This window comes from Lissotriton helveticus, chromosome 7 (genome assembly GCF_964261635.1).
Source record: "Lissotriton helveticus chromosome 7, aLisHel1.1, whole genome shotgun sequence".
In the NCBI taxonomy this organism is placed as follows: Eukaryota; Metazoa; Chordata; class Amphibia; order Caudata; family Salamandridae; genus Lissotriton; species Lissotriton helveticus.
Window position 1 is genome coordinate 30929995 of NC_136068.1, and position 72089 is coordinate 31002083.

Here is a 72089-nt window from a genome sequence, read left to right on the forward strand (position 1 = left end):
GGAACGATTTCATGCGGTGCCACCTCGGTATTGTCTGGAAATGCGGCGGCAACCTGTGAACGACAAGAGTTGAGGGCAGACATCAAGGAAGCTAGGTAATCTGTCAGCATATTACTTGAAACATCGGTAATACTTCGGGGTCTAGGTGTACCCCACATGTTAGGGGGGCGGCCGAATACGACCTCGTACGGGGACAGACCTGATCTGGAATGTGCGACCATGCGCATATAGAACAAAGCGACTGGCAGAGCTACTAGCCAGTCCACACCTTTCTCTTGACAAACTTTTGCAATGCGAATTTTCAGGGTCTGGTTATGTCTCTCTACGAGACCAGCTGCTTCAGGATGGCGTACACAATGGAACTTCCACTGGTACCCTAACAAAAGGGAAACGTGCTTCATTAACTCTGAGGAGAATGGCTGGCCGTTATCAGAATATACAACCCTAGGGAGTCCATAACGGGGGAAGAACTCACGAACCAGCTGCTTGGCAGTGGTCGCGGCTGTGTAATCTGGGACTGGATATGCTTCTGTCCACCTGGACAAAGCGCATACAACTACAAGAACATACTTGAAACCTCGACATCGCTCCATCTGAATATAATCCATCTGGAGGACTTCAAAAGGGTGGTCAGGAGGCTGGAATCCCCCTTGTTCCACCGGGACACTTTTACCTGGATTAAACTGACAACATATCATACAGGTACGGACTTTCTGCTTGGCTGCAGCTCGTAAATGCTTGTTGAACCAAAGGTTCTGAATACTGTCTAACATAGCTTTTTCTCCTAAATGTGCTGGACTATGTGCGGTATTAATAATGACTTGAACCATAGAGTCGGGGAGAAACCATGTGGCTCTACCCTTCGTTAACCATCCCTGATCTGTCTGGACCCCTCCTTGTTCGGACCATTTCTTGATTTCATCGGGAGTAGCATGTACCTGGATATCTATGACATCTTGAGTAGGATCCTTAACTGTCATGCATGTAGTCGGGTCTGGAGTGTGTGTCATGTTAACTGGAATGTCTGGAGTCTGAGCTGTGAGCTTGGCTGTGCGATCTGCTAGATCGTTACCTTGAGAAATAATGTCAGTGACTTTCGTGTGTGCCTTGCACTTCATGATAGCAATGGAGGTCGGTAAATGTATTGCATCTAACAGAGCTTGAATGAGGAGACCATGCTGAATCTTGGTTCCATGAGAAGTCATGAAACCTCTCTCCTGCCAGAGCACTCCAAAGTCGTGTACGACTCCAAATGCATAACGTGAATCTGTGTAAATGTTAACTTTCAGGTTCTTGGCATGTATGCAGGCTTGTGTCAGAGCAACTAGCTCTGCTGCTTGAGCGGACAGAGTGTCAATACGGTGTGTCTCTATAACTTCAGTGTCAGTAGTCACTGCATATGCGGCGACTAGTACTCCTGTACTTGTTCTCATACATGAACCATCCACATAAAGTGTCAGGTCGGGATCTGGTAATGGAATATCTGTCAGATCTTGTCTTGGCTTTGTCGTAATGTTGACTACTTCCACACAGTCGTGTGTGGCAGGATTTGAAGTAACTGATGGTAACAGTGTAGCAGGGTTCAGGATGTTGCAGCGTCTGATTTCTATGTGTGGCTGGAATAGTGTCAATTCATAACCTGTTAAACGTGCAATTGTCAAGTGCTGAGTCTGTGTTCGGTTTAAAAGAACTTCCACGGAGTGTGGAACTTGTACTGTCAAGGAGTGTCCTAATACTATGGAATCACTTTGTCTGATAGCTAGTGCTGTGGCTGCAACTGACTTGAGGCACGCAGGCAGAGCCTGGGCTACAGGATCTAATGTGCTCGAAAAATAAGCACAAGGCTTGTATTGTCCTGCTTGATCTTGTGTGAGAACAGATAATGCTGTACCTTCACGTTCAGTGACGAAAAGTGTAAAAGGCTTACTGTAGTTCGGTGTAGCTAGAACTGGAGCTTGGCATAAAGCTTTCTTTAACTCATTGAAACTAAGTGTATGTTCAGATGTCCAAGGGAGAACAGTCGATACGGCTGCCTCCTGTGTCGTTAACTGTATCAGTGACTTGGCTAGGAATGCATACTGAGGAATCCATTGTCTGCAATAAGAAGTAAGGCCGATAAAAGCACGTACCTCCTTCTGGGTCTTGGGCTGAGGAAGACTCGCTATCAACTGGATACGGTCTGGTGTCAACTGCCTACCCCTCTTGGACAGTAAGTGTCCCAAGTAGACCACTTGCTGGACACAGAATTGAAGCTTTGAAGGGGACACCTTGTGCCCCATCTCGGCAAGGAAATACAGAACCGTCAGTGATGCTCGCTCGCAGTCACGTTCAGAACGGGCTGTAATCAGTAGATCATCGACATACTGGAGCAGGGCAGTGTCAGTTGGCATGTGAACATTATCAAGTTGTCTCTTAAGTGCTTGACTGTAAATACTAGGACTTTCTGTGAAACCTTGAGGAGCTCGTGTGAACATATAGCTCCTTCCATTTAAACAGAATCCGAAAAGAAACTGGCTGTCTGGATGAATGGGAACACTGAAAAATGCGTTCTTGAGGTCGATTACAGTAAAGAACGTGGCTTCGGAATCAATGGCTGTTAATAGAGAAGAGATATCTGGAACAACTGGGTACTGAGGAATAATACATTTATTAAGTTCTCGTAGGTCAATCACTAATCGATATACTGGGGGTGCATGCGGATCTGTACGTTTCATGACTGGAATGATCGGAGAATTACATACATTGGAGTCAGTTTCTACAACTACTCCTTGAGCGATGAGCTCGTCAATAATTTTGGATAAGGCTGCTACAGCCTCAGGTGGCAATCTGTACTGTCTGATTCGCGGTAACACTACACCTGGCTTGAGAGTCACACGATGGGGTGTGATTTGCATGTAACCTACATCAGTTGGACCTTGCGCCCATAAATGCTGCGGAACATTAGACAATCTTGGATCAAAATCTCGTAATACATAGTGACCCTTGAAGTCACGTAGGAACAGACGTATTCCCTCTGGGGAACAGCATATGACTGCACCTAATTCTTTCAGTGTCTTAATGCCTAATAAGTTTTCTGGACATGACTTCGTAAGTAACAGATCAGTAGTGCGGGACAATGGACCTACTTCTAGAGTAACTGGCTTTGATATTTCATTTACAATAGGTTTTCCTGAAAATCCAAGGGAAACATTTCTTGAGCCTGAGAGCGGAGCCCCTGGAACTTCGGCATGACTAATCGTGGTCCTACTTGCCCCTGTATCAATCAAAAACTTTCTGTCTTTCCCTAGTACTTGACTGTGAACATAGGGACCTTCTTGATCTACAGGTATCTCGATGAGAGGCAAGCCTACCTCCCTCTCTAGGCTGTTTCATGAGTATGGCTGATACTCTGGATACTCTGACTGTGCATACTGGTACATCTGCTGTGTAACATGCTGTGTTGCAGCAATAGGCTGCGGTACTGTAACTATCTGTGGTGCATTCTGTGGCTGAGGAGTCTGTGAAACTTGTTCTTGTCTAGGCGGACGTGGTCTTTCTTTAGTCTTACCGGTAGCTATGTTGTGTTTCAGAACTGCACACTCGTTTATAAAATGACCTGGCTGTTTACAATAGTTGCAATTTCCTTTAGCGGGAGCTGCAGGATGACTGGCTTGATTCGGACCCCTCTTCTGGCTGTCTTGAGGAACAGATTGTGCAACTAGTACTTTCATTTTCGTGTCTTTCATACGTTTCCTTTCGTGGTCTTGCTCTTCTCTGATTCTATTCTGGTGGTACTGGAGCATCTGTAACATCTGGGACGGGGTATTAGCTTGCCAGGTACTTTCGACTTTCAAAACTCGATTTTTAACTTGAGGACTTGAATTCTCGACTAATTTAGTAACAAAGAGATGAGGGTATGACTCACTACTGGTCTTGAGGCCACTGTTGATGCTAAAACATTTCTCAAATCTAGAATAAAAATCACTAATGTCTTCGTCTTGTTTCTGTTTACAGGCTGAGATTGCATCCCAGTCTTCCTTTTTCGTTGTTAACAATCTGGGTAAAACTTGAATCAATAATTCAGGTAATTCTTTACATTTCGCTCCAAGACCGGTACCTGGTACTCGTGCCTTATCTTCAGCTTCTAGAACTGCCCAATCGATCTTTTTCTCTCCCACCTCCCATTCTTTTTCCTTGAGCTTTTCATACACCCCTGCGGGCAACAGGACTTTTAACATTTTAATTATATCTGGATACGTGTATTCTCCCATACGGAGCATGTCTTTTAATTCTCTATGGAACCCTGCTGGATCTTTATCATGACAGGGAATTAATTTTTTCATCTCTAAGAGTTCCATCTTTGTAATCGGGGTGTAAACAAATACTCGTTCTAGATCACCACCCGTTCCTCTAACTGGGTGGACTTCTCGTAACGGATTCTGTCTCTCCATGTAAAATGGTTTACTTTCTGGGGGTGAGACATGAACAAAATGCGGGTTCAGAAACGTTCTATATTTGTGGCGCTGTTCTAGAATGACACTAATCAAATCGGTACCTAAACCTTTCCATCTATACTGGAGTAACTCGTTCAGGATATCATGTAACGGACCTGGATCAGAGTGCTGACCCTCATACAGAGTAATGAGGTGCTGGATCATATACATACCCACCAGTCGCTGCTCGGCTGGGGGCAGTTTCAGAAACATTTGTGCCACTATTTCGTCTGGAAAAGTGGTAGAATCAGTAATCCATCGGACTGCTGATCGGGCTAGTTCTTGTTCATGCATGGTACTTAACTCACTGTAACCAATTCGTGATTTCAGAATGTGATCGGTAGCTTGAAATACTTGTTCTAGAGAACCTTGTTCTAGTGCTGGATGATGGGAAGCTGACTTGTGTTCTAGGCGTAAATGGCGATCTGGAAATCTAGATTTTCCTACATACGCTATTCTGGCGGGATTCTCGTCGTCTACTTCTTCAGTATCAGAGTTACTTTCTTTCTCGCTTACTTGTGCTGCTTTACGTTGTTCGTGTAACTTTATTATTTCTTTACGGATTTTCTTGTACATACTCTCCATACCACTGATGGTCTTGTGCTTACCCTCGGCTATATTATCACTCCACCTTGTCAGGGTTCTCATTTCGACTGGATCTTTGGACGGGTAATCTTGTTCTCTTATTAAACAATTAATCAGAAACTTCAATATCATGAGCTGGATCTCAGCTTTCCTTTGAGACATGGCCTCGCCAATGCTTTCTGGATCATCCCCTGTACGGATGAAACGATATATTCTGTCTAGATCTTCTTTCATATTCGGTAGGGTGACTAGGTACTCGGTCACCTTTCTTACGCGTAATGAATATAAAACCATATTATCCTCGCCTGGGACTGGATCATAGCCACATTCGGTAAGGGCTCGCCTGATTTCTGCAACAGACTGATATTTGGGCGTACGCTGTGACGCTTGCGCATGTAATTCGACCAACGCTTTACGTTGGTGCGGTGGCGGGGTACCAGGAGGACCTCCTCCTGCGGCCCCTAAACTGGAATCATCGACTGATGCTCTTCGTACTGGCGCGGCGGGAAATTGAAATGCGGGCTGAACTTGTAGGACGGGCTGAACCTGGGGGACCGTAGCAGGTACTGCAAGGGGTGTCCCGGTGTCTGGAGGAGCAGGAATTGCCTGATTTACAGGGACTGGCGGAGCGGGAACAGGATTTGCATATTCTGGGACTGTGTCGTCCAAATAGGACGAAATGAAAATATCAGCTGCGGTCGGTTTGTGACGTAGCTTGGTCGGAACTAATGGTGGCGGGAAATTACTGGATGCCTCCGGGGTCGCTTTTGGCAAGCCCTCGGCAAGAAGAGGGTACATACCCTTAATGAGGGCGTTCCTCCGTCTGTCTGACTGTTCGGTTTTAACTTGTTCACCTATCTCGATTAATTCTTTTTCTTGGGCTCGCTCTAAGGATTCTCTACTTAGTTCTGACTTTCTGATTTCTTTTTCTGTTCTTTTATGAGATTCTTTGCGCCATAACTCGATGGCATCTTTCTGTGACTGTCTGGCTTTCTTTTTCCATAATGCCTCTTCTACTCTCATGATGCACTCGGCATCCCACGTACCTGATACGGGCCATCTATACTTTTCCTCTAACTCTTTGGTATACTCTACCCATAAATCTAGATATAATATGGCGCTTATGCCATGCTTCTGATACATAAAATGACCTGGACTGTCCCTAGGCGGGACTGGAACTGCTGCTTCCAGCAGACCCTTTCTAGTTTTTAACTGACGTAACTTAGAAAACAAGGGCATGGCTGAGCTGTAACTGGGACACAATACGTAATTACACAATAAACACGATAATTACTTCACACTCATACCACGACATTAAAATACATGAAGAACATTTAGAATAACAGTTCGAACAGAATGCTACCTGGAATACTGAGAACAGAACACATGAATTTTCTCGAGAACAGAACTGACTAGAACAGAAACTAGATGCACCGCTGAAACAGTACGAAACTTACCGGTCTCATAAAGAGACACGTCAGGACCCGCATCCACCAAAGTGGACACTTCGTTTGTGGGTCTGTGTACCACCAACCCACGGACCAGAGACAATTAGATTGACCCTGTCTAGATACTACCCCAGTAACGGTACTCACCGGGCAGCAAGAACGGAAGGCCTCTGACTGGACTGGACTGCTACGACGACGGACGACGAACTTCGGACTTCAGTTACGGGTGGGCCTCCGGATACCTCGGACCTTGGACTCTCGGCTTGGGCTCTGGTCGGGACTCGCCGCGTTCCTCCACCGTCTCGTCTGGATGCTGGACCGCCTCCTCCGTCTCCTCCGTGGGCCTGAGGGATACTTGAAGCAGAAATATCTGCCGGTGCGCAGAAGAGTTCCGTCACGACTGCAGAGGGTCAGGGGGTCGGCGTGGCTTCACCGACGCTTGGGGAAAGGGCAAGTCCCTATTCGGGCGCCATTATGTGGTATATAAATAAATAATACCTGATCTAGGTTTGTCTAGGCATAGCAATAACAGATAGCTCAATAAATAAGAGTCAAGATTCGAGGTAGTAGGAGTTTTGCAGGTTTATTACAGCATAAAGGACAGGAACAGGACAACCTGCACGGGAACAGAATGGCAGCGCTGCCGGGGGCAGAATCGGGACAAGGAGCATAAGGGGCAACTTTAATAACAGTACATGAGCATATATACATAACGCAAACACATAGCATTACATTGCAATAGGCGTAGCAGTGGGTGGAGCAATAGGTGTGACGCGTAGCAGTCGCGAAAGATAAGGGTGAAAATAGGTGTAACAGGGCGTATACATAGACATGTGATGCAAACGTAACAGAATATGTCATGAATGGGGCGGAAACCATGGAGGGGGCTACCTAAGGAGCCGGGACCTCTAACCTAATGGTGCGCGCAAACTGGCAATGACGTGTTACTAGGAGTAGAGACTGAAGTCTGGAGGGTCGGAGCGACATGTACCTAAACAGTATCTAGTATCTGATGTTTAGGGAACATGTTGATATAAACTAGAAGTCAAGAGGGGAAAGGCTAACAGACACTAAGACTGGTGCATGCATTATTCTACATGTAGTGCGTGATGAAGAATATTAAATGACCATTAAATGCAGTATTTCTCTTACATGGAGACGTAAAGGCTAGACAATGACGGTAACTATTGATGCGATTCAGTAGCTTTAGGAATGCAGAGAAGGAGGGCTGAACTGATAACTAGAACTCTTGGCAGACTCAGAGGCAGAGCCAGGCTGAACCGGGCACTGTGAGGCAGGAAGTAAGTGAAGGGTCAGGGATACAGGTGGGGGCTGTATCGCTCCTCAGCGAGGGCTCAGGAGACAGGAGCTGAATCTCATGTCCGGGCCCTTTTGAGGCCTAGAAACGGGGACTTTTCAATGCATTAACGTGCACACTGTGAAACGTGGCAACATAACTTTACATAGGCCTAACATTCGTAGTATTCACGAAGACTGGTAACTGACATACTAGAGATGGACACAACTGTAATTGCGTCTTTAATCGAACATGGGGAATAACATATGCATATTAATCATGCACACATAACATATGATGGAGGACGCGTAGGGACACAGAACATGGCAAAATTTACTTTTCCACACCTCAATTAATGAAGCGTATGGTGTGTTAAAGCTAAAGTTGTGCCCTCAGTCCCTCGACCTAAAGATAGATAAGAAGGAACTTAGGAATCTGGGAATAGAACTGTCTCAAACCCATGATCAAGAGTACCTATTACAGAAAAGCTCAGTTTCCCATATGGCCTCAGCATGGAAAAATGATTTACATTACCCCTATATCGACAGGTTACCTACCTTACAGCTAAGGCGTGAAGTGCTAAGATTGAGAATTGGGATACACCCTTGTTCCGTGAAGAAAGGGGTCAAAAGAATTATGATAAACAGCAATGGAAAATGCACCTGCACTTTAGGTACTATTTGTGATATTCTACATATATTATTAGATTGCTGGAGGATGTTAGATATACGAAGAGATATTTTAGGCCTGATTTAAAAAAATATATAATATTAAGAATAGGGTTCAAGCTGTAAACCTCTTAGTGGGAATAACAAATTTAGATATAGCCTGTGCCATTGGCAAATGTATAAATAAAGTTAAAGAGTTCCTTAAATGTAAAGAGTATTCATGAAATATAGTTTTTTTTAAGCGATAGGGAGAATGAGGTATCTATGCAAAGCAGTATGGTGTAAGACATACCTGAAGGTCTATGTGCCGCAAAAATGGAATAGTTGGTTTTAATACATTTTAAGATTGTATTTATCTCTATTTTAAGGATATGTGAATTATAGGCCTAAGAAATGTATTATATATTCTATGAATCTGACGTGCTTATTTTATTGAATGATATGCTGTTTAGTGAATACTTTTATGGTTGGAAAAAAACGAATAAAGTTTTATTGACTGACTGACTGACATTCCTTCGAACCCCATACTGATTTTATATCTATAGTATCCTTCCATAAGTCGAAACCCTGTTCAGACAGTTGGGAAATAAAGTATGCAGAATATTTCTGTTTGGTGTTAGTTTATTTTTCTGTGCAGTTGTTGGTGCAATCATATGGTAATATGAGGTCGGGTCAGAAGTGTTAAACCCTGAAAAATAAGAACATTTCTGCAAACGTTTTTGAACTATCTTATGGTGGTGTCGGGCAATGTTCCCATTTGTGGTATGTAAAAACATTTCATGGGATACTGGATTTGCAGGCTGGGTCCAGGTGCAGGTTCAATATGGTGGGAGCCTTTTGTGTCCTTGTAGCTCTGAACAGGAGGCCACCAAACTAGCCCTTTTAGTCACTTTGGTATTACTGAGCTCAGGTGAAGATACAGGTCTCAACGGCAGGGTTGGCCTCTGATGGCTCAAGGCAAGCTCCTGTCAGCACAGCCGTCCTCCCAGGTACGGCAAAGCAGTCTTGCAGAGTTCACAGCAGGTCACAGCAATGTCTTTCCACAGGTCTACGAGTCAACTGAAGATTTGGTGTCTAAGGTCCTATTTTTATACCCTAGTGCTCACCTTCTGGTAGGTAGGAGAAGCTTCTACGTAATGGCATTGAAGTGCATGCAATTTCCTGCCCTTCCTCTAAGCTGGCAGCAGTGATTATGTGGAGGCAGAGTACTCCCTGTTCTGTTGCAAGTGGAGCTGTGCTCTACGCCACCCCTCCCCTCATAATTCCAGTAGATGGCCCATTCAGACACACCTAATCCCTCTATTGTGTGACTTGCTGGGAGGAATTCACAATGTCTGTCAGTTACGCCCAGTCGTCTGACCCAAGGCAGGCTGCATGCACCAAAGGGCTAAGGGCAAAAACATGCCAATTTTCTAAAACTGGCATTATCAAAACTGTAATAAAAAAAAACTTTACCATTAAATAGGGTTTTTCATTGCAGTTCCATAAACACCAAACATGGTACAGCTACCTGCTCCCAATTGGACATTTCAGCTTATTACATGTAATGAGGAATCTCCAATATTATCCTATAGGAGGGGTAGGCCTCACAGTAGGGAAAACAAATGTAGGGGGGTTTTACCACCAGGAAATGCAAAACTAAAAATGGCATGCCCAACCTTTCAATTACAAGGCACCATGCCCTATGGACTTTCTAGGGCCTGCCTTAAGGGTGAATTATATGTAATGAAATGTTAGTTTAAGGCTTGGTACGTGGTTTATATTGTCAAGTTGAATTGGTAGTTTAAAACTGCATTCAGGCTGCAATGGCAGGCCATGGACATGTATTAAGGTGCAACTTAAGGGGAGGGTACAATACGTGCTGCTGACCCACTGGTAGCATTTAAATTACAGGCCCTGGGTATATAGTATGAATGTATGATGGTATTCCACATGTGTTTAGTATGCATGACTTCTGAACACCGTCATTAGAACAAATGCATATTTAGCACACATTCTTTCAGCACACACGTCATTATAACAACTTGCCTTAAGGAGCGCTGGATTTTGGAATAGTTTTATTTACTATTCCAACTACAATCTGCGCAACAGGTGTTGGACTTTAATCCTAACACCATTTTACCAATGCGTCCACCTAAAGCAAGTCAGGACGACTTGCTTGCTGAACGAATGCATGCTAAAGACGTCAGATTAGAGAAGGGGGTGTTTAAAGAGATAGGGGGCTCTCATGTAAAATTTATACACCGTTATCAAAGATTCAAGACTATCCAACCTGTGTCCTCCTTATGTAGCTGTGCTCACAGAAAAGGAGAGTAAACAACCAATCCCTCCTATGGCTCAATCCACGATTGAATACAATTTTAACAATTATCTGTCGCACAAGCCAAAAAATAACAACCAATAGTATATAACAATTTAACACTTGGATTCGCAAAACTTTTTTTGTGCTTGTCTTTGTCTTTATTTCTTGACTCTTGGTCACATTCTTCCACTCCCTTGTGCCAACGCGTTTCGTCGTGTTTGGGTGTGTACCCACGACTTTCTCAGGGCTGGAAGTAATATATAAATTCACTATATCATATATTGTCCATATTAATGACAATGATTATCCATAAACCAGACAAAGCACCAATTTGAGTATGTGTGGGGAGTACTTGACCACGTGCACCATCAACATTTTACAATAATACATTATCACATTAATCAATTATGTTGACAGAGCTACTAGAATTCATCAAGCACCTTGTGAGTAAGTTGTTTGTGCATATTGTAAAGATGTGTTCTGTTAATCAAGATTTAAAAAGAGTTATTTGAAAAAGAAATTTAAGTCATAAAGGAAAACATCATTGATACCTTCCGTATTCCTAGAATGCCTATTTCCTGTAAAATATGAGTCAATGACAATAGTATATTAGGGCTCGAAATCACGAAGGCATGAGACTACACTAATCACTACATATTATAGTGGTACAGTGGGAGAGGCAGAATCATACCTATCCTCGCCGTTTCCACAAGCAGGAAGTTATTATCCCCAAATTCTCTTTATATTTGTTGCATCCAATGAAGAGATGAGAAGGTAATATTGGTAAGAATAAGAATTATTCTTAAACAAGTACAGCACTCAGATCCAAGCAGAGTGTTTCTTCGATCAGCTACAGCTCATACTGGCTAGTACTAGCCCAACATTCTAAACTGCTAAGCTCTATCAATTGAAAGATGCACTGATAATGGTAAAACAAAATGATGAATAAACAGAAATAATAAATAACCATAAGATATAACACACCTCCTCACCTTACAATATCTAAAATTTTAAGTGACATAATCCTCCAAATATTTAGGTGTAACTTTTAACCTAGTGCCTGACCTAACAGAAGAACTGCATCCATCTGGAGGAGAAATAGCAACATTCGTCAATTGTGTATCCAAGACTGACACAGCATCGTTTCCAGAGTGCACATCAGAAACTGATGCAAGATTATGTGAAGCTTTATGCCCAACATCATGAGTATGCTCATCATCAAGAGAATATTGGAAAAAATCATTATAGACAGATACATTACTTACATTAGAAGATGAACCTGGCATAAGAGTAGATGAACAATAAAAGGACTGAGTAGAATGCTTCTTGGAGTTACCTTCTACAGACTTATCCACTCTAGCAACATTTCTGTTGCTCCACCATTTACCACCTTCAACCATAACAGAATATTTACCAACTTTAACAACCGTTGTATCAGGATAGAATCTAGACCCTTTAACTTTAAAAGGTCTTTTAATTCTAACTTTGTCACCTACCATGAAGTCTTGATTTTTGACATGTTTATTAACATCATATCTAGCCTTGGACTTATCTTGAGCATTCTTCACATTCATTTTAACTAACTCCAAATCAGGTACACTTTTGTCAAAATGAGTTTTACTCACAACCTATTCTGGGGAAAGTTCATTAAACGATTCTCTCCCTCTCAACATGGCAAAAGGGGTAACTCCAGTTGTATAGTGTGGAGTGTTATTGTATGACCATATTCTGTCACCCACCACTTCTTATACTGACAAACCAGAAGAAATAGCCAACTGGACAGAATCTTTTACCACACGGTTTACTCTTTCTACTAAACCATTTCCTTGTGGGCTATAAAGGGCTGTAGTTAAATGCTTTATACCCAGAGTACCCAAAAAATCTCTCATGACGTATGAAACAAATTGTACGCCATTATCTGAAACCAGATATACAGGAACCGCTTCTGATCTGAACAGTTTCTTCAAAAATTTGACTACATTTTCAGTATTAGGATCCCTCATGAATTTGAAAGACACCCATTTGGAATGGTAATCAACAATGGTCAAAATAAATCTGAAACCTTGATTCAAGCCATCTACAGGACCCACAAAGTCAATTCCTAACTTCTCCCAAGGATTCTTTGGAAAGTCAATTGGAGATAGAGGAGAATTATAAGTGCGAAGAGATTTTTCAGCGTGGGAACATTCGACACAATTGTTTAATAAAGTCTCAACACTAATGTCCCTACCAGGCCACCAGTAGTGTAGCCTGGTGTCCTGGTATTCACCTCATTTAAGTTATCCATTTCGAGAAACATGGTTTTAGACTTGAATTTGCATGCAGAGGCAAGATGTCCAATTTTCTTACAATTAGTACATTGTTTCTTTAAAGCTGGACAAGAAGGAGAGTTAGCAAGATGAACTTTTGAACCACACCTGAAACACTGAAAAGATTTTTCAGGCTTCTTTGCCTCATTTTTGTTGAAAGTTTTTTCTTTATGAGAAACTTGAGTAAATTGTTGAGATACTTTGTTTATAGATTCAGGAATAGTAGGCTTGACTGGATTATTACTAAGTTCTTTTGAGGCAGAGACAGATCTCTCGATGCCTCTTGCTAACTCTAATGTATCCTCAAGTGAGGGATTCCTACAGCACAATATTTTCTTTTGAATCTCATTATTAAAACAATTTACCACAAGTTGGTCTCTGAGATATTGTTCAATAGGGCCTTCAAACTCGCAAGATACAGCAAGAACTCTCAATTCTGCTAAGAAAGTATCAATGCTTTCATATTCTTTTTGTTTTCTAGTATAGAATTTGTGTCTTTCAACAATTATGCTAGGTTGGTCTTTAAAGTGTTTTTCTAATCTTGCTATCGCCTCAGTATATTCATTCCAATCATCAGAAGGTGGGCGCAATATTGTAGGCTGATAATCAAAAATTCTTTGTCCTTCTGCCCCCAAAGCGCTATATAGCATAGCATTTTTCCTAATGGAAGGGAATTTCACTCCATCAATGGCTATAATATAACTATTAAATGCTTTAAACCATTGGGCCCATTTAATTTTAGGAGTGCCAGGTTCAGGGAGAAAAGGCGAAGGAAGAACAGCAGTTTGTAGGGTCATAATAAAATAAATAAGTGAGTGAAGTATTAAAATATGGCACTAAAACATAACAATAACCATTATGCTCTGATATGCAATTGAATGTTAGCTTGAAATTATTCTAAAAATACAGGTTAATTAATAATACAGAAAACAATTGTCACTAAAGCTGTGCATATCAGCGTGAAAATGCACTAAACCTGAAAATGAATAAAAATGTATGCTATTGTAACAGAAAAATACCGGTTAACTATTGAGTCATCAAATCCATTTAGACGAAAAAGCTTCTGAAAATGCTTCGTGAAGTGTTTTCAATAAAACGGCTGATTCCTTGAGGAGAAAATTAATGTAGCGTAGACACGCAACAACGTGCAATCAGCGAGATGAAGAGTGAAGATGGTCTACGGCGTTCGCACTCATAGAGAAATGAGGTAGGACATGAAGACGTGCAACGTCACAGAACTACGGAGGAGTTATTAGATCAAACAAAGTCAGCGTTTTAAGCTTGAGGAAGTTCTGTGTGGATTCCTGCTGAGTTAAAGAATGCCGTTCAAAATCTCCGTTACATCTGATGTCACCAAAAACCGAAATGCTGTATCGAGGTAATTTTAAAAGATGCAGAGCAAATAATATGTTCTGTGTTGACTTCTGCTGTGTCAAAAACTGTCGATTAATGTTTCCATCACAGTTAATGTCATAAAAATAAAAAGGCTGACTCGAGATAGTTTTAAAAATGAAATGAAAATAATGAAAGTTAAAAGGCGAAATGTAAAAGAGATGACATGCGAAGTGGTGAATCACTTAATTTATGCTGTGAGGTCAGAGCCAAGTGTCAACAGTTGGCAGTGTTGAAAGAGCATAAAAATGATTAAATGAAGCCAAGTTAGAAATCTTCACGGTAAAGTGTCAATAGAAGGCAGTTTCAAAAAGCAAAAACGGTTTAATAAATGCAGCGAAGCTCCCAATAGTGAAATATTAATCCATTAAATATAGAGCTTGAGATGACATAAATAAATGGAAGGAAGCTCAAGTTGAGGATTAAACACTACGAGCCTGCATCGAATTAAATAATAAAAGTGCAGTGAAGTATAATTCAAAACTGCAGAAAATATTTAAAGTTGTTTGCTAAGGTTGTTTGCTTTAGTTAGTTCATATATATTTATCAAAGTCACTTATCTCAAAATGAAGAATATGAGCTTCTTAAAGATGAGTAGAATTTTCATAAAATATGAAACACTGTAGGTCTGCAGGTAGGATCTTCTTTAGGCCAAAAGCGATGGGTCCAGAGAGTGCTGACTTGACCACCTCGTCGCCAAATTTATGTTGCATCCAATGAAGAGATGAGAAGGTAATATTGGTAAGAATAAGATTTATTCTTAAACAAGTACAGCACTCAGATCCAAGCAGAGTGTTTCTTCAATCAGCTACAGCTCATACTGGCTAGTACTAGCCCAACATTCTAAACTGCTAAGCTCTATCAATTGAAAGATGCACTGATAATACAGTGTAGTTAAAGACACATGAATGGTAAAACAAAATGATGAATAAACAGAAATAATAAATAACCATAAGATATAACAATATTCTTTACTCCTTGAAGCCCATTGGATCATGTGTTTGCAAGAAGTAGAAGAGGGACTTAATTTCGATCAGGAATTGCAATATTTTTTAGGAGACTGAAGGGATTTAGGCATGTGGTGCTATTGGTGCTATTGAGACTTAGACATGAACTGTGGTGAATAGACGTAGAATACTTTAAGTATGGAGCATGGAACCTATCGGAGGTGAGTCATATTAAGACTTGGTTGAGGAAGAAGTCGCCATAAGTCATCCAGCCACTCAACAAGAGTAGGTCCTGGTCCACTGGAAGGCCTCCACCTACAGGTAGCATAAATCAACATGGTAACATAGATTTTTAGGTCCAGAATAATTCTACCTCTTTTTTGAAGCACATGCACTAAAAAAATAGCGGTATTATCATTCTGGTTCACCATCTTACTACTTCATACCTCATATGTTTATGGGATGTTGGAGGCACTTTGGGTTGGAGTAGCACTACTACTGAGTACCTATCCCCTAATCTTTTATTAATAATTACCTACTAAATAATTAAGGCTATACCTATCCCCCAGGATTTTAAGGCCAGATTTACAAAGCCCTTGCTTGAGTGACATTGATTCAGCAATGCAAAGCAGCCTTCCATGGCTCAGTAACTCCAGAGTAATGCAAGGCAACTCAAATCACTGCCTTGCTTGACTCTGCATTAGGAAGGTGTTCCATGGATGGAGCATGGGTGCACCCGCGCATCCACCCATGGATATTGGTGCATCCAAGATTTACAAAGAGTTATAGACCTGGGAATGCGTCATAATGGTACACCTTCCCTAAATGTAAATGTAAATGTATGTGTCTGAGGCGTCGTGGCGCTGTAGACCGCTGGGGAACCCGTCCTGGTTTTCCCTGTGAGATGGTCACTCCTGGGTATCTCCAAGGTGAAGCCAGGCATCCCCGGTGTATGTGGGGGGCCGTTGTAGAGATGAGGCAAGCTAATGCCCAGAGTTGCCAAGTGTGATCCCTGTTTAGAGCAGGCACCGAGGCCAGAATTATCGAGTCCGCTGACCCTGGTCCACTACCTTGCCGCGTCAGGAATTGAACCCTGGTCCAGGGCCGTTCTCTGCTTCCGGGTATGCCGCCTCTAACCAGTGAGACACACCACTCCACAGCGGGGTAACAAAGAAATACCTCAAAAGATTGTTTTTGGCAGGATGGTATCCAGTTGTGCACAAACGCAATCCTTCCAGTAATGCAGGCACCCTTGCCCCATGGTGCGAGGGTGCCTGAGTTGGTGCTGGTCTTCACTCAGTGTGCCAGCACAGGGAGGGAGCAGAAATGCATCATACATTAGTAGATACAGAGCATTCCTGCTCTCTGTCTGCAGCGCAGTGCAGCAAGATGTCTTACTGTGTTGTGTGACTTGTTCATAAATGTGCCCCTCAGTATCTCCTATTCCCATGGCCTCTCCCTTCCTACTATTTTTGCGTCTCATCTGCACAAATCACATCACTGAGAAAAATGGGATTATTTCCTGTTGGTAAAAAAAGGCAAGACTAATTTATTTTATTTATTTATTTTATTTATTTTGAAGGTTTTATATAGCACTAGCTCCACCCGAGGGTATCAGAGCGCTTTACATCAGCAGTGGTAGTATACAATAAAGAACAATCATGGCATTTAAACAAAACAAGTTGTACAGGTGCTCAAAACAGAAAATGGAAAACAAACAGAAAAACAAAAACAATAATGGGAGAGGTTAGGGGAACATGGGGGCATATTGTCAAGAAAAGGCGATACATTATCGCTGCTTTTATCGGCAGGAAAGTGACGCTAAAGCGGAGATAATGGTCTTAATAATATGCCCTTGTGAATGCCCATAGAAGCCCAGGTTCTGTTGTGAACCTGGGCTTCTATGGGAATTCACAATGCCATATTATCAAGCCCATTATAGCTGCTTTAGTGGCAGTGTCCTGCTGATAAAAAGCAGCGATAATGTATCGCCCTTTCTTGATAATGTGGCCCATAGTGATTAGAGGTACATATGGATGGAGAATGGCGATAGAGAAGCCAGTTGCCGGAACCTGTGTATTAATGAAGATAGTAAATGTAATAGTATATCAAGGATGATTCAAAGGACATGACAGGAAGTGGCTGGTAAAGATAGGTTGAGGGGGGGTGAGGTGACAAGAGAAAAAGAGAGGATAGTGAATGTGGGACAGGGGCAGTCTAAAGAGGAAGAGGGAGAGGTAGTCAGAAAGACTAGGCATCCGATAATTAATTTCCCCAAAATTTGGCGAGCAAATGAATTTTAAGTTCTTTTTTTAATCTGGAGTAGGACGGGTTGCAATGAAGGTCTTTGGGTAGGGAATTCCAAATGGATGGGGCCTTACCAGAGAAGGAGAGGGATTTCGAAAAAGCTTTTTGAGTAGGGGGTATGAGAAGAAAAGTGTTGGTGCTTCTCAGTGTTCGGGCACAGCCAGCTTTTTAGAGTTTAGTTGAGAGGTAGGATGGGGTCTTCTGGTAAAGGGCTTTGTGAGTAATACGGGCAATTTTATAGGAGGATCTGCCTTCTATGGGGAGCCACTTGAGGGATTTGAGGGCAGAGGAGATGTGGTCAAAGCATCTACAGTTTGTTGTTAGCCTGGCTGCTAGCTTAAGAACGTATTTGATGGGGGCCTGTGGTTGAGTATTTTTACAAGATTATGGGGCATATTTACAAGAGTTTATCGCCACAGGAATGTCACTTTTTAGGAGGTTACTGTGACGATAAACCCCTAGCCTTATTAACAAGGAGGCGTTAAGCCACTTAAGACATCCTTTCATGCAGCACTTAGTGTGAAAAGGGCAGGCAATAAGTGTTGTGGTGAGCGTTCCGCCACAACACCCATTGCTTTTTGATGCTGCCCCTATTTACAAGGATAAAACACACAAGATGATGGACGGATGTTGCACAATAGTAGAACATTCACCCCCAGTCACAGATCTGGGTTTAATTCATCGTTGTTTTGCTCACCAAGCTACCCCAGTTCAGACATGGCCATATGCAAATCAGTCTGACCTACAAACATAGCAGTCTTGTACATCCTTAGTTTACACATATTCTTTCAATAATCTAGAAAAAACGTTTTAGAAAAATCATTAATAAATCTATCTTTATGTAATTCTGTTTTATCTATCAGTTCTACACCATGTATTTTCTCACTTTTATTTTCAATCCTATTTCTATATGAATGTTCAAAACTTGAATGAAATGGAATCAATATTCCTAGAATAATCCATATGAGCATTAATAAAGCAGTGCATATCAAACACCTTCTACACCATTTAGTGTATTATCCCACAGTTGGATGAATTATTAGTAGACATTTTTTTTCAGTCACTTGCAATGTCTCTTTGCCACTTTCCCATACCAAAAAATATATGTCCTTTTAAAATACTTTTCTTCTTTTATTCCAGTTGGTCTTTTCCTTCCATTTGACACTTAAATTTTCTTTAAATTCATAATCAATATTTTTTCTTTCAATGTCTTTTATTTCTCTCATTCACCAGAGTCGCTTTGATCTCCTTTATAGCTTTCGATTGCTGGTATATCAGGTAGTGATATATATATCCATTCAGGTGACCTATATTTCTGATTTGGTCTCCTTATCCTTTTAGGTCTCTTCGTTTTTCTCTGCCTCCTTAGCTAGAAATTTCATTTACTTGTTCTTGTGGTACTCCAATCACATTCATCAATTTGAACTTTAGTCTTTTTATTTCTTTAGGCCAAACATCTCCTTTCTTGAAACTTTTCTTTGCTGGCTCAATTTCTTTCCTTTCAACTTTCCTAGCTCTTTTTCTTGAACCTTTTCACATAGTGCTTTCTCCATCACTTTCATCAGATTCAGTTTCAGATTTGTCTTTACTTCCTCGTATTTTAAATTTTATTGTTTCAAATTCAGTCTCTGACGCTTGTTCCTTTTCAGTCAATTCAGCTCTTTTGCAAGGAATCTCTTTATAACTGGTACTTGGAATCTCATCTTCATTGTGAGTTTTTTCTTATTCTCCAGTTTCAAGATCAATATTCCTCTTTCAGAACTTTCTTCTTGACCTTTAGAACCTTTTCTTTTATCAGTTTTAAGTTCTTTTTCAATGTTCAAAATGGTTTCTCCTTTTCTCAGATTTTGACTTTCATGTCGATCTTCAAGATCTGAGATTTCGATTATTCCAGTCTCTGCTTCTGATGCTGAACTTGTATCTGATATCTCCAGATGTCGCCACTCAGGTTGATCTTTCTCAACTGGAACTTCATCAACAATGTCTTTCACATCAGAATCAGAATCTGACTCTGCTCTTTATAATTCTGGATTTTCAGGTGCAGGTACACGTATCGTATGGCTGGCATGCACCCACCTCTTCACTCCAGCACATCTCACTGAAGTTGTGCTAACCAGAACCACCTGCTTTGGCTTGTGCCACCTTGGAACCAAACAGTTTCTCCTTCTGTGCACTTTTATTCAGACACAATCTCCAGAACTTAAATCATGAGTTGGATTATTTTCTTTTGTACACGCATCTGTCCAACCTGGTGAAACACATAATCAACTGTGTTAGAAAGTCCTCAACAATAATCCAGTATGATATCATCATTTATTGCTAGCAATTTGTTGACAGGTACCAATGCTTGTCTCATTACTCTTCCCATCAGAATTTCATGTGGACTTAAACCAAGCTGTCTGGAATGCTTCTCAATGTCATTAGAACAAGTGACAAAGCATCAGCCCATTTCAATCCAGTTGCTAAACACATTTTTCCCAGTCTGTTTTTGATTGTTCCATTTACTTGTTCACCTACCCCATAAGCCTCTGGTATGTAAGCACAATGCAATTTTTGTTGTATATCCAGTGTTTCACATATCAACTGTATCAGTTCATTCTGGAAGTGTCTCCCTCGAATCCGTAATCTCTTAATAACAGTTTTGCAACAGTCATTGCATCACTTCGCTTTGTGGGGAAAGCTTCTACCCATCTTGAAAATAGACAAATGATCACCAAAACATACCTTAACCTATTGCAGGGAGGCATTTATATGAAATCCAACTTCATTTGTGTGAAAGGACCACCCTCCCATCCTATGGTTCCCAAACTCACAACAGTTTTCCATCCGGGATTCAATTGTTGACATACCAAGCAACGTTGCACAAGCTCTCAGCTATTATTCTGAACTTTGGATTGTACCAAGTTTGTTTGAACATACGTATCATAGCATCCCTTCCTACATGCACTTTACCATGGTACTTTCGGGCCATATTTGAAATCATGCTATCAGGCATTACTGGTCTTTCATCTTTGTAAATCCAAATTTCATCTTCTTCTCTTTGTCTACAACCTATTTTTATCCATCTATCTTTTTCCTCCTCGTGTACTTCATCCTGAATTTGTTTTACTTCCTGCCAAGTTTCAACAATTTTAGTAAACATTAAAGGGCTTGAAACATGTTCTTTTTACCTGTCCGGATTGATTGAAGCACAGTTTTTGGCACAATATTGGGCAATAGCATCCGCAAAACGATTGCTCTCTGTCACATAATCATCTCAATTCTTATGGGCAGCACATTTCACAACCGCAATACTTTTAGGCAGCTGTATCGCCTCAAGCAACATTTTCAGAAATTCACCATCCCTTATAGGTGATCCAGCAGAGATCATATATCCTCTCTGAGACCACAATTGCCCATAGTCAAGGACTACTCCGAATCCATACTGACTATTGGTCACAATGGTAATTCGAATATGTACTCCCATTTTACATGCCTGAATCAAGGTAATCAATTTAGCTACTTGAGCAGAAGGTACTCCCTTCAGACAAGGTGCTTCCATGACATCTGCCACTGTATATACAGCATATGCAGCATTCAAAGTTCCCTCATCTGTTCTCAAGCAGGAACCATCAACAAACAGAACATAATCTGGTTCTTCCAAGGGTTCATATTTAATGTCAGGTCTTGGTTTGGTACAATACTCAAGTACATCCAAACACTTATGATCAACCTCATCCTTCACTTCCACATCCAAAGCATCTGGTAGTAATGTTGAGGGATTCACATTTACACACCTTGCAATTGTCACATTGTGTGCACCCAATATCACCCTTTCATACTTTGTCAATTGATTATTGGTTATGTACTGTGTTTTTGTATGAGTCAATCGTATTTCCACAGAATGTGGTACATATACCTTGACCGGATATCCCATCACAATCCCTTCACTTTGTTCAAGGCTCAAACTTGTGGCTGCAACAGCTTTCAGACACCCTGGCAATGCCTTTGCTACTGGATCTAGTACTGCTGAAAAGTATGCAATTGGTCTCTTCAATTTTCCATGTCTCTGAATCAAAAGTGATAATGCACACCCTTCTCTTTCACTGCAATACAGTTCAAATTATTTTTCATAGTCAGGCATGCCTAGTGCTGGTGCTTCACATAAACTGTTTTTCAATTTTTCAAATGCTTCCAATTCTTCCTCATTCAGCACAATCGGATCTTTCACATCACTTCTTGTCAATCTCTATAATGGTTTTGCAATTAGCGAAAATCCACTAATCCATTGTCGACAGTAACCAACCACACCCAAAAATATTCTTACTTGTTTCTGCGTTTTGGGTGGACTAATTTCTTTTATGATTTTTATTCTCTCTGAGGTCACTTTTCTCACTCCTTTTCCAATCTTATGACCTAAATATTGCACTTCTTGCTTACAAAAATGAAGATTTTGGACTTTATGTCCTCCTTCTGCTAAATGATTCAGCAATTCAATAGTACGTGTAATGCAATTTTCTCTTGTTTTCGTTGCCACCAATAGGTCATTGATGTACTGAACTAGAACTGATTTCCCTGGCATATTTAGATCCTCCAATGACTTTTTTAATAAGTGATTGAAAATTGAGGGACTTTCAGGATTCCCTTGAGGAATTCGACAGCAAGTCAAAATACGCTCCCCAAACCGGAATGCAAAAATAGGCTGGCTATCTGGATGTAATGGAACTGTAAAGAATGCATTGCATAAATCAATAACAGTATACCATTCTGCATCATGTGGAATCTGATACAGTATCACTGCTGGATTTGGCACAATTGGACAACATGGAACAACCATTTTATTTACCTTTCTCAAATCCTGCACAATTCTAAATGTACCATTGGCTTTTTCAGTCCCATAATAGGTGATTTACATGGACTGCTCATTATTTCTTTCAATATTCCCTGGTCAATCATTTTATCAATCACTGGAGTTACCCCTTCAATTACTTCTGGTGTCAATGTATACTGTGGAATATTGGGATGTACAGCATCTTCCTTTACAGTGATTTTTACAGAACTTACATCTTTCATTAGCCCTATTTCTTCTCCAGTGAAATCCTACACCTTTTCCTTAACTGTTTCTTTTAATTAACTTGGGATATCTTCTTAATTATTATTAAATAATGGAAATGTTGCACTCATTTCTGAATCAATTATGGACATTGTCATTTTATACATACTATCATCATCTGCTGTCTGTAAAGCTATGACATCTGGGCAACAGTAAATGGCACAGTTCATCTTACATAGTATGTCTCTTCCAAGTAGATTTACAGGACTGCTGTCACATACTACAAAACAATGCATATCTTTAAAATTACCAATTTCTGTTTCCATGGGTCGTGTCAATGGAGCTCTAATTTGTCTGTTGGCTACACCTACAACTTGGATTACTTCACCAGAGAGAGGAAGGTTTTGAATTTCTACTGATCTTACTGTAGAACAGGTAGCACCTGTATCCACCAGAAAGGTAACATTTACACCATTTACTTTACCATTCACAAAAGGACCAGATCGATCTACCTCCAGAGTTGAGCAAAGCACGCACTCCACTTCCTCTCCTAGGCCCTGTCATAAACTCTCATTTGATTCATTTCCATCCAACCTTCACCAATACTGCAGAATCCCAGTCACACGTGGTGATCTTTTTACCTGCTCTCCTTCATAGAATCTTGTGTCTGCACTGTATCTTTGACGATTAGCACTCTGGGGAAGAGGTGGCAATGGCACCTGATTCGGTTGAGTGACTGCCTGCTGCTGTGGTGGAATTTGCATCTTCAAAATTCATTTGCCCCTTTCCTTTATTCAGGTTTTTTTTTTAATTTAGTCTGACTCCCATTATTAACAATTTGCGCTTCTTGTTGTTCTGCAACCTTTACCTGTGCCCACATTGCCTTTTCTTTTCACTTTTGCTGCCTAGCTTCAATGTCATCACTACAATATTTTGCATATCTCAACACCTCATCTACCGAACTAGAATGCCAACACATCATGTGATGCCTAATCATGTCCCGAATTTCAGGCCTTAAACCAAACATGAATCTATATACGAAATGACTCATATCTTTTTCACTTAGATTCTCATATCCGCTATACTGAAAACTAGCAACAGTCTCTCGTAATATGCATGCACCGATTCTTTTGCCTCTTGAATAGTTCTATCAATCTTTAGCCAATCCGGTTCTTTTGGAGGAATTTTATTTTTCAAAAAGGTAATAACCTAATCATACTTTCTCATAACTTCTGGAGCTGGAGCACCAGTTTTTGCATCTCTTGGATATTCTTCTTTCGGCCAATCAACTGTGATTTTACATTCTATCCACAAATCTGCTGGTACAACTATATCAAACAACCCATCTAAATCTTCCCATAATACTTTAGATACTTTCACAAATTCTCTCAATCTGGGGAACTCATTCATTAATGACAATATATCCTGTCTACTCCATGGAACGTGAACATCCGCCTTCTGGTATTTCTCTCTTAGGGTACTCTTTTCTACAGTTGCTTCCTTTTCTTTAACAGGAAAAGCTAACAGGTTTTTATTATTAGAATCTTCCTTCTTTTGCATCCATTTATTTTTCCATCAATCCAAATCTCCCCATCTTCTCAAAATCAGAATTAATTCTTTTATTTGGGCAAATCTCCCTGCAGTATTCATATTGTCAATATCTTTTCTGTAAAATCTACTCTGTATGGCTTTTGCAGCATTTTTATTTTAGCAAATTCTATTCCTAAATCATTTGCAAGGTCTTCTAATCTATTATGAAGATGTTTAGCTCTCCATGTTATACTTTTGCTCATAATATGTAATTCCTTATCTTGATATGTTTTTAGTTCATCCCTTCCAATAGTCCCTATTATTAATTCTTCCATATCTATCTTTAATTTCACCACATCTAAAACTTTCGGTTTGGCATCTTTTGCTGTAGAAATTTAAACCAATCATTTAATTCTGCATCTGACGGGCCTACAGGGGTTTTTCATTCATCTAAATCAATTAAACTTTTCTCTGGAGTTACGGTTGCTGTATCCGCATCCATAGGAGTATTATATATACGACTTTGGATTATGGTCAAATTAGGTAGGGAAGTTCTAACAGTATTTCTTGTTTCATTTAAATCTCGACAAATCCCTACTCTGTTTTGATATACACTTGAATTTAAAAGAACAACTAATACATTCTCATCTTTTTTCTGATTTTAAAAAATCGGCATTACAGGACCTATTGTTACAGGTACTGTCACAGCTTCAACATGCTTGGTTAACTCCTTAATTGTTTCTGCCAATTCTTTTGTTGTTTTTTCTAATTCTGATGTGCTTGCTTTTTCAGCCGGTACACGTTCTGATCCTACAAAATGTTGCCTTTCTTCTGAATATCTTTTTGGAGTTTCTACAAATCTTTCCTCCATAGGTGGTGCATTTGGTATTATTACTCTAGAAGTTGATTGATTTGGGGGAGGTTTTTATTTAATATGCTTTCCAGCACCTAATCCTCTGTATCACTCATTCCATGCATACCCTTCTCGGAAATCCTGATTATTTCTCGTTTCTGTACATTTTCTTCCTACATTCTCCTCTACAGTACGTCCCGGATACATTCCATCCCACATATCTGCCATTCTCCATCTTTTCATTCTACTGTCATGCGTATTTCCCCAATATCTTTTAAAATGTTCACATTTACCATTCAACTTCTAAACCTTTCTTCCTCTCTGATATACATTTCATCTTTCCATTCCATCAAAGCTTCAAACTGAGTCGGTCTAGGTCTCGGTTTAAGTTTCATCATATTCTCTCTCAAATTTCTTAATACAGCCAAACTAAATGAACCAGTTTCTGGAAATGCCAACACTCCATATTTTTTAGTATATTTTGCCTGATTTTCCAACCAGATACAAGTATGATAGTCATATTTTGTCATCATATATGATGCAGGCGTTTTCGGTGGAGGAAGCAATTTTCCTTCTCTTGTTACTATATTCTTATCACTTTTAAAGAAGTTCATTATTTTCTTATACCATGAAGGTTTCTCTCTATCTTCCTCAATATAATAATCCATTTTTAGAAAATTTGGCTGGAGTAGGATCGTTTATTTTCTTACGATCCGTACCGCTATTCTTTCTCCAATCCCAGCACGACTTTCACCAACGCACCAATCAGAAAGATTCTCGTCACACAATTTCTGACCAATCCTTGCACGACTTTATACTAGTACACCAGTCAGAGCCTTAAATGTCACAGTCACGTGGACCAATCCCAGCGCGACTCCTATTACGTCAGCTTCTACTCCTGCTTCTGCTGACCCCTCCTTTACAAAATGTATCGCCACAATTTTATTTACACTTTATTCAACTAAAATAAGTTAGTAACGACACAAAACATTTCCATTTGTCTGTTCGCTAAACCAAAGTGATAGTTTTTCCAAACTCACAAGTATTCTGTATTTCCAGTAGACAGCCCTTACCTCTTCTCTAACACAGAATTTACTTTCGCCGATAAAGTAGCTCTTCCCTCTACCTTACCCTTCTCTCAAGCTTAGGGGAAAACTTATTACTCCCCTAGGGATAAGTTTTAGTCAAAATACACATTGATTCCTGTGCTTAAGGGCAAGATTTCATAGGTTGCCTTCGCTATATATTCACCACTTTCGCATGGAAAATATGCCTACCTTGTAACACACAATGATGTTACTACTTTGAAACAGACTATGTAATGTGCGACTTACTTGCCACACTTCCTCTGCCTGCAGCCAGAGTGACCAACTTCCAACATCCCGGAGGTTTTCAATTCCGACTACATATAACGTAATACAAACTCAACATATAGTGTTAGAACCTATAACTCAAATAATCAATAAATCTCCAAACTAACCTATAGAAACCATCAATCTGCTACCAAGAAATCTGATCCAGTGTAGCTCTCTAACGACCTTTAATACCTATTTCACTCAACTCAGATGCAACTACTATCTATTCATCGGTGGGGCCCATAACACCGCGAGTTACACACACACACACACATACACATTGCATTTGAATCAGTGACATTGAGGTAGCGAGGTACCTAGGTTTAAATTTTATACATTATATACATTATCCTCTATTTATTATATGCCAGCATGTTACCTGGAAAACTCTATAACAAGGCACTCCACTATTTTGTCAATAGATCATCTAGTAGAAGTTAGTTGATGGAGACTAAGACCTGCTTAATCATGACTTTATTTAAATGAAACACAACTCGAGTTAAAGTTTTAAAAGTAATTTTACCTATTCATTAAAGAAACCGAAGTTTTATTTTTTCAGATAAACGAAGATTTAGCCATTTACTTTGTACATGTTAAAAAGGAAAAAATGAAATTGGAAATTATATTACCTAACTCTGTCATAAGAGAATAACAGAGTTGCACAAGTCTCAATCTGCCTCTCCATTCTTTTTAATGCCTCAAAATAAAATATCTGCATACGGTCATCTTCATTGCTCCAAAGTTAAAGTCCAAACATTTTAAAGTCTCTAGCATCATAAAATAGTTCAAATCGACAGCATGTCGTGGTGCAAAATAAAAATCAGGAGCAAGCCTTTTTTCCCTTTTTCGAACACGATCTTTTATACTCTTTTTCATTAACTATCTAACTAAAATTGAAACTTTTAGGGTCCACAGTTCATTCTGATTGGTCCAGCAATGGGGTGACAACGATCACCTCACCCATCCTTGGCAGAACCGGTTTTCCAAAATGCACAGTCATTTCACTTTTTCCCATAAATGTCATCTCCGTGCTTTATTTTGTCATTCAATTCAGTTGATACATTGGTCTTCCGTTCCCAGGTTTTCAGATGCACACAATTCTTGGCACCCTCTTGCACTCCTGGGTCAGACTGGCCTTGACAATGTTTGCTCAGTGTACCAGGTACATCATTGATCCACAAAAAGGTGATTGTGGGTCTAAGAAACAAATGTTTAAATAAGCCTGCCTGTCAACAGAACATAGACAATGGAGGAAAAAAGAAGATACAGTTAAGTACCGCCGGATATCCATACGATTGTGAAGGTACCCATCAGTTTTCGATCGTTTCCGCCCTGTTCATCATTTGGGACTCCTCACACCGAGGAGAGTGGACTTACAACCACCTGATGTCAAAAATAGTGGTTGCCCTAAAGTGGAGGGGTGTGTTGTTTTAAAACATGCAATATTTGTAAATATTTTTACGTTACTGCAATCGGGACGAAAGTCCTTTGACTGGTTCAGAAATCCTCCTTGCTTTAGGGTAGGAAGTACACTCTGTGCCTCACCTGGCTACGGCTCAGGTAAGTGGAGCCCCGCGCTATCCGTCGGTACTCCAGGCGTCCTCTGTGCCATATGGTGAGGACATAGGTGAGGCGCAGAGTGTACCTCCTACCCCAAAGCAAGGACGATTTCTGAACCAGTCAAATGACTTTCGTTCCAATTGCAGTAACATAAACATATTTACAAATCTTGCATGTTTTAAAACAACACACCCCTCCTTTTTCTTCACACTGGGGGGCACAAGCAGTAGCTTGAATTGGTCCTGAAGAATGCAGCAGGACACCTAGGCGGGTCCATAGTCTACAGAAACATGTTGACCTCACAAGATTATTCATAGTATATATTTGTTTTTCCTATTATATCTGAGCACACTTTTTAATGATGGAAACATGGGAGATATTCAATAAAGTTTTTTTCTCTCCCTGCTCCCCAATTTTATATTCCTTCACCTTTATCACACCATTACAATTATTATTTTTATGCACTGCTTCTTCTCAGTTCTCACGGTTATCAGCCTTACACCAAATGACACTTTAGGGCAACCACTATTTTTGACATCAGGTGGTTGTAAGTCCACTCTCCTCGGTGTGAGGAGTTCCAAATGATGAACAGGGCGGAACCGATCGAAAACTGATAGGTACCTTCACAATCGTGGGGATATCCGGTGGTACTTAACTGTATCTTCTTCTTCATTCCTCCATTGTCTATGTTCTGTTGACAGGCAGGCTCATAAACATTTGTTTCTTAGACCCACAATCACCTTTTTGTGTATTAACTGTTGTTTGGGGTATGTGATTGCATGTGGTCTCTAAACCTACCCTTGGACCCTCTTTCTAAAATGGTTATGTTACATCATTGATCACACACCCGCCCAAGAATTAACCAACCTAAACATGATGACACTGTTTTGAATGCCTGGGGTTTGCCCCCCATTACTGGTCATTTCCCCTGCGGGGGATGTAGTGTGTGCCATCTTACATCCCCTAGAAAAACACTACAACTAGAAGAGGGCAAGATATGGCACTTACGAGGCCATACCAATTGTAATTCAAGTAATGTCATCTACTTGATTACATGCCCCTGCGGACTAAGATACGTAGGGATGACCACCAGAAAAATTAAAACACGGATAGGAGAACACCGTAGTAATATCCGGTGTGGCAGAAATACTACGAAGCTGACTACCCATTTTCTTGAGAAAGCCCATTGCCCTAATGATGTTAGATGGGTAATAATTGAACAGTTGAGTTCTGTTGATGAGGGTACATTGTATGAAAAGGAGCAGCGATGGGTATACCGTCTATCTACTTATAATAATGGCTTAAATGATGACATCCCATGGGGATCAGTCATGCATAGATAGACGGTCTACCCTCTTTGGTAAATTTATGAATCCTGTCTGCCTCCATGTTCCATGATTTTTCCCTTCCCACTATTATGGGAATAATAACTATGTATTCCCTGAGATGTGGGTAAAAGGCTTGATTAATCATGATCTGCCCCAACAAAGACCCCAAACACTTTATTATCTATGGCCCCAGTACAATCTGCTTCAGTTTGGTTTTTTCTGCACCATGGGAGTAACCGAACATGTTTGGCCACCATACGATTAGTTTTTCTTTCGTGTCCTGTCTACTTGCAATTGTTGCTCGGGATCGCGCCGACAATTGCATGGACGCTTTTAGGGTGGTGACACGATCAAAAGAGGTATTCCTTTCATCATGTTGTAGATGTGCAAGTTTTGCTTTGGAATGCGTCTGTAAATAAACGGACGTCTTTAATGAATGTGACACGATCACGTCAGACACGTGATCTTTAGAACTGCCCCTTACGCATTATGCGTCTCTCACGTTTATTTTACTCGCGGCTCCACTTCCGCGTTTACCGATACGGGCGGCGGATGTGGTCGCTTGTAGGTGTTCCAGCGGGGGGCCGTTTGGAGACAAGTAAGTCTCTTAACATTAATTCTAACGCGAGTTTAGGAATTACCATCTAGCGGGACTGAGAGGGTTTATTTATTTATTTATTTATCCAGTCCCTTTTCTTTCCTTTGGTTTGCTCGTTTAGAGACCAAACGTGAAGATTTCCTTCTGCCGCTATGCCCATGGGGCACACTACTTCGTAAAACAATGTAAGTGTCTGACTGATTGCTCCTTCTTCGGAGTGTTTTGTGCTGCGTATACTCCTTGCAAAGGTGCCTTCTTGGTTGATTATCCCAAGTTTTTAATAACACATCCGGTTTAATGAGCACTGTTTTTTATGCAATCACTTACTCTGTGTAGGTAGCTGATACAAAATGACTAATGATAGAACATGTTTTGAAATGCAAACAGCGTTATCATCAGTTTGTTCTTCCTTTGTTCTAACTACAAAAGGAATAATTTCCCTCAGCTTACAAATGAGTTGAATTGAGTATAGTTGTGCACGTGTTAAGAGTCTACCAGAGTGGATGTATATTTCTAAGAGTTCGTAATTTGGACACTTTATTGTTTTTATTCATCCCTGTAGATTCTGATCGTTTCCCCTACAATAAGGAGGTTAATGAAATTGAGGAAGAATTTCCTAAAAGGAGCTTCGACAACTGCAGGTCGTATGGTTCCGTATATTCACTGCTCGGGTCTGAGCGCTTTAGCGTGCTCTGATCATTGAGTGGTAGAGTATTGTATTTTTGGTCCTGAAGAATGCTGAGCTTAATTATCGCTCCGAAAGCAGAAACATGTTGACCGTATTTCTATCTTACTAATTCTTCTCTTTCACTTGTTTAATTGGACTAAATGGTTCACTGAATAAACCTTTTTATAGTCCAGAAAAATAATCCTGTTTTTCAATCACTGTTTTTAAGAGAGTTAGAGCCACTGTGGAAAAGTAAATTTTGCCATGTTCTGTGTCCCTACGTGTCCCCCATCTTATGTTATGTGTGCATGATTAATATGCATATGTATTCCCCATGTTTGATTAAAGACGCAATTACAGTTGTGTCCATCTCTAGTATGCCAGTTTCCAGTTCTCGTGAAAGCTACGAGTATTAGGCCTATGTAAAGTCACGTTGCCACGTTTCTCAGTGTGCACGTTATTTCATTGAAAAGTCCCCGTTTCTAGGCCTCAAAAGGGCCCGGACCCAGATTCAGCTCCTGTCTCCTGAACCCTCGCTGAGGAGCGATACAGCCCCCACCTGTATTCCTGACCCTTCACTTACTTCCTGCCTCACAGTGCCCGGCCCGGCCTGGCTCTGCCCACGAGTCTGCCAAGAGTATGTTATGATTCTAGTTATCAGTCCAGCCCTCCTTCTCTGCATTCCTAAGCTACTGAATCGCATCAATAGTTTCAGTCATCGTCTAGCCTTTACGTCTCCATGTAAGAGAAATATTGTATTAATGGTCATTTAATATTCCTTTACACACACTACATGTAGAATAATGCATGCACCAGTCTTAGTGTCTGTTAGCCCTTGCCCTGATAACTTTTGGATTCTATCAACATGTTCTCTAAACATCAGATACTAGATAATGTTTAAGTACATGTCGCCCTGACTCTCCAGACTTTCGTCTCCTCCTCTAGCACAGAAGTCATAGCCCCCAGCTTCTCCTAGTAATACGTCATTGCCAGCTTGCGCGCACCACTAGGTCAGAGGTCCCAGCTCCTTAGGTAGCCCCCTCCATGTTTCCGCCCCATTTATGACATATTCTGTTACGTTTGCATCACATGTCTATGTATACGCCCTGTTACACCTACATTCACCCTTATCTTTCGCGACTGCTACACGACACACCTCCTGCTCCACCCACTGCTCCGCCTACTGTATTCACTGTAATGCAATTGTTTTAGTATATATATGTTGTACATTGTTATTAAAGTTACGCCTGCTCATTCCAGATCCTGCCCCCGGCAGCGCTGCCATCCTGTTCCTGTGCAGGTTGTCCTGTTCCTGTCCTTTATGCTGTATTAAAACCTGCAAACTCCTACTACCTCGAATCTTGACTCTTATTTTATTGAGCTATCTGTTATTACTATGTCCAGTCAAAAATAGATCCGGTATTATTTATTTATATACCACATAATGGCGCCCGAATAGGGACTTGCCCTTTCCCCACGCGCCGGTGAAGCCACGTATGCCCCCTGACCCTCTGCAGCCGTGACGGAACTCTTCTGCGCACCGGCAGATATTTCTGCTTCAAGTATCCCTCAGGCCCACGGAGGAGACGGAGGTTGCGGTCCAGCATCCAGACGAGGCGGTGGAGGAACGCGGCGAGTCCCGACCAGAGCCCAAGCCGAGAGTCCAAGGTCCGAGGTATCCGGAGGCCCACCCGTAACTGAAGTCCGAAGTTCGTCCGTCCGGCGTCGAAGCAGTCCAGTCCAGTCCGAGGCCTTCCGTCCTTGCTGCCCGGTGAGTACCGTTGCTGGGGTAGTATCTAGACAGGGTCAATTTAATTGACTCTGCTCCGTGGGTTTTGGTGGTACACAGACCCAACACGAAGTGTCCACTCCGGTGGATGCGGGTCCTGACGTGTCTCTTTATGAGACCGGTAAGTTTCGTACTGTTTCAGCAGTGCATCTAGTTTCTGTTCTAGTCTGTTGTGTTCTCGAGAAATTCATGTATTCTGTTTTCAGTATTCCAGGTAGTATTCTGTTCGAACTGTTCTTCTAAATGTTTTTCATGTATTTTAATGTCGTGGTATGAAAGTGGTGTAATTATCGTGTTCATTGTGTATTGTATTTTGTCTAGACTCCAGTCCAGTCATGCCTTTGTTTTCCAAATTACGTCAGTTAAAAACTAGGAAAGGTCTGTTAGAAGAAGCAGTTCCTGTCCCGCCAAGGGACAGTCCAGGTCACTTTATGTATCAAAAACATGGCATAAGTGCCATATTGTATCTAGATTTATGGGTAGAGTACACCAAAGAGTTAGAAGAAAAGTATAGATGGCCCGTATCAGGTACGTGGGATGCCGAGTGCGTCATGAGAGTAGAAGAAGTATTATGGAAAAAGAAAGCCAGACAGTCACAGAAAGATGCCATCGAGTTATGGCGCAAAGAATCTCATAAAAGAACCGAAAAAGAAATCAGAAAGTCAGAATTAAGTAGAGAATCCGCAGAAAAAGCCCAAGAAAGGGAACTAATCGAGATAGGTGAACGAGTTAAAACCGAACAGTCAGACAGACAGAGGAATGCCCTTATTAAGGGTATGTATCCTCTTCTTGCCGAGGGCTTGTCAAAAGCAACCCCGGAGGCATCCAGTAATTTTCCGCCACCATTAGTTCCGATCAAGCTACGTCACAAACCGACCGCAGCTGATATTTTTATTTCGTCCTATTTGGACGACACAGTCCCAGAATATGCAAATCCTGTTCCGCCAGCTCCTGTAAATAATGTAAATCCTGCTCCTCCAGTCACCGGAGTACCTGTTACGGTACCCCCGGTCCAGCCCACATTACAATTTCCCGCCGCGCCAGCACGAAGAGTATCAGTCGACGATTCTAGTTTAGGGGCCGCAGGAGGAGGTCCTCCTGGTACCCCGCCGCCACACCAACGTGTAACGTTAGTCGAGTTACATGAACGTGCGTTACAGCGTACGCCCAAATATAAGTCCGTTGCAGACATCCGACGAGCCCTTACCGAATGCCGCTATGATCCAGTCACAGGTGATGATAGTACGGTTATATATTCCATACGTGTAAGACGGGTGACCGGGTATTTGGACACCCTACCGGATATGAAAGAAGATCTAGACAGAATATATCGTTTCATCCGTACAGGGGATGATCCAGAAAGTATTGGCGAAGCCATGTCTCAAAGGAAAGCTGAGATCCAGCTCATGATATTAAAGTTTCTGATTAATTGTTTGATAAGGGAACAAGATTATCCGTCCAAAGATCCGGCCGAAATGAGAATCCTGACAAGGTGGAGTGATAATATAGCCGAGGGTAAGCACAGAACCATCAGTAGTATAGAGAGTATGTACAAGAAAATTCGTAAAGAAATAATAAGGTTACACGAACAACGTAAAACGGCACAAGTAAGTGAGAAAGAGAACGACTCCCCTGCAGAAGAGGTAGAGGACGAGAATCCTGCCAGAATAGCGTATGTAGGTAGATCTAGATTTCCAGACCGACATTCACGTCTGGAACACAAGAAAATCTTTCATCATCCAGCACCGGAACAAGGTTCTCTAGAACAAGTGTTTCAAGCTACCGATCATATCCTGAAATCACGAATAGGTTACAGCGAGTTAAGTACTATGCATGAACAGGAATTAGCCCGATCAGCAGTCCGGTGGACTACTGATTCTACCACTTTTCCAGATGAAATAGTGGCACAGATGTTTCTGAAACTGCCCCCAGCCGAGCAACGACTGGTGGGTATGTATATGATCCAGCACCTCATTACTCTGTATGAGGGTCAGCATTCCGATCCAGGTCCGTTACATGATATCCTGAACGAGTTACTCCAGTACAGATGGAAAGGTCTAGGTACCGATTTAATTGGTGTCATTCTAGAACAGCGCCACAAATATAGAACGTTTCTGAACCCGCATTTTGTTCATGTCCCACCTCCAGAAAGTAAACCGTTTTACATAGATAGACAGAATCCGTTACGAGAAGTACACCCAGTCAGGACAACAGATGGTGAAATGCAACGAGTATTTGTTTACACCCCGATTACAAAGATGGAACTCTTAGAGATGAAGAAATTAATTCCCTGTTATGATAAAGATCCAGCAGGGTTCCATAGAGAATTAAAAGACATGCTCCGTATGGGAGAATACACGTATCCAGATATAATTAAAATGTTAAAGGTCCTGTTGCCCGCAGGGGTATATGAAAAACTCAAGGAAAAAGAATGGGAGGTGGGAGAGAAAAAGATCGATTGGGCAGCTCTAGAAGCTGAAGAAAATTCACGTGTACCAGGTACCGGTCTAGGAGAGAAATGTAAAGAATTACCCGAATTATTAATTCAAGTATTACCAAGATTATTAGCCACTAAAAAGGAAGACTGGGATGCAATCTCAGCCTGTAAACAGAAACCAGACGAAGACACTAGTGATTTTTATTCTAGATTTGAGAAATGCTTTAGTATTAACAGTGGCCTCAAGACAAGTAGCGAGTCATACCCTCATCTTTTTGTTACTAAACTAGTCGAGAATTCAAGTCCACAAGTTAAAAATCGAGTTTTGAAAGTTGAAAGTACTTGGCAAGCTAATACTCCGTCCCAGATGTTACAGATGCTCCAGTATCACCAGAATAGAATCAGAGAAGAGCAAGAACACGAGAGAAAACGTATGAAAGACACAAAAATGAAAGTATTAGTTGCACAATCTGTTCCTCAAGACAGTCAGAAGAGGGGTACGAATCAAGCTAGTCATCCTGCAGTTCCTGTTAAAGGGACCTGCAATTATTGTAAACAGCCAGGTCATTTTATAAACGAGTGTGCAGTTCTGAAACACAACATAGCTACCGGTAAGACTAAAGAAAGACCACGTCCGCCAAGACAAGAACAAGTTTCACAGACTTCTCAGTCACCACAGAATGCACCACAGACAGTTCCAGTACCGCAGCCTATAGCTGCAACACAGCATGTTACACAGCAAATGTATCAGTATGCACAGTCCGAGTATCCAGAGTACCAGCAGTATTCATGAAACAGCCTAGAGAGGGAGGTAGGTTTGCCTCTCATCGAGATACCTGTAGATCAAGAGGGTCCCTATGTTCACAGTCAAGTATTAGGGAAAGACAGAAAGTTTCTGATCGATACAGGGGCAAGTAGGACCACCATTAGTCACGACGAGGTTCCAGGGGCTCCGCTCTCAGGCTCAAGAAATGTATCCCTTGGATTTTCAGGAAAGCCTATTGTAAACGAGATATCAAAACCAGTTATTCTAGAAGTAGGTCCATTGTCCCGTACTACTGACCTGTTACTTACGAAGTCATGTCCAGAAAATGTATTAGGCATTAAGACACTGAAAGAATTAGGTGCAGTTATTTGCTGCTCCCCAGAAGGAATACGTCTGTTCCTACGTGACTTCAAGGGTCACTATGTATTACGTGATTTTGATCCAAGATTGTTAAATGTTCCCCAGCATCTATGGGCACAAGGTCCAACTGATGTTGGTTATATGCAAATCACACCCCATCGTGTGACTCTCAAACCAGGTGTAGTGTTACCACGAATCAGACAGTACAGATTGCCACCTGAGGCTGTAGCAGCCTTATCCAAAATTATTGACGAGCTTATGGCTCAAGGAGTAGTTGTAGAAACTGACTCCAATGTATGTAATTCTCCGATCATTCCAGTCATGAAACGTACTGATCCAAATGCACCGCCAGTATATCGATTAGTGATTGACCTTCGAGAACTCAACAAATGTATTATTCCCCAGTACCCAGTTGTCCCAGACATCTCTTCCCTACTGACAGCCATTGATTCCGAAGCCACATTTTTCACAGTCATAGACCTCAAGAACGCGTTTTTCAGTGTCCCCATTCATCCAGACAGCCAGTTTCTTTTCGGATTTTGTTTAAATGGAAGGAGCTATATGTTCACACGAGCTCCTCAAGGTTTCACAGAAAGTCCTAGTATTTACAGTCAAGCACTTAAGAGACAACTAGACAATATTCACATGCCAACTGACACTGCCCTATTCCAGTATGTCGATGATCTACTGATCACAGCCCGTTCTGAATGTGCTTGCGAGCGAGCGTCACTTACAGTTCTGTATTTCCTAGCCGAGATGGGGCACAAGGTGTCCCCTTCGAAGCTTCAATTCTGTGTCCAGCAAGTGATCTATTTAGGCCACTTACTGTCCAAGAGGGGTAGGCAGTTGACACCTGACCGTATCCAGTTAATAGCGAGTCTTCCTCAGCCCAGGACCCAGAAGGAGGTACGTGCCTTTATCGGCCTCACTTCTTATTGCAGACAATGGATTCCTCAGTATGCATTTCTAGCTAAGCCACTGATACAGTTAACGACACAGGAGGCAGCCGTATCGACTGTTCTCCCTTGGACATCTGAACATACACTTAGTTTTAATGAGTTAAAGAAAGCCTTATGTCAAGCTCCAGTTCTAGCAACACCAAACTACAGTAAGCCTTTTACACTTTTCGTCACTGAACGCGAAGGTACAGCATTATCTGTTCTCACACAAGATCAAGCAGGACAATACAAGCCTTGTGCTTATTTTTCGAGCACATTAGATCCAGTGGCCCAGGCTCTGCCTGCGTGCCTCAAGTCAGTTGCAGCCACAGCACTAGCTATCAGACAAAGTGATTCCATAGTGTTAGGACATTCCCTGACAGTACAAGTTCCACACTCCGTGGAAGTTCTTTTAAACCGAACACAGACTCAGCACTTGACAATTGCACGTTTAACAGGTTATGAATTGACACTGTTCCAGCCACACATAGAAATCAGACGCTGCAACGTTCTAAATCCTGCTACACTGTTACCGTCAGTTACTTCAAATCCCGCCACACACGACTGTGTGGAAGTAGTTAACACTATGACTAAGCCAAGACAAGATCTGACAGACATTCCATTACCAGATCCCGACCTGACACTTTATGTGGATGGTTCATGTACGAGAACAAGTACAGGAGATCTAGTAGCCGCGTATGCAGTGACTACTGACACTGAAGTTATAGAGACACACCGTATTGACACTCTGTCCGCTCAAGCAGCAGAGCTAGTTGCTCTGACCCAAGCCTGCATACGTGCCAAGAACCTGAGAGTTAACATTTACACAGATTCACGCTACGCATTTGGAGTCGTACACGACTTTGGAGTGCTCTGGCAGGAGAGAGGTTTCATGACTTCTCATGGAACCAAGATTCAGCATGGTCTCCTCATTCAAGCTCTGTTAGAAGCAATACATTTACCGACAGCTATCGCTATCATGAAGTGCAAAGCACATACGAAAGTTACTGACATTATTTCCCAAGGTAATGATCTAGCAGATCGAACAGCCAAGCTTACAGCTCAGACTCCAGACATTCCAGTTAACAAGTCACTGACACATACATCCACTCCAGCTCAGACTACATGTATGACAGTTAAGGACCCTACTCAAGATGTCATAGATATCCAGTCACATGCTACTCCCGATGAAATCAAGAAATGGTCCGAACAAGGAGGGGTCCAGACAGATCAAGGATGGTTGACGAAGGGAAAAGCCACATGGTTTCTCCCCGACTCAATGGTTCAAGTCATTATTAATACCGCACATAGTCCTGCACATTTAGGAGAAAAAGCCATGTTAGATAGTATCCAGAACATTTGGTTCAACAAGCATTTACGAGCTGCAGCCAAGCAGAAAGTCCGTACCTGTATGATATGTTGTCAGTTCAATCCAGGTAAAAGTGTCCCGGTGGAACAAGGGGGATTCCAGCCTCCTGACCACCCTTTTGAAGTCCTCCAGATGGATTATATTCAGATGGAGCGATGTCGAGGGTTCAAGTATGTCCTTGTAGTGGTATGCGCTTTGTCCAGGTGGACAGAGGCATATCCAGTTCCAGATTACACAGCCGCGACCACTGCCAAGCAGCTGGTTCGTGAATTCTTCCCCCGTTACGGACTCCCTAGGGTCGTATATTCTGATAACGGCCAACCATTCTCATCTGAACTCATGAAGAACGTTTCCCTTCTGTTAGGGTACCAGTGGAAGTTTCATTGTGTACGCCATCCTGAAGCAGCTGGTCTAGTAGAGAGACATAATCAGACCCTGAAAATCCGAATTGCAAAAGTCTGTAAAGAGAAAGGTGTGGACTGGCTAGTAGCTCTGCCAGTCGCTTTATTTTATATGCGCATGGTCGCACATTCCAGATCAGGTCTGTCCCCGTATGAGGTCGTATTCGGCCGCCCCCCTAATATGTGGGGTACACCTAGACCCCGAAGTATTATAGATGTTTCAAGTAATATGCTGACAGATTACCTAGCTTCCTTGATGTCTGCCCTACACTCTTGTCGTTCACAGGTTGCCGCCGCATTTCCAGACAATACCGAGGTGGCACCGCATGAAATCGTTCCCGGATGCATGGTTCTTGTCCGGAACTTTGATCGTTCAAGTCCGCTGGAACCTAGATGGAAGGAGCCGAAGTTAGTCCTTCTCACCACCCGTACTGCCGTCAAGCTGGAAGGGAGAAAAGGCTGGGTGCATCTGTCGCACGTAAAGAGATTTCACGGACTCCGACCTAAAGTTCTTCCTAAAAACATTTCCGAGGATTCCCAGGATTTTAAGGACTGCCAAAACACTGTTCTCAAGGACTGTCCCGCAAATGACTCTGATCTGAACCCCTTCCTGTTAGAGAAAACTCCGCAGCAGGAGTATAAGAAGAAATTAAGGTCTAGTAAAATAAGTCAGCCAGTTTGATTGTCTAAGTCCTCTCCTAGGTGAAACGGTTAGACAGGTTTCTGACATGTATAAAATAGACCCCCACAGAGAGAGAGTTAGTGAGAACTCTAAAAGTTGCATTATTATTTTATGTTTTCTGCTATATCTCAGCCTTATGATTACCTGCACAAGTTATGCATGTTATTTGTGTTTTCCAGTTTCTCATGTAAATAAGTCTTCTAATGCTACAGTGGAGCACACGTTTAGTGATCTGCCTCCTCATGAACTCTCTTATCGTCTTGCTATGCGAAATAATTCCTTTATCCGCATGTTACATTATTCACACCAGACCAGCAATGCCACTAATTGTTGGGTGTGTGGTCGACTCCCCCCTTTCCAGACACCGAAGGGAGTTCTGCCACTCTTTCCTTATCCATTTTCACATAATGGTTCGTGTGGAGCATGGTCCACGTTAACGTCATCCTCAACAGATATGTCCTTTCTAAACAGTACATGTTTTCCAGACAAGCAAGGTCTTCCCCACAGAACAGGGTTAGATCTAGAAAATGAAGTTTATAAGTTAGGTAATTATTCTTCGAATTTTATGGTCCTGAATGTTCAGTCTGATTCTACTCCAGACTTACCCTCTATGTCAGTATTACCAGTCAAAGGCGAATTATGTGTCCGAAAGAATGGTTCCGTACATGTAGGTCATAGTGATTGTACTACTATTATCAAGTATAGTGACAGTAGGAAATCTATTTTCAAAGCTTCACGTCATTCTTATTTTGTTTGTGGTCAGACCGCATATGTTCGTCTGCCCCTTGATTGGGATGGTACCTGTTACATTGCATTCCTACTGCCACCAGTTTTTCTAGCCCCACCTGACTATCATAGAAACTCCCATCTAGTACATACTAGACACAAGAGAGACCTCCCGATTGTCGATTATACTGAAACTGCTCTAGAGCAATACATAGATATCAATAAAGGTGTCTTTCCCTACTTAGGTACTGTCGTGAATAGTAAACTGATACGTAGATTAACCAGAACCCTTGAAGCAGTAGTGATTGAGACTACCACTGCTCTAGGTAACTTAACCGAAGAGCAATCCTTTATGAGAATTGTCGTGCTCCAGAATCGTCTCGTCCTTGACGTCATACTGGCCGATAGGGGCGGGGCATGTAGAGTCATCGGATCTAGTTGCTGCATTTTCATTCCTAATAACGCGCCGTCTGTTTATTCCGCTATAACCAGACTCCATAAAATTGCCCATCTGTTACACCAAAATCCAGGCACCTGGACATGGTCTGGTTGGTTCTGGAATATAATTTCTGCCTGGGGATGGAAAGTATTGTCATTTCTAGGTATTGCAGTAGCTATCATATTAAGTTGCTGCCTCTGTATACAATGTGGCCCTGCGATTTGCGGCATTTGTGCTACCTCTTGTATTCCTAGTCCCAAGTCCCGTTCTAAACCCAGTTCCAAGACAATTCGAGACAAACAAATGATACTGTATGAAATGATAGATGGTATCATGAATATTGATGTTTCCTGATGGAAACGTAGTGACAAGGAGGGAATGTGGAAAAGTAAATTTTGCCATGTTCTGTGTCCCTACGTGTCCCCCATCTTATGTTATGTGTGCATGATTAATATGCATATGTATTCCCCATGTTTGATTAAAGACGCAATTACAGTTGTGTCCATCTCTAGTATGCCAGTTTCCAGTTCTCGTGAAAGCTACGAGTATTAGGCCTATGTAAAGTCACGTTGCCACGTTTCTCAGTGTGCACGTTATTTCATTGAAAAGTCCCCGTTTCTAGGCCTCAAAAGGGCCCGGACCCAGATTCAGCTCCTGTCTCCTGAACCCTCGCTGAGGAGCGATACAGCCCCCACCTGTATTCCTGACCCTTCACTTACTTCCTGCCTCACAGTGCCCGGCCCGGCCTGGCTCTGCCCACGAGTCTGCCAAGAGTATGTTATGATTCTAGTTATCAGTCCAGCCCTCCTTCTCTGCATTCCTAAGCTACTGAATCGCATCAATAGTTTCAGTCATCGTCTAGCCTTTACGTCTCCATGTAAGAGAAATATTGTATTAATGGTCATTTAATATTCCTTTACACACACTACATGTAGAATAATGCATGCACCAGTCTTAGTGTCTGTTAGCCCTTGCCCTGATAACTTTTGGATTCTATCAACATGTTCTCTAAACATCAGATACTAGATAATGTTTAAGTACATGTCGCCCTGACTCTCCAGACTTTCGTCTCCTCCTCTAGCACAGAAGTCATAGCCCCCAGCTTCTCCTAGTAATACGTCATTGCCAGCTTGCGCGCACCACTAGGTCAGAGGTCCCAGCTCCTTAGGTAGCCCCCTCCATGTTTCCGCCCCATTTATGACATATTCTGTTACGTTTGCATCACATGTCTATGTATACGCCCTGTTACACCTACATTCACCCTTATCTTTCGCGACTGCTACACGACACACCTCCTGCTCCACCCACTGCTCCGCCTACTGTATTCACTGTAATGCAATTGTTTTAGTATATATATGTTGTACATTGTTATTAAAGTTACGCCTGCTCATTCCAGATCCTGCCCCCGGCAGCGCTGCCATCCTGTTCCTGTGCAGGTTGTCCTGTTCCTGTCCTTTATGCTGTATTAAAACCTGCAAACTCCTACTACCTCGAATCTTGACTCTTATTTTATTGAGCTATCTGTTATTACTATGTCCAGTCAAAAATAGATCCGGTATTATTTATTTATATACCACACCACCCTCTTATTAAAGTAATTTTGAGAAGTGGTCCACACTCTTTTTAACTCACTTTCATTTCTCTAGCTATTAAGGAGGACCCAATGAAGACAACTGGCTACCAATGTTCCATTGGAGCCTGAGGGTTCTTTTAGCTAGATCTCTGAGCACGTGCACTCTATTTTTCCTACTGCAAACAACTGTTTTTCCTGAAGGTTTAGTAGCGTCCTGAACAGAATTTTGTTTACCTACTGTGTTTGTTACTCGTTTTAACACTCTCTTGTTGTTTGATACATCATTGATCCAACCATTTCTTTCATGTGCATGCGTAAAGCCTCTTTCTTTCAAGCCAAGAGCCCCAGTCACCAACACAGTCTTGACAGAGCTGCGCTGTCTGCTCCACAACTGCAGATCTGCAGTAAAACACAAACTTGAAATCTCCGATACCATCACCCTTCACAATATTGACATGCTCCTCTTCACAGAGACCTGGTTCAACGATATCTCTCACTCTATGTTTGATCTCCTACTACGCACAGGCTATTCTATATTTAGGAATGGCAGAATTGACAAAGTTGGGGGAGGTGTTGCAGTCATCTTTAGAAACTCCCTTCAACTTAAGACTTTTCCTATCAGCTCCTTCCACACTTTTGAATGCCTATCTCATGAGCTTCAATTACACCACCGCTCACCCCTCAGATTCCATGCCATCTACCGCCTGCCTTGTAGCGGACCTTCGTCTATGGAGGAACTCACTGACTTCATCAGCGACCAATACTCGCAAAGTGACAATCAGTCCTTCGTGGGTGACTTCAATCTCCACTGGGGCTTACTGCAAGACTCTTTTGCGAACTCGCTGGCCACCTTCCTCTCTGCAAATGATCTTATCCAACACTGCACCGAATCAACACACTCTAAGGGCTCAATCCTGGACCTTGTTATTTCTAAAGCAAGCCTGCTTTCTATCACTACCCCTATTCATGAAGACTGGTCTGTCCACCTCCTCATCCCATTATCTCTTCACCTATCACACTCTATAACTCTTGGCCAACCTAAGGGGGCTACATCCTGGTTCCGTGACGCTAAAAATATTGACGTTGGTTCCCTCTGTGAATCAGCTTTGTTATCACTTCCAAGGCTAGACCCAAACCTAGATGTTGACAAACTCACAGTCCTTGCAGTCGAAATCAATAACATCACTTCTCTCCAAAGCAATAAGATAAGGCCCACTCCCTCAGCACCTTTGTTCAACAAATCCCTCTATGAAGAAAGAAAGCACCTAAGATTCCTGGAGAAACAATGGAGGCAAGCGCCCTGCACTGATAATTTGGCCACGCTTCGTTAAGCAAGATCCAAGTACCACAAGCACATCTTCCTTGGAAAGTGTCGCACTTCAGAACCCTCCTTGACTCAGCCAAAAATAGACCCAAAAAAATATTTGATCTCATCAAGAATCCTAACTGCTCTCCCCCAACCTCCAAGTTGGAGGATTCTACAAAGAAAGCAGTGGATTTTGCTATATTCTTTGACAAAAAAGTGAAATCCCTTGTGGATCAGTTCGCACATCCTACCCCTCCAGAGGAGCGCAAATCCTTAGCCATTTGGCAGAACTTTGACCCCATCTCTGAAGATGCCCTCCTCAATTGCATCCTAGAAACAAAGCCCTCCAACCATTCTCTTGACCCCATCCCTAGTGCCATTGCCATTGACTTCTATACCCATTCTCTTTCCTATTGGACCACTCTGGTCAACCTCTCCCTCTGTCAAGGCTCCCTTCCTGTCTCCTTCAAAACTGGGCAGGTCACCCCTCTGCTTAAAAAACCCACTGCTGATGCGAATGACCTCAACAACTTCCGCCCCATCACTAACCTACCCTTTCCTGCAAAGATCACAGAAAGATGTGTAGCGAAACAACTCTCTCGTCATATCAAGGACAATGATCTTCTTGACAATTGTCAGTCCGGCTTCATCCAAAACTGCAGCACTGAAACACCCCTACTGCAAGTGATTGATGACGCGCTGCGGATACTCGATTCGGGGCGGGGGTCCTGTCTTCTAATTCTCCTTGACCTTTCTGCAGCCTTTGACACTGTCAATCACAACACTCTCCTCAACACTCTTCCACAGAGAATGGGCATGGAGGGCACTGTGTTTAAATGGTTTGCTTCCTTCCTCTCTGATAGATCCCAAATGATCAAAATAGCGAACAGTCTTTCATCTCCTTTAGCGGTAGGTCAAGGTGTTCCTCAAGGCTCTATACTTGCACCCACATTGTTCAATCTCTATTTAGAACCACTGGGAAATCTCCTAAGTAAATCGGGGTTCCACTATCATCTCTAAGCAGATGACACTCAAATCTACCTCAAGGTTGCCTCCACTCACGGTCTTACCATCCTAAGCTCTACTCTCAACTCCATTCAAAACTGGATGTCAACTCATCAACTGATTCTGAATCCCTCCAAAACGGAATTCCTCCTCCTCACTTTCTCCTCCCCTGGTTCAACCATGGAGGGATCAGATGAATCTACTTAACAATAAACCCATCATTGTCGACAGCGCAAAATCCCTTGGTGTCATACTCGACATAAAACTCAATCTAATCTCCCACATCAATTCCATTGCAAAGTATACTCGATACCAACTGCTCCTTCTTTGGGGAATTTGTTGCTTCTTCCTGGAGCAAGACCTTAAAACCCTGGTCCAATCGCTGGTCTTCTCCAGACTGGACTACTGCAAATCTCTTCTTACTGACCTCCTCAAATCCCACCTGTCCCCCCTTAAATCTGTTCTCCATTCAGCAGCTCGTTTCATTTATGGGGCCAAAAGAAGCGACCACATCACACCCATTTTATCCCCCCTCTGCTGGCTTCCCATCGAGGCTAGAGCTATGTACAAGACTGCCTGCATCACCCACAAATCCTTGCACTCCTCCTCTCCTAGCTACCTGGCGAATAAACTGAAACTTTCTGGAGGCTCTAGCCCATCACAAAATGCGGAAAATGTACTGCTTGAACCTCCCACTTTCAAGAAGGACAGATCGATGGCCCAATCCTTTTCGGGCAATGCAGTGAGAATCTGGAACTCACTTCCGCCTCAGGTCCAGACCACCACCTCCTCCCAGGCCTTCAAAACTGACCTCCTCCAAAGACACCTCCAAATTGAATTCAAGCCCTCTCTTTTATCTGATGGAAGACCTTCCATTATAGAAAATTCTATTCTCCATGACTATGGAAGTGCATTCCCAGTGTGTTCTTGTGGTTGGAGTGTTTGCCATTTATTGCAGTATTATCCTTCTACCTGTGTTTGGTACTCTTTTGTAACATGCACACGTCACTTTTCTCTTGTAATACACTGTTTGTACCTCTTACATTTTGTTTGCTTTTGATACTTGCACAAGTGCCACCATTGCCTACGTAACGTTTGTTCTTGTGCTTGAGTGTCTGCCTTTTATTGCAGTATTATACCTCTACTGGTACTTTGTACGCTTTTGTAACTTACACACGTCACTTTTTCCTCCTGTAATGCACCGTTTGCTACCTCTGGTATTTTGTTTGCTCACAATTGTCACTTTTGCCTCATGTAACTTAGCGTTTGCTTTTGTAATTTGTTCACTTGTAATTTTCTCCTCATGTATCATTACTGTTCCTATTGTGAGGCGCCCTGACACCTTCGGGTAAAGTACGCGCTATATAAAATTGCGTAAATAAATAAAATAAATAGTGCCCAGGCCACGTAGGCCTCAATGAGAACTAGTGCTAAAACAAACACAATAGAATGTTAAAATATAGAATTATTATTTTCACTGTTAACTACCCACTTTTCTAATATTCCCATTAGTAAATTACCTAGCTGAAGCTCACACACACATAGCTTTATATACTTACCAATTGCGTATATTTTCTTTTAGCCACAATAAGACACACTTTTACAAAAGCAAAACACACATGCGGTTTTCGTATTATAGCACTATATTAGTATGACTCGTTCACAATTGTTAATAAATTAGTTATTTTGCAAATGGCAGTTAGTACCACGTTTAATGTTGCTGTCTAAATGCTCAATTGTTGATTAATTATTCATGCTTCAAATGATTAGATTGATTATAGTTATGCGAGTATGACTTCACAAGGGGTACACAAAACTTTTTGTTTCACCCCTGCTCCATCAACTGCAACCTAACCGCATCTCATATTCACAAAAGTCTTATTCAATACCACTAACCTTCCCAATCTTAAATCACTTCATATAATAAACAAAAGACATGAATTAAACAAAACAAAAGCAAAATGTATATACAAGAAATACTGTGCACCAAAAGTCCACCACTTTTCTTAGTCCTTATTTAACAAAATCTTGATATTTCTTTGGCATAACCCTGGTTCGAATACTGGTTCAAGTACTCTTCTTGCAGGATTATTCAACTCAACAACACTTGTACCATATATTACTTTTTCTTTGGTAACAATACTGTGATTGCCAGGAATCAATGTCACACGGCTGGTGCTCCACCAATTGCCATCCGAAAACGTCCGAGAGTTCTTCCTCAATTCACAAACCTGAATAGGTTCTCTAAATTTAGATAATCCTTTCTCAACCATAATTTCCCAGTTCCCATTTTTCCAATTGTTACCAAATTGGTCAGATTAGACTTAGCTTCAGCATTTCTCCACCATTTACAAACACTAATGGACATATTAGCAAGGGCTTTATCGCCGCTTTAGCTGCACTTATTGCTGCTAAAGCGGCACATTTTTTATCGCCCTATCAGCAAGCTGTTGCTAACAGGCTTTAACGACAGCTTTCTGGTGATAGCGGCCAGTTTTCCTGTCGCCTTGCATGCTAGCGATAATTATCGCTAATGACATGCAAGCTAGGTGTTCCCAACTAAAAGTGACAACAGTCGCTAACACTTCTTCCCCCTATTACCAACGCAGGCGAAGCGATAAAAAAAAGTTGGGCTAAGCGCGATTATCGCTAGTATTTAACACCTGCTGGAAACCTGACTTACCTGTATTCCTCAATGGGAGGTGGATATTCAGGCTAAGTCCATCATGGCGATAATGCGTGAATATCACTGGATTTCCAGCAATATTCATGCATTTCGCTGCTATCACTGGATATTTTAGCACAGTGGAGATAAATGTTGCTAATAGCATGTTTTTTCCACTAAAATATCCAGTGATAGGCAGCGAAAAAAATAAACGAGCTAAGCGGGTTTTGCGATAGATATCGCAAGTTCTTGCTAATATGCCCCTAACATCTTTTGTAAGTAATTGAACGATCCAAAAAGACCATGGTTCCATTACATCTTTCCTCTCTCTCATCAACTCAACGGGAGTTCTCCCAGTTACAGTGTGTGGTGTAGGGCCACGCCCACTGCCCTGAGGCCACGCCCCCACTGGTCGCTACATAAGTCGCGCTGCACTTTCAGCTTGCATTCGCTTAATTGACATCTCCTGAGGCGGAAGCCGGGAGGAACGCTCGCTTGCTTTTTATCACTAATTTGAAAAATCAACTGTTGTTTTTACCTGTGTTGCACTCGCTCCTGGGCACTCCCCCTCCTGAATCTTGCTTAAGTCCACCCCGTGCAGCCGATCTAAACGCTGCCGCGGGTCAGATCGCCCATTTGCCACCACCAGCCGGGTAGCCGGGCCACGCCCACTGCCCTGAGGCCACGCCCCCTCCCCCTTAAAGCATGTGCCTCGGCCGGACGCGCAGGGGACGCGCGCTGCGGGCGCGCCGCCAGCGCGCCGAATGCGCCCCAAAGGTAAGGCCGTCTGCGCCCGTCCGCGCCAGGATGGGCCAGGGGCCCAGTCCCTCTGCACCTTCCAGCTCGTCTCCCCTCACGTACTCTGCAGGTGCACTCCGGCACCTCATGGCTAGTACCCCCGATCCCTGCCTCCACTCAATCTCTCCCGAAGAGCGTCAGAACAAATGCAACCATTGCACATACAGACTCATCCCCCACTCCCCCCCAAAATTAGTATTATCAAAATGGCCCTGCTTAATTGCCGATCCCTCCCCAAACACAGCACCGAAATCAACCTTCTAATATTGAATAACGATATCGAAGTACTGTTTCTAACAGAAACCTGGATCAACTCGGCATCTGATCCAGACATAGTTCACGCCTTACCCTCGGGCTACCTAATTAAAAACCTAGACAGACCTCTAGGGTCAGGAGGTGGCATAGCAATCATCACCAGAGCCCACCTCTCCTGTCAACTCAAGGACAGCCCACACCTCGACTGCGAAAACATTAATTTCGCCATTCACCTTTCCCCAGACTTTTGATCTACCGACCCCCGGGCCCACTTGGACAGTTCCCCAACTCACTGGTGGACACAGCCACCTCCCCAGTCTTTCCTCCAATTTCACGGTGTTAGGAGACCTTAACATTCACTTCAATGACCCAGGGAACAAATTAGCGGGAGACCTCAAAGAAGATCTAGCTGCACTCAGCCTCCCTTTGAAAAATCTTCACCCCACCCACAATAAGGGCCACCTCCTGGACCCTATTTTCTCAAACATCCCGGAACTCACCACATCTCTACCCCTCCCCATCCCCTGGACAGATCACCACATGATCCTTCTCAAACTCCCAATCTCCACCGAACCCACCCACAGCCTTCCACCCCAAGTACCCTCTCGCCCGTGGCACAAACTGGACACGGACGCTTGGACCAGCCAGCTGATAGCCTCCATCCCCACCTTAGATCCGGACCCCTCCCTAGCAGACATCCAAATTCGATCCTGGATAGAAACATCCCTAGACTCGGTCCTTCCCCGCAAACACCTCCCCAGTAAGAGGCGATCTTTCAAGTCACCCTGGTTCACTCCGGAACTGCGTGAGCTGCGTAAAAAATGTAAAACACTCGAACGTCTCTGGAGGAAAGATTGGGCCTCAAATAGCAAAGAAAATTACAAATCATCGATGAAACAGTATAAAACCCTGATAAAAAACACGCAAACTGCCTACTTCGAAGAGAAAATTCTAGCCGCATCCAACTCCTCCAAGGAGACTTACCGTATAGTACGGTCACTTATGAAAGTCCCCGAACAGCAGCCTGCCGCGGATCCCACCGGCGCCAGATGCTCCCAACTCGCCGAGTTCTTCTCAGCTAAAATTCTCAAGATCCTAAAGACCTTCCCCCAGCTTCTCCCCCTGACCGACCCTCCAGCCCGGCCCATCAACCACGACGCCCCCTCCCTGGATGCCTTCCTTCCCATTTCCATCGAGAGGTTGGGGCCACCCTCAATCACGTGAAAAGTGGGTCCCCAGAAGATCCAGCGCCCATGAGAAAACTGAAATTAGTTGCTCCCACTATATCCCCCCTCCTAACCAGGCTAATAAACGCCTCCCTTTCCCAAGGGTCAGTCCCTTCCAACTGGAAAAGTGTGATAGTACGCGCACTCCTTAAAAAAACCCACCTAGACCCCACAGATCCCTCAAACTTTCGACCTATCTTCCTCCTCCCAGGCATCAGCAAAGTGGCAGAAAAAATCGTGAACGAACAGCTTTCAACATTTTTAGAGACCAACAACCTCCTCCGCCACTCCCAGACAGGGTTTAGACCAGGACAGGGGACTGACACCGCCCTCCTGGCCGTGACAGAAGAGACTAGATCCATCTTGGACACAGGGGGATCAATGGCAGTAATCCTCCTGTACCTGAGCGCAGCCCTCGACACGGTGGACCACACCATCCTTCTCCACCGTCTTTATAACACTGGAATCACTGGGACTGCCCTGGCAGTGGCTAAAATCGTTTCTGGAGCATAGGACCCTCCAGGTGGCCGATAGTCACGGCCATTCCAAAGCTCTTCCCCTTCGATGTGGGGTTCCCCAGGGATCGTCCCTGAGCCCCACACTTTTTAACGTTTACATGGCCCCCTTAGACGACATAGTCTCACCATTTGGCGTAAAGGTGGTCATGTACGGCGACGACACCCAACTAGTCGTCTCCATCAACCAGGCCGACCATTCTATGGAAAATCTAGCTACCTGCCTGCATAACATATCCAAATGGATGGGCGACTCCCGATTAAAACTCAACGGTGAGAAATCGGAGATTATGCTCCTAGGCAGCCCACACAGACTCCCCAAATCCCTCGCCTGGCCACCTAGCATGGGCAACCCCCCATTCAAAAAACGAAATCAAGAGCCTGGGATTTTGACTTGACCAGGACCTTAGCTTCAGATCCCAAGCGAGAAAGACAGCCGGCACTTGCTTTGGCCTCAGTTGAGCCTCCCGGAAGATCTTCCCCCTCATCCCCCCCCCAGTCTAGAAAAATTCTCATCCAGGGCCTTATCATCTCTAGGCTGGATTATGGAAACGCCCTATACTTGGGTGCCCCAGTAGCTGTCATCAAAAAACTTCAGCACGCACAGAATGCCGCAGCAAGACTCCTCACGGGAACTAAACCAAGATGCTCGGCTAAGCCCTCTCTCAAATTTCTTCATTGGCTCCCCATCCAGGAGCGTATCGCCTTCAAGACCTTATGCATTTCCCATAAAATCTTACAAGGTAAAGGTCCACCCAAATTAAAACCACTCATCCAACCCCATAAATCCACCAGACAGCTCAGGTCGGACTCCCTATTCCTTGCCAGCATTCCCAGAATAAGAAAAGCGTGCACGGGTGGTCGCCGCTTCGCATACAACGCCCCTAAGCTCTGGAATAGCCGTCCCCTTCACATCCGTAAAGAAACCAACCTGCTTTCATTCCGAAGGCTACTGAAGACCTGGCTCTTCCCCCAATAATCCCTCCTCAGGAACACTTTAGGCTGATACTATAGCGCTGGGACGCCCTCGGGTAGCTACGCGCTTTACAAATCCAAATCCAAATCCAATCCAATCCAATCCAGTGCGGTATGACCAAACTAATTCCTTGATTGCTTCTGCTACATTCATGTTACTTCTAGTTGTATATATAATACATTCCACTGACAATGTATTAAAGCTTTCCACTTTCCCATTACTTTGGAGGTGATATAATGGTGTTCTCAAACGTTTTATAGCACATCTGTCTAGAAATTAAAGCATTTCTACAGAGATAAATTGTACCTTATTATCATTCAAAATCTCTACTGGAATCCTTTCTCTGTCAAAAATTCTTTGAAAGCAGTCAATGACTTTCCTAGTGGTAGGTTCACAAACTGGTACTACTTCAACCCACCTCGACAAGTGATCAATCATTACCACAAAGTATCTCATGTGGTTGGGTAATACTTGATATGGTCCTAAAAAATCCACTCCCACACATTGCTAATTTTTACCTGAACACAATGTCATTAAATCAACAGATCCCTTTGTCATTAAGACTTTATCACTTATATTGAATTTTGCCAAATTTCTCACAAAATCCTCTCTCTCACCATCCATTCTTGGCCACTAAAACTCTTCCCTAACCTTCCATTTAGTTACTGAAGAACCCAAGTGGCTCAGATGTGCCAATTCAATAAAATGTTGGTTAAAGCAGGAAGTGGAATCAATTTGTCCCCATGCACCAGCACTCTGTCTTTTATGATTAATTCCTCCAAAACTTTCCATAACATTTGCAATTCACATGATAAATTATTTTCTTTTGGCCAACCAGACCTCACTAAGGAAATAACCTCTGTCAAAATATATTTAATCTCAATCGCATTGACCCAGTTATCACTTTTACTACACAAACTGACATCACCTACATGAGCAATAAAACTCCCTTCAACTCTTGATTCCCATTCCAGATCATCGGAGTCATCAATGGGTAGTCTGGACAAGCAATCTACCCTGGAATCTTTCCCTCCCGGGCTATAGTCTACTGGAAATGTAAATTCCAACAATTGTGCTAATAATCTTGCAATTATAGCCGTGGAACATTTTATTTTTTCTCTGACAGAATATTCACTAAGGGACAATGATCAGTTTTTAACACAAATGGTTTTCCGCACAGCTATGGCTTACATTTTTCTACACTCCGCACACACGTCAGTAGTTCTTTCACAATTACAGAATATGTACACTCTGCCTGACTTAAGATCCTAGAGGCGAATCCTACAGTGTGCCCATGGTTACTTTCGATTTGGGATAAAACTGCCATTAACCCATACCCACATGTGTCCACAGTAACAACTGATTTCCTTCCCTCTTTCAGAAGTATTCTAAAATATTCAGTTAGATTTGCTAAGTTTCTCAAAAACTTGGCCTAGAACTCACACAACCCTCAAACAGAAAGTAGCTCTTCCTTATATTTAGGAACATGTGCTCCTTCTATACTTTTTACCAGACATGGTTTAGGTTTCACTCCCTGGCTGGAGAAGACATTACCAAGATACTCAATTTCTCTAGTTTTAATAATGCACTTGTAATTAGGGGAGAGAGATCATAGTCTGACCACTGGTGGGTCCCTCAAAGAGAGGTGGAGGCGATCAACTGCACTGTTGGCCAGTGGGAGAATATTGGGGCCTGGAATCTTGGGTTCCTACTTAGACTCCGGCCTTTGCGGATCCAGCCTTTAACAGTTTTGGGGACAGCTGGGGACATACATCTGCCTCTGCCTCAGATGACCCTAGGGTACAGGGGCCCATTGCGTGCTGACAGGATTGGACCCTGGGACATATTATGGACCCCCTAACCTGCCCAGCCTCCGGCCATGACAACTGAAGTCATACCGAGGCCTACTTCTGGATTGCTCTCAAGTGGGTTGGGACATTGAGCCCAGGGTGGAGTCCATTGGGAAGGTTCTGGATACTTTTCCCTTTGGCCCCCGGGGTCAGACCCAGGCTTGAGCTCTAAAACTAACACAGGGCCATCAGTCTAGGACCCGATCCTGACCTGAGGGATGGGGGCCCGAGAGGAACATGGCCCGTGCTAAAGCAGGAAAGGACTCCTTCTTAGGCCCCACTAGAGAAGCCACAGTTCAGTCCGTGTGGCTAAGGACAGGGTTTGCCAATGTGAACCCGCTGGGCACCATATGGCGTTAGCTCCTGAGGGACCGGAAACAAGCCCCCTCATGAAAGCCTTCATGACAAACTTCCTGCAAGAAATTAAAGCAGAGATAGGCTCTCTCAAATCTGACTTTAAAGCATGTCTGCATGACCTCAGGTGCAATGTGGCTGAAATCGGGAGCAGAATGGATGATCTTGAGTGTACTCTTGACATGCAGATGGGAGACCAAGAGGGCAGTTGGCACAGAATGACCTCCCTATAAGAGCAACACATAGAACTTCAAAAAAAATAAGAAGACCTGGAAAACAGGAGTTGGAGGAACAATTTATGCATTAGGGGGGTCCCCAGGGGTGCGGTGGGGGAGGACATCATGACCTACGTTGCAGATCTCCTCCGGCTGTAAGGGGTGATAATGATGCCTCCCCATCGGATTTGACAAGGTTAATTGGGTCACAGTTCCACATGGCAATTCAGGCCTGTTTCAGACATCCTCACCCGGGTGCACTTCTTCACTGAGAAGGATTCAGTACTTTGCGCTGCCAGGGAGAAACAGAATTGACCCACGACGGGCATCACATGAAAATCTTTCAGGACCTCGCCCCTTGTCACATTGCAATGGCACAGGCATTTTAAACCTGTCACAGACAAGCTGAGAGAACTTAAAGCTAAATATAAAGGGGGCCATCCTTCACCTTGATCTTCACATGGGAGGGCAAGTCGATCCTAGCACCTACTCCAACTCTCAGCGGATTCCCGTCTCTCCAGCCCGACCTCACTCTCCACTCAATCCAGAGTTTATCTACATCCAGAGTGGACAACTGTGCCACATCTAATAAATAAGGATCAGAATGGAAGTGACTCGACTCAGCAGGCCAAGCAAGACATCATACAACATCAAGACCTCTGGATGGCACCCAATCACTGACTCACTCTCCGCCTGCCTCAAATGAGCCTTCCCCTCATGCACCTTAGTCATGGAAATCACATGTTTTGGATGCTCCACTGTCCAGGTGCAATGTTTTGATAACTTCCTCGCCCGCAAACTAACTCGACCTACAGTTTAAAACATCTAGCGGGCTAGACTATGACACCAAGAAAGAGAGCCAGTCGGGCTCAATATTTCTCCAGAGGTCCCTATATCTCTCCCTTCATCTACCTCAATGCCTGGTACCAGCTCAGTGGGATCCTGGGTCCCAAGGGGAACTCCACCCCCATTCTGTTGTTATGGGTCGGCCATCAGGTATGGAGACTGCGGCCTGCAGCAAGACCATCTCACCCCCCCCCATTAAACTGGCCCCCAGGAGGAGTTATTTCCTCAGAGTGGCCCTGGCCTCTACCATTGGGACACTCCAGGATTCGAATGGACCGCTATGGCTCGGTTGGATTACTGTTTTTGTTATTGTTGGGTTGTCTTTTCCCTCTTTCCTCTACCTTCCCTGAAAACCCTGGGGGTTGCGAACAGCATGCCTTTTTACTACAGTCTTGCTCTACCATCAGACACAAACTACCCTATATCTGGTGGGGCAAGAGGGACCGATCTCAATATTGCCTCCCCCCTCATTTTATACATACATATGCTGCAAGATCCCCGATGGCACAAGTTTCTCGTCCCTAGTGGCCGGATAAGGCTTACATATTGCATCCTACTCAACCCCATATAAACAAACATAACACAGATTAGATTTCTTTCACTTAACGTGAAAGGTCTAAATGCTCCCAATAAGCGATGGGTGCTATGGCACTACCTTTTGATACAAAACCCTGATATTATCATTCTCCAGGAAACCAACCTTTCGCGCCCGGATACGCTGCGCATGGCACATCTCAAATACCCATGGACGTCCTCACTATCTAAGACAGTAGGGGTGGCTATTCTTATTAAGGCAGGCTTTAACTTGCAGGGGACACAAATAACACGGGACAGGGAGAGACGCTACCTAAAGTCAAAATCTGTAATCAATGTCAACCCTCTTACGCTGATCAATATTTATGCCCCCAGTCACTCCCAGAAGACACACCTTATGAATCTTTTCACGGAACTTGCTTCACAGGAGGTTGGCCAGATGCTTATTGGGGGAAATTTGAACTTGGTGTGGGATCTCCAACTTGATCGCAGTGCGACTACCTTCCAGGGCATGGGAGCAATGTTTGCAGCACTAAAGTGAGATATCACTGCCATTGGCCTGTTGGACGCCTCGCGATATAAGGCGCCAGATATAAAAGACTTCACCTTTTTCACACATGTCCACCATTTGTACTTGCATATCGACTACTTTTTTACATCGCAGTCACTCATTCGGTCCTTGGAGTTGGCGTGTATCTCGGACATCTTTATCTCAGACCATGTACATCTTGAGATCACACTTTGCAGCGTTGGTGGCTCCTCCCACACATATTACGGGACCAGGTCAATGTGGCAGAAATACAGCAAGCAACTCAAGTCAAATTCAATACAAATTACCTGCCCGGTACCGACAGCCTCATCCTGTGGTACGCTTTTAAGGTGACTATTCATGGCACTATCACTTCTATTCCAATTGCCCGGACCCGGGAAGCTCAAGCAGGAGAGCCCGGACTATCCAGGGACATCAAGGCCCTGGAACGACAGGACCATGCAGCACCATTGCGGAAGCACCAGAAACAGCTGGCCTCTCTTCGTGGCCAGCTGAAGGTGCTTCGGGTAAACAAAGCGGAACATTGACTTCTCACCTTGAATCAAAAATATTACGAGGGTGGAAACAAGATCGGCTCCCTGCTGGCCTGCTGACTCGTGTAGTACAGAGGATTGGGCAAGGACCGGTCATTGTATCCCAAATCATGGCGTCTTATGTTGCCCCTGCAGCACAAATCAGAATCAACTGACTCCTGTGTATATTCGCAGGGGCACCCGACAGGGGTGCCCACTATCCCCTTTACTCTTTGGCCTGGCAGCAGAACCCCTCGCGATAGCCATCCGTCACTCTGCCCTAATCAAAGGCATACCTTTCGGTGGCGATGAACACACCGTTGCGCTATTCGCAGATGACCTCCTACTCACCCTTACCAATCCTATGGACTCCCTTCCTGCACTATTCTCACTTCTCCATAAGTTTGAATGCGTCTCTGGCATCGAAATTAACACTACTAAATTGCAGGTGTTGAATATAACACTTCCCTCACAGGAAGTCTTTGAACTATGTTCCCTCACCCTGTTTCAATGGGCTGGTTACTCGATTCGATATCTGGACCATAATATGACCTCCTTGCTGACTTCGTGGTCTCAAGCTAACTGGCCGGAATCCCAGCGATCTGTCAGGGAAGACTTAAGGAGTTGGAAGTCACTCCCTGTATCATGGTTAGGTCAACTGAACACAGTGCAAATGTCAATCTTACCAAAGGTACTCTACCTTTTTCAAATGCTCCCTATGCCTATCCCCCTAGCAGATATTGTAATCTTCGATTTAGGCCAAGGATAGACCATGATTCTCCAATAAAATACTAATACTGACAAGAGATCGAGGGGGGCTTGCTTGTCCCAATCTCCTTCTTTACTACTTGGTGGCACACTTGCATTACATCTCGGAGTGGGTGGTCCACGAATGTGAGAAACATTGGTTTCATATAGATAGAGCAGTGGCAGGCAGACCTCTTTGGGACTTGGCCTGGTTACAGAGGCGATCATGGCCACGCAGTGCCTACATCGCTTGTCCCCATGATAACTGTCCTGGACATATGAGATAAACATGCTGTTAGTCGGGGTCTCACTTCTTTTCCGTCCCCCAATACCCCACTGGCCCAGAACCCAGTATTCCCTCGCCCTTACAACCCAATTCCTTTCCAGCCTGGGTAGATGGGCAAACCGCACAATCAGTGACCTCTTTGAGGGAGAAGCCTTCAAGTCCTTCGACTAATGCAAACAAGATTTCTGCCTCCCCACTATGTCAAGATTGCAATATTATCAACTCCGACACTGGCTACATACACCTATTAATAAATAATGGGCCACACGCCAGCTTACTTCCTTCTAGACATTAGAGCATTCCTTTGATGGCTCGTGGGGATTGATGTCACACACATACTAAGTCCTACAACACTCCAACTATCTATCCTTGCACTCATACGAGCAGAAATGGCATTCTAAAACCTCAGAAAACATCCTTCCAGAGCAGTGGGAACAGCTGTAGTGGGACATCCCTATGGCATACAGAAGCTTCACCCAACAGGAGTCGGCTTATAAAGTTATGACCCGCTGGTATTATACGCCAGTCCGTTTCCAGAAAATGTTCCCCACTTCCTCACCCCTGTGTTGGCAGTGCAACTCTGACACGGGCACATACATCCACATTTGGTGGTCCTGCTCACTTTTAACTCTCTTCCGTAAGGAGGTGCTGAGCCACATCAAAGACGTGGTGGGGTTCCCCATCCCGAGCACACCACAGGTAACGATTCTTGGGATCTGACCCCAAACTCTTAACGCCACGACACACTCTGACTGGCTTGTGATCCTACACATATTAGGGGCAGCCAAGCAGGGTATTGGCCTACACTGGAAGAAACCCTCGACCCCGCCGTCTTCGGTGTGGCTTATCCGTCTCTGGCACACCATGGTGATGGAGTTCTTAACCAGCCGCATCACACAAACTGATACTCAATTCACATACATATGGCAACCCTTAATACTACACTCCTCTAAACTACAACACTGCCGCTTTATCCCACCTCGCCTGCACACTCTGTAACTCTTTGAAGATGCTTTACTACCACGAGGGGCTGAACTCCTGGAGTGAAGCCACCCACATTAACGCAGGAGAGAAACTTGTAACCTAGTCACTCCCTCTTTCATTATACTATTCTCATCTCTCTTGGTATCATTGAAAGCACCCACAATAACGAGTGGTCACAGAAAGGCCTCAAGCAGTGACCTCTTTGGGCCCTTCCCCCTCCCACTTCCCTCCCTCCTTTCCTTTGTTCTCCCAAATTACCATCTTTTATTGGACACTGGTGTAAATATGCCTTTATGGTGCAACCCTTTCTTTTATCTGGGCCAACTATGTCATGTACATTACCCTTCGGACTGTCCCAACTGCATAAAAGTGTTGTGTAGGGCCATGGTCACATAGATGTTCTTGTATAGCTAGAAGCGACCTTGCTGGACCCCCAAGGATGTTACTTGTTTGTTTGATTATCTAGAACATTGTATGTACCATAAATGTGAACACAGATATAAGGAAATAATAAAAGAAATTTAAATAAAAAATGCACTTGCCTTCCATTAAGTAGCTCTTCTGTTTTCAAGTACCCTTAATACTTTGCTTAATGTTTGATCATGTTCAGGTTTGCTGTTTGAGAACACCAAGATACCATCATGAAATCCTGATACTTGTGGGAACTCTTTGAACATGGAAGACATTAATCTCTGAAAGACTGTCACAGCAGAGGCTATACCAAATGGCATTCTGCTGAATTCAAAAGTTCCATCTGAAGTGACGAAGGCAGTCAAGTGTTGTGAATCCTTATTCAGTTCAACCTGATGAAAGCTGCCCTTAAATCAACCTTGGTGAACCAGCTAGAATGGGTAGTGTTAGAAATCAAATCTTCAGTATTTGGCAGTAGAAAATTATCAACCCAGATGGCCCCACAGATTCTGCTTACATCCACACACATCCTGTGTTCTCCAGACTTCTTTTTCACTAAGACAATGGGAGACAACCACAAGGTTCCCTCCACTCTCTCAATAATACCCTGCTCACAAATATAGTTCAAGTTCAAGTTCTAGAATTTGTATAGCGCACTGCTCACCCAGAGGGTCTCAAGGCGCTTGGGGAGGGGGTCATTATTTGTCGAATATCCAAGTTTTGAGATCTTTTCTGAAGGCGATGTGATTTTGAGTAAGGCGGAGGTCAGTGGGGAGTGAGTTCCAGGTCTTGGCGGCAAGGAAGGAGAAGGATCTGCCACCCATGGTGGATTTTCAGATGCGTGGGACTGCGGCAAGGGCTTGATTGGACGATCTTAGTTGGTGGGTGGGTTTGTAGAAGGACAGGCGAGTGTTGAGGCATTCGGGACCTAGATTGTAGAGGGCTTTGTGTGCGTGGGTGAGAAGGCGGAATGTGATTCTTTTGTTGACGGGAAGCCAGTGGAGGTCTTTTAGGTGTTCGGTGATGTGATCTTGGCGAGGGATGTCTAATATGAGTCTTGTTGATGCGTTTTGGATGCGTTGGAGTTTTTTCTGTAATTTTGCTGTGATTCCGGCGTATAGTGTGTTGCCGTAGTCCAGTCGGCTTGTGACCAGTGCGTGGGTGACAGTCTTTCTTGTGTCCAGGGGGATCCAGTGGAAGATCTTTTTGAGAGTGCGAAGTATGTTGAAGCAAGAGGATGAGACTGCGTTGACTTGTCTGGACATTGAGAGAGAGGAGTCTAGGATGAAGCCAAGGTTACGTGCGTGGTCAGTGGGTGTGGGTGCTGTGCCCAGAGCGGAAGGCCACCAAGAGTCTTCCCAGGCAGTGGGGGAAGATCCTAGGATGAGCACCTCCGTTTTGTCTGAGTTGAGTTTTAGGCGACTATGTTTCATCCATTCGGCTACTTCTTTCATGCCTTCGTGAAGATTGGTTTTGGCGGTGTTGGGGTCTTTGGTGAGGGAAAGGATTAGCTGGGTGTCGTCGGCGTAAGAGATGATGTTGAGGTTGTGTTGACGCGCGATGGACGCGAGTGGACTCATGTAAACGTTGAAGAGGGTGGGACTGAGTGAAGATCCTTGTGGTACGCCACAGATGACTTCGGTGGCTTTAGAGTTGAAAGGGGGAAGTCGGACTCTTTGGGTTCTCCCAGCGAGGAATGAGGTGATCCAGTTCAAGGCTTTTCCTTGTATGCCGATGTTGCTGAGGCGTTGTATAAGGGTACTGTGGCAGACTGTGTCGAAAGCGGCGGAGAGGTCAAGTAGAATGAGGGCCACTGTTTCACCGTTGTCCAGTAGAGTTCGGATGTCGTCAGTAGCTGCAATTAGGGCAGTTTCGGTGCTGTGTTTGGCTCGAAATCCGGATTGGGATGGGTCTAGGGAGTTGATGGATTCAAGGAAGGCGGCGAGCTGGCTGTTGACGGCTTTCTCAATGACTTTGGCCGGGAATGGGAGGAGGGAGATGGGCCGGTAGTTTTTAAGTTCAGAGGGGTCTGCTGTGGGTTTCTTCAGGAGGGCGCTGAGTTCGGCGTGTTTCCAGCTTTCTGGAAAGGTGGCAGAGTTGAACGAGCAGTTGATGACATCACGGAGATGAGGTGCGATGATGGAGTCCGCTTTATTGAAGATGTGGTGGGGGCAGGGGTCGGTTGGCGAGCCAGAGTGGATTGAGTTCATTAGGCGGATGGTTTCTTCGGTGGTGATTAGGTTCCAGGCGCTAAGATTGTTAGTTGGCGGGTTTGGATCTGAGGGCGGTGGGGAGGGTTGAGCGCTGGGAGTGTTCTCGAAGCTGTTGTGGATGTCGGCAATTTTGTTGTAGAAGAAGGAGGATAACGCGTCGCAGAGGTCTTGGGAAGGAGTGATGTCGTTGGATGCTGCGGTGGGGTTGGTGAATTCTTTAACGATGTTGAAGAGTTCCTTGCTGTTGTGAGAGTTATTGTCGAGACGATCCTTGAATGCTGATTTCTTGGCGGATCGAATCAGTTGGTGGTGTATGCGGGTGGCTGCCTTAAGGGTGGACATGTTGTCTGTGGTCGGGTTTTTTCTCCATGTTTTATCCAGGGTGCGGCATAGCTTCTTGGATTTTTTAAGGTCATCGTTGAACCAGGGAGCCTTTTTGTTGGCTGATTTGATCTGGTGTTTTTTCCGGGGTGCTAATTCGTCAGCGCTGTGGGTGATCCATTGCTTGAGATTGGTGGCTGCCTGGTTTGGGTCCAATGAGAGTGTGGGAGGGTTTTGATTGAGTGATGTGAGGAGTTGGTCGGAAGTGATTTTGTTCCAGTTTCTTCGAGGAATAGGTTGTGGGCGGTTGTGGTTCGGAGTGGTTTTGTAGCTGAAGTGAACACAGCTGTGGTCTGTCCAGTGGAGGTCTGTGGTGCGATTGAAGGAGATGTGCTTGCTGGAGGTGAAGATAGGGTTGAGCGTGTGTCCGGCTACGTGGGTGGGGGCGTCAACGAGTTGTTTGAGTCCAAGATTGGCCAGGTTGTCCAGAAGGGAGGTGGTGTTGTTGTCTTGTTTGTTGTCAAGGTGGTAGTTGAAGTCGCCTAAAAGAATGTAGTTCTCGGAGGCGAGGGCATGTGGGCTGACGAAGTCCGTGATGTCATCGCTGAATTGAGTGCGGGTGCCTGGGGGCCTGTAGATGAGGGTGCCTCTAAGTGTGGTCCTAGGGTCGGTGTGGATCTGAAAGTGGAGATGTTCGGCGGATGTAAGATTATCATCGGTGCTGGTCGTGACTTTGATGGTGTTCTTATGGATGATGGCGATTCCTCCTCCTGTTTGGTTGGTGCGGTCTTTACGGGTAATCTTGTAGCCGTTCGGTATGGCTATGGCGATGTCGGTTGCTGATGATGTGTTCATCCATGTTTCTGTAAGGAAGGCGATGTCAGGTGAAGCAGTGTCGAGTAGGTCCCAGAGTTCCGTAGCGTGTCTGTGGACCGAGCGGGTGTTGAGCAGGATGCACTTCAGGTGGTTAGAGTAGGGGTTGCGTGTGGAGGAGGTGGGTTTGGTGAGGGTCCTGGAACAGTTGAACTTGCAGGAGAGGCAGGTGAATGGGCCGTGGGTACGTCCTGGGGTGGCTTTGCAGCATTGTGGTGTGCGACCGGGGTTGAGGGCGAGGAGATGTGAGAAGTTGGCCTGATAGGTGATGTTTCCAATTCTGGAACCACCTGTTATCAGACCAAACAATCCCTTATGATGTCTGGTTGTAAGTCAACCTTATTAGACAAGCTATCCTAGGGGTAGCATGGACTAAGCAGCCTTAAAGGCTTAACTTAAGAGGTTGTGTTAAGCGAGCTGTTTTACCACATGCAATCCTGTAATATCAAATGAAATGACACCACACAAGTATATATTATAAAAATATATGTATTTATTACTAAAAACAATCCCCAGTATTCTTTATGAATAAAGGGGCACAAGCGTTGAATCAAAAGCACAGTATAACATACAAAGTTGCACAATTTTGGATGAGGCCAAGGGGCCACTCAAACCATATACTAAAAAAATGGTATAAGAGAGACCATTCGATCAGTGGTTAGGCCTAGGGCCTAGGGAATTGCTGGGAGCAGTCGGGACAAGCAATGCTGAAGTCGGGAAAAGCCCGCGGGATTCGGGTGCAGTGCAGAAAGTGCACGCATGCATCAATGTTAACCAATGGTGCGTAAAAGTTACAAAGTTAGAGTTTAAGGACACTTCCGCTGAACCTAGAGGAACAAAACTTAAGACACAGACCCTAGAGGCGTGTACCAGTGTGGGAACACCGGCGTTGCAATGTTACCTCACCCACAGGAAGTGGGTGCACAGGGTCGAAGTTGAGTCGGGTTTCGTCACGCAGGTTCTTGGTGCTTGGAGCTGAAAGGGCTGCAGGCGAGGTGAAGGAGAAGTGTCCGGTGGAGTCCAAGGGTGGACTCAAGTCGAAAAGTACCTGAAAGCAGAGGGGACAGAGTCTGGGTCACTCAGCAGTGACCAGGGTGGAACCAGGACGGAACCAGGCAATGTCGGGCGCAATCAGGTGGTCGTCGAGGAGCTTCTCTCCGCTGTCACGTGGGCTCTGGGGCATCTACGAAGTCCAGGAGCAGGTCACGATCTGTCCCACGCAGGCTCTCGCCGTCGGCGCTGTCGGCTTCAAGATTGGAGCAAACAACACTTGGCAAAAGCAATCCACGCGGAACTGGAAGATTGCTTCTCACTCGGACCAGGAGGGTCAGAGTGGGAGCTCCTTTTCAGGGGAGCTGGTGCGAATCTGGAGCAACCAGAATCACAAGTCGTATTTCAAGTTTCGTCGGCACAGGGGTCACAAGCCAGCTGGCAAGTGACCGGACCAACGCGTTGAGCCAAAAGAAGCAGAAGGGCCCCACGCAGCACTCGTCGAGTGTGGAGGGCGGAACTTCGGTGCAAGAGTGGCTCAGGGTTGGGGCTACTAAAACCCCGTTGTACAGCTTCGAGGGTCACTCGTGGGCTGCACGGTCAGCGTCTCGTGGTCTTTCCAAGATGGCGTGCCCCACGCTTCTGGTCGCCTCCACGGGTCTCAGCTCTGCAGGGACTGTGGATCGGGCTGTTAGAAGGCAGGCAAGCTTGATCTCGTCGATCTCTGTCGCTCGAGTTCCGGCAGGAACTGCAACAAAGCAGACGTCAAGGGCTGGATGGTGCCTGTTTGCACAGGGTGGTCACTCCTTGACCACAAGGGAGATTCTTCAGTCTTCTACATTGAGTAGGATGTTGAAGGGTCCAGAGTTTTATTTCTTATGTTTCATCAGGATAATCTGAAGTGCATTGGCACTGCTCCCCCTCTTATTCGAATCTAGGGGGCTGGATTACCTGCTAGGTCCCCTCCTATGGGTGGGACCCAGGAAGTGGGTGGATACACCCCCTTCCTTTGATCCTGGCCGCACTGGGACGGGGGCTGGAGTGCCCCAGAACCGGTTTGGCCGGATTATGCAAGGGGCAGCCTTGTGCTCCCCAGGCACTGTCTGGTTTCTTTCAAACCTCCCTGCTACAATCCACTATCTCCTGTCTGGGGGGTTGTAACACCGCCCTGCGACAGGAAACCCTTTGTCCAGGCCCCTTGGGCTGAGTTTTGGTCAGCTTCAGGGGGTCAGACTCGTGTCTGTGGCAGAAGCATCCATTTTGTGGATCCGAGGCCCTTTTAGAAATTAACCGCATTTAAGTAAAGTAACATGTCTTACCCCTCTAGAGGGGTGGAATGCTATCCCCGTCGCCAGAACTGGTGAGGGGATAGTATTCCAAATCGTATGACACCTTACACGACATGTTTTGATAAAGCCAAACCAGAGTTGCTATATAACCGCGAGGATTATAATGCACTTAAGAGTATATGGTATGGCATTATCCTGAAACAGTTTAGGGATTTGTTCCTGACGGCTGCAGACAGGCTCAGCTCATGCTAGAGCTCCATCTCACATTAAACCACGCACTCTGCCTCCAGGATTGCTAAGGCCTGCCATAGGAGTGTCTCACAGGTTTATATGTGTCCAGATATAGGTTTAGATATAGGTATACTATATCTAAGCAAGGGGTGATTACACCACCTTGCCCCAGATGAGTGATCAGCCAGTTGTGTCAATTTAAGAACCAGCCAGGGGTGGCAAAAGATATGCTGCAGCCCCTGGTAGGCCTTGGTGGCACCTATGCCCTGGGCACCTATAGTGCATAGTACAGGGGCTGACAAGGAGTCCATTTCCAATTGTGGTATGTACCTATAGCACATGTATTAATAATTTAGAGAGAGCACAGCAGGCTGGGGGTCTGATTAGCAGGCCCACAGCCTCAGTAGTCGAAAACCAGTGAAGCAAAAAGCAAAAATTTGGGGTGACCATAGGATAGCAGACCCTACTCTCCTACACAACCCCCCCCAAACGCAGGGACATTAAACTAACCTTGACCAGATAAGTCTTCATGTTCTAAGTGGAAGTACCTGGAGAGACCATCTGCATTACCATGGTCAGTCCCTGGGCGGTGCTCCACTGTAAAGTCCATCCCCTGTAGGGAAATGGACCACCTGAGCAGTTTGGGATTTTCACCCTTCATCTGATTGAGCCACAAGAGGGGCTTATGGTCTGTCTGAACTAGGAAGTGAGTTCCAAACAAGTAGGACCTCAACTTCTTCAGGGCCCAAACCACAGCAAAGGCCTCCCTGACCAACGTTTCTCCCTGGGGGTCAGCCTTCTGCTAATAAAAGCAATGGGCTGGTCTTGACCATCTTGATTAAGTTGTGAAAGCACAGCTCCCACCCCCAACTCAGAAGCATCTGTCTGTACAATGAACTGTTTGGAGTAGACAGGACTCCAGGATAGGTGCAGAGCACATGGCCTTCTTCAGGTCATCAAATGCCTTCTGACAGCTAACTGTCCACTGAACCTTTTTTGGCATCTTCTTGGATATCAAGTCATTTAATGGTGTCACAATGGACCCATAGTTTTTCACAAACTTTCTGTAATACCCAGTCAGGCCCAAGAAGGCTCTGACTTGTGTCTGGGTAACTGGAGGAGCCCAGTCCTGTATGGTCTGGATTTTGCTCTCCAGTGGTTGAACCTGACCTCCACCTACTAGGTGGCCCAGGTACACAACCTTACTCTGCCCTATCTGGCACTTGGTAGCCTTGATAGTCAGGCCTGCCTTTTGCAGGGCCTCCAGAACCTTCTTCAGGTGGATCAGGTGATCCTCCCAGGTGGAGCTAAAGACAGCAATATCATCTAGATATGCTGCACAAAAGTCATCCAACCCAGCAAGGACTTGATTCACCAACCTTTGGAAGGTGGCAGGTGCATTCTTCAAACCAAAGGGCATCACCACAAACTGATAATGCCCACTGGGGGTAGAGAATGCTGTCTTGGCTTTTGACTCCTCAGCTAGTCTGATTTGCCAGTAGCCAGCTGTCAAATCAAATGTGCTCAGAAACTTGGCAGAAGCCAATCTGTCAATGAGCTCATCTGCTCTTGGAATGGGATGGGCATCTGTCCTAGTGACAGCATTGAGACCTCTGTAGTCCACACAAAATCTCATTTCTCTCTTTCCATCTTGGGTACGAGGTTTTGGCACAAGGACTACTGGGCTGGCCCATGGGCTCTCTGATGGCTCAATCACTCCAAGCTCCAACATCTTTTGCACCTCAGCCTTGATACAATCCCTGACATGGTCAGGTTGCCTGTAGATCTTATTCTTGACAGGCAGACTGTCACTAGTGTCCACCTCATGGGTGCACCAGTTTGTCTGGCTGGGTGTGAGTGAAAACAAGTGATGTGGGCTTGCAAAACTTGTCTGCAGTCCATCTGCTGCTGGTCAGTGAGGCTGCCTGCCAAGGCTACTCCATCAACTGAACCATCATCAGGGTTCTGAGAAAGCAGGTCTGGGAGAGGGTCACTCTCTTCCTCCTGTTCCCCATCTGTGGCCATGAGCAAGCTCATGTCCTCCCTGTCCACAAATGCTTTCAAACGATTCACATAGAGCACCCTGTGGGGGCTCCTAGGGGTTCCAAAGTCCACCAGGTAGGTGACTTCTCCCTTCTTTTCAATGATAGGGTAGGGTCCAGTCCATTTGTCCTGGAGTGCTGCTGGGGCCACTAGCTCCAACACCCACACCTTCTGCCCTGGCTGGAACTCAACCAGAACAGCCTTTTGGTCATGCCAAGCTTTCTGTAATTCTTGGCTGGCCTCCAGGTTTTTGGATGCTCTTTCCATATACTCTGCCATCCTGGAGCGGAGACCAAGTACATAGTCCACTACATCTAGCTTAGGCTTGTTGAGAGGTAACTCCCATCCTTCCTTCACCAAACATAGTGGACCCCTCACAGGGTGGCCAAACAAAAGTTCAAAAGGGCTGTAGCCAACCCCCTTCTGTGGGACCTCTCTGTAAGCAAAGAGCAAGCAGGGTAAAAGAATGTCCCATTTCCGCCTAAGCTTCTCTGGTAATCCTTTTATCATTCCCTTCAGGGTCTTGTTGAATCTCTCCACAAGCCCATTGCACTGTGGGTGATAGGGTGTGGTAAACTTGTAGTTTACTCCACATTCCTTCCACATTGCTTTTAGATAACTAGACATGAAGTTAGTACCACTGTCTGATAATACCTCCTTTGGAAAGCCCACTCATGAGAAAACTGCAATGAGGGCTTTTGCCACCACAGGTGCTGTGGTGGTCCTCAGGGGAATTGCTTCTGGGTACCTGGTGGCATGATCCACTACCACCAGTATAAATCTGTTCCCAGATGCTGTTTGAGGATCCATGGGACCCACAATGTCTATTCCAACACGTTCAAAGGGTACCCCCACCACAGGTAGTGGTATTAGGGGGGCCTTTGTTGTGCCACCTGACTTACCACTGGCTTGGCAAGTGACACAGGAGCGACAAAACTCCTTGACATTTTCTGACATATGAGGCCAGTGAAAGTGTGAAACAAGCCTGTCCCACGTTTTGTTCTGGCCTAAGTGTCCTGCAAGGGGAATATCATGGGCCAAGGTAAGAAGGAAGCCCCTAAACTTCTGAGGTATGACCAACCTCCTGGCTGTACCAGGCTTGGGGTCTCTAGCCTCTGAGTAAAGGAGTCCATCATCCCAATACACAGTATGGGTACCTTGGGCATCCCCAGCAGCCTCAGCAGCAGCTTGCTGTCTGAGGGGTTCAAGGGAAGGGCAATCTAATTGAGCCTGCCTCAGGTCTGCCCTTGAGGGTCCCCCTGTCCCCAGAAACTCAACCTGTTCAGGTTCAAGTTCCTCAGAGACAGTCTCCTCTTGGACTGCAGAATCAGTTTCCTGTGAAACCTGATCCTCAACCTGGGGCAAGGTGGAAGGCCCAGCCTTTCCTCTCTTGCTCCTTCTCTTGGGTTGTGGATGGTCTATTGTTTCAAGATCCACCACTGGTTCAGGAAGGCACTTCTTAGCCTGGGACCTTGTCACTGCAAGGACATGAGCTGAAATCCCTAGCATTTCTGCATGAGTCCTGTACTCCACTTCTGACCAAACTGAGCTTTCAAGATCATTGCCTAACAGACAGTCTACTGGAAGGTCTGCACTCACAACAACTTTCTTTAGGCCATTTACCCCTCCCCAGGAGAAGTTCACAACTGCCACACTATGGGAAGTAGTGGAGTTGCTTGCATTGGTCACTAGGTAACTTTCACCTAGTACAATCTGTCCAGGGTCCACAAAGTCAGGTGTCACCATTGTGACACTGGCACATGTGTCCCTGTAGGCCTGAGCCAGTTTCTCATTGATTAAAGGTGTGTGCCTATATTTGCCCAGATTACTGGGACTCACTGTAGTGGACAAAGCTAAGTCCACATCATATAGGAGAACTGCCTGAGTAGGGATTCTGACTAGGCCAGATCCTACTTCAGTACCCAGGGTTAACCCTACTACACCCTTTGGCTGTGTTCCACCACTGCTTACTGTACTAGGGGGTGCAGGTGCTTTAGGAGCTGCAGTGGTGGGGACTGGGTTTGTCTTGGTGCATTCACTGCCCCAGTGTGAAACTGATTTGCAGTTATTACACCAAGGCTTCTTTGGGCCATTATTCTTCTTTTTCTTGTTTCCATTCTGGGAACCACCCTCCTTATTACTATTTTGGGGGCCTGAAGACTTCTGGTCCTTTTCTTTATCTTTCTGATTTCCACCCTTCTGGTCTGTTTTCTTCTGGTCACCACCTTGGTTATGGGGTTTCTGCTTAATCCTTGTCATGACCCATTTGTCTGCCTTCTTTCCCAATTCTTGGGGAGAGGTCAAATCAGAGTCAATAAGGTATTGATGCAACAGCTGGTTTGTACAGTTATTAAGGATCTGTTCTCTCATGATAAGATTGTACAATCCTGTATAGTCTGAAACTTTACTTCCCTGCAACCAACCCTCCAGAGCCTTAGTGGCACAATCTACAAAATCAGTCCAGTCTTGAGTCTGTGCTTTTTGGGTGTCTCTGAACAACAACCTGTATTGCTTAGTGGTTAGGCCAAACCCTTCAATAAGAGCACTCTTCAAGACAGAGTCGTTTTTGGCATCCTCAGGTCTAACTGTGAGGAGCCTGTCCCTCCCTTTCTCTGAAAAGGAGTACCATAAAATTGCAGCCCACTGATCCTGAGGAACCTGCTGTACCATGCAGGCTCTCTCAAGAGCAGTCATCCATTTGTGGATGTCATCCCCTTCCTTGTAGGGGGCGACAATTTTTGTCAGGTTTCTATTATCATAGCTCCTGTCTTTTTCTCTTGGAATATTGCTGCCACCAGTGGCATCTAAGCCACACAATTTCTGTTCTCTTGCCAAGGCAAGTCTAGCTTGAGCCAGGGCTACCTCCTCCCTCTCTATTTGGAGTTTGACAGCTCTCATCCTGGCCTTATGCTCTATCTTTTGAGAGGCAGTCATACCTCTCTGAGATTCCCTTGAGGCACTAGAAATATGAGAGTCCCCTGAGGGAGATCTCACGCTTCTGTTGCCTGGGAGAATGCTCTGGTGGGATCTGGGGAGGTGCTGGCCCTCTCCATTCCCAAGTAGGTTTAAGTTAGCCTGGTTAAGCCTGGCAACTACAACCTGGTTAACCCCTAGTTCCTGATCTTCAGGTTCTTCTAAGTCTGAACCATCCTCCTCCTCTTCCTCCTCTTCTTCTTCCTCTGGAGTGGTATCAGTTACAGGGGGGTTCACTCCATCTCCTGACTCTAAGGGAACTGCATTCGCCTTTTCTAAGTCAACCTGTTCTAGAATGGCTATCAGGGAAGGACTGGTGGGACTTCTGCCCCTTTTTAACCCTCTTGAGATGCACAAGGCAACCAAGTCTTTGTGGGTTAGTTTGTCATAGCTGGAAGTTGCCTGGGTAAGGTCAACTGTCACAGGAGCAGACCCTGAGGCTTTTCCTGTGTCAGACATGACTCTAGTGTGGTGTAAGTGATGCACCTACCTACACTAAGTGTTTCCCTACTGTACCTTGCTAGTGAGTTGTAGTCAGGGTGTGCTAATCCCTTTTACCTACAACTACTAAGTTCAGTAGAACTTAAATATGCTAAGCTTTTGATTTATATGTACCTAGAGGTACTTGATGTGATCTTTCAGTTTGATAAAAAGATTGCAATGGTAAAACAAACAGCAAGCTCAAATCCGCACCGCTGCTCACCAATGTGAGAAGTTGGCCTGATAGGTGATGTTTCCAATTCTGGAACCACCTGTTATCAGACCAAACAATCCCTTATGGTGTCTGGTTGTAAGTCAACCTTATTAGACAAGCTATCCTAGGGGTAGCATGGACTAAGCAGCCTTAAAGGCTTAACTTAAGAGGTCGTGTTAAGCGAGCTGTTTTACCACATGCAATCCTGTAATATCAAATGAAAGGACACCACACAAGTATATATTATAAAAATATATGTATTTATTACTAAAAACAATCCCCAGTATTCTTTATGAATAAAGGGGCACAAGCGTTAAATCAAAAGCACAGTATAACATACAAAGTTGCACAAATTTGGATGAGGCCAAGGGGCCACTCAAACCATATACTAAAAAAATGGTATAAGAGAGACCATTCGATCAGTGATTAGGCCTAGGGCCTAGGGAATCGCTGGGAGCAGTCGGGACAAGCAATGCTGAAGTCGGGAAAAGCCCGCGGTATTCGGGTGCAGTGCAGAAAGTGCACGCATGCATCAATGTTAACCAATGGTGCGTAAAAGTTACAAAGTTAGAGTTTAAGGACACTTCCGCTGAACCTAGAGGAACAAAACTTAAGACACAGACCCTAGAGGTGTGTACCAGTGTGGGAACACCGGCGTTGCAATGTTACCTCACCCACAGGAAGTGGGTGCACAGGGTCGAAGTTGAGTCGGGTTTCGTCACGCAGGTTCTTGGTGCTTGGAGCTGAAAGGGCTGCAGGCGAGGTGAAGGAGAAGTGTCCGGTGGAGTCCAAGGGTGGACTCAAGTCGAAAAGTACCTGAAAGCAGAGGGGACAGAGTCTGGGTCACTCAGCAGTGACCAGGGTGGAACCAGGACGGAACCAGGCAATGTCGGGCGCGATCAGGTGGTCGTCGAGGAGCTTCTCTCCACTGTCACGTGGGCTCTGGGGCATCTACGAAGTCCAGGAGCAGGTCACGATCTGTCCCACACAGGCTCTCGCCGTCGGCGCTGTCGGCTTCAAGATTGGAGCAAACAACACTTGGAAAAAGCAATCCACGCGGAACTGGAAGATTGCTTCTCACTCGGACCAGGAGGGTCAGAGTGGGAGCTCCTTTTCAGGGGAGCTGGTGCGAATCTGGAGCAACCAGAATCACAAGTCGTCTTTCAAGTTTCGTCGGCACAGGGGTCACAAGCCAGCTGGCAAGTGACTGGACCAACGCGTTGAGCCAAAAGAAGCAGAAGGGCCCCACGCAGCACTCGTCGAGTGTGGAGGGAGAAACTTCGGTGCAAGAGTGGCTCAGGGTTGGGGCTACTCAAACCCCGTTGTACAGCTTCGAGGGTCACTCGTGGGCTGCACGGTCAGCGTCTCGTGGTCTTTCCAAGATGGCGTGCCCCACGCTTCCGGTCGCCTCCACGGGTCTCAGCTCTGCAGGGACTGTGGATCGGGCTGTTAGAAGGCAGGCAAGCTTGATCTCGTCGATCTCTGTCGCTCGAGTTCCGGCGGGAACTGCAACAAAGCAGACGTCAAGGGCTGGATGGTGCCTGTTTGCACAGGGTGGTCACTCCTTGACCACAAGGGAGATTCTTCAGTCTTCTACGTTGAGTAGGATGTCGAAGGGTCCAGAGTTTCGTTTCTTATGTTTCATCAGGATAATCTGAAGTGCATTGGCACTGCTCCCCCTCTTATTCGAATCTAGGGGGCTGGATTACCTGCTAGGTCCCCTCCTATGGGTGGGACCCAGGAAGTGGGTGGATACACCCCCTTCCTTTGATCCTGGCCGCACTGGGACGGGGGCTGGAGTGCCCCAGAACCGGTTTGGCCGGATTATGCAAGGGGCAGCCTTGTGCTCCCCAGGCACTGTCTGGTTTCTTTCAAACCTCCCTGCTACAATCCACTATCTCCTGTCTGGGGGGTTGTAACACCGCCCTGCGACAGGAAACCCTTTGTCCAGGCCCCTTGGGCTGAGTTTCGGTCAGCTTCAGGGGGTCAGACTCGTGTCTGTGGCAGAAGCATCCATTTTGTGGATCCGAGGCCCTTTTAGAAATTAACCGCATTTAAGTAAAGTAACATGTCTTACCCCTCTAGAGGGGTGGAATGCTATCCCCGTCGCCAGAACTGGCGAGGGGATAGTATTCCAAATCGTATGACACCTTACACGACATGTTTTGATAAAGCCAAACCAGAGTTGCTATATAACCGCGAGGATTATAATGCACTTAAGAGTATATGGTATAACATTATCCTGAAACAGCTTAGGGATTTGTTCCCGACGGCTGCAGACAGGCTCAGCTCATGCT